The sequence below is a fragment of the Dermacentor silvarum genome, chromosome 1 (assembly GCF_013339745.2).
Source record: "Dermacentor silvarum isolate Dsil-2018 chromosome 1, BIME_Dsil_1.4, whole genome shotgun sequence".
In the NCBI taxonomy this organism is placed as follows: Eukaryota; Metazoa; Arthropoda; class Arachnida; order Ixodida; family Ixodidae; genus Dermacentor; species Dermacentor silvarum.
The window spans coordinates 430819880-430891968 of NC_051154.1; the positions used below are offsets into that span (position 1 = coordinate 430819880).

The window sequence follows — 72089 nt, forward strand, 5'->3', positions numbered from 1 at the left end:
GCTCGTGATCCTTTGCACTTGTTATGAATGATGTCCAAGTTCCATAGTTTCTGGCTACAAGTTTTGTGGAACACAGGAATGAACCTACATTTCTTGCAGTGCATCGCAATGTGCGGATGACAGTTGCGCACAAACAACTCGATTTTCCCCAATCTCAAATTAATACAATGACTGTCTATGCAATGTATGCCAGACCATATGGCAATGATGGCAGACTTTACACAACCTCCGTTGCACAGTGCACTACCTGCGAATTGTGCCACACACAACAACCAAATTAATTTGTTTTCCTGGCTTCAGTCTCTTTTCTCAGATCAGAGCAAATCTCTCTTCACATGCTTCGTACAGGAAAAAACAAAAAAAAACTTTTAGCCCATAGGGACCAGCGACACTATTGTGCATGAAAAAGCACAAAAGCATACGAAACTGCGACCATTTTTTTTTACTTCGCTCATCTCATTCATTATATTCCATCTTAATTCCCGATTTAGTTGTGCAAATAATTTTTTCACAGCCCTTGCTAGGAGCGTTTGTACTGGGACATTAAAACGCAGAAGCAAAAAATGAAACATGTTGGTTCTGGCTTGCAGCATAATATGCATCTGGCAAACTAGGCAACAAGTGTTGTGTACAGTCTACCCTCATCATAAGGTCGTGCCTACATCCGACAGATGGGACGCTGTATTAATGCGACATTGAGGGGAGCACGAGTGATTTGTGTGAAACAACCTTCCATCAGACATTGTAAAACAATACAAAAAATGTGGCTGCAGTCCTGTGTTCTACAAAACTCACATTGTAGCCAGGCATCATGGCCAGAGAACATGTGAGGTAATTGTGGCTTGCGGGCATATAAAAAAATGACAAATAAATCAGTCGCCCTTCAGTTGTACAGCACGAAAAATTTGTTTTAATAGATAACATCAAATCATGTAACCACGTGTTATTATATATTGCCTGTTTCTTGATTTTAAAGCTTGAGGTGAGAGCCGATGCTTGTGTCACATGTGTACACATATTTTTTTTGCCATTACACCAGAATTGGTATAATTAAATAGCCACACACTGCTTTTGTCACATTATAGTGGTGCTCGCAAAGCCTCGCAAACATCAGCCTATTTGGTCAAAACATGCTTTAGTACATATGCTTCTCCAAAAAAGCAGAAAAGCTGTCACGCCAAGAAGGCAGCAAGAATCAAGAGCATTAATTGGATAAGCCACAGTGTGAATGTTACCATTGAACTAACTGCGCCGAATAAGTTGAGATTATGCAAAATGTTTACGCAACTAAGCATAGATTTACATGCAATAAGAAACACAAGTATCACTTAGTTCCTTCTGACACAAACATGGTATATTTTATTCCTTTGGCATGACGAAAAGCATATGTAGACCAGACAAGTTTATATGTGAATGAGAGCATTCAGGATCAAGCACCACTATAATGTGACCATTAGTTAGGGTACATAGATCGTTAGCAGAGCACATGCCAGCCTCAATTTCACAAGTGCCAAGTGGTAGCAAAAACATCAACAATTTACCCAGGAAGTAATCGAATCCTACAGAATAACAACATTACACGAGAAAAGTGTCAGTGCAGCATCTGTTTCCTGAACTTACAAAAAAAAATGGCATGCTTGTTTGCAAACCTGCAACCAGGGCACATATGTGTGTGAAAATCCCCTGCCCCTTCAGTTATCAACCAGTGCACAGTGCACCACAATATTTTTCTATGTGGACTCGCTTTGTCCTTAGCACTGCTCTAACCTGTTCAAAACTAAGAATTTTTACAAGAGTAAAAAATTATGAATATTTGAACCTTCTCCTTTACCCCTCCCCCCACCCTGATGGATTAACTTACTGGGGGCGGAAACTTTTTACGATTATTTTAATAAACGTTCTAACAACAGGAATCACAAAAACACGAGTTCTATTTAAATCTACATGACAGAATATGTCAGTTCTGCAGTTGAAATTGGGTAATTATAAAGAAAACGAATTACATGTTCTGATGAACTTTGTTTTCATAATGTAATTGTTTATTTGAGCACATAACCAGTCAAATCATTCGTTCTAAAAACAAGAAAACAAATTCAACAACGCACAAGTTTACACTGGTTGACTTTAGCACACAAACTGAACAAAGGACAGGGAAAGAGAAATACGAACCACTAACTTCCTGATGACAGCATTGGTCACATGTGCACTTCAAATAGTTATGGAAACCCAAACGAAAGTAAACAAAGGAAAAAGTACATCTTAAGAGAAAAAGAATAAGGCGAAATTAAAAAAAACATCATTTCTTTTGGTACCTACGACACAATCAGGACGACCTGTGCAAGAAACAGACGGCCCATGCATCGCCAGGAAGATAATCGCCTTTATTCCTTCGGCTACGCGCTTTTTGTGCGCTACGTAGCCAATCAGGGGGTGGCAAAAAGAAAAAGAAAAGATATCGTGGCAAGCGGGGCAATCTTATCTGCAGGCCCAACGTAGAGTGTGACCAGCACCGCAAATGTTACAGCTCGGCCAAAGCTACCCATTTCGGAATGCGTTCAAGAGGATGACGTTTCTTGAACTGTAGGGGCGAACGGGTAGCCAATGTTGGAAACAAGATTGTCCAAGCACAGCACTGACGCGTTTGGCACGATCACATTGTCCTTGCGCTTGCAATGGGTGAAGACGCCGAGGTGCATGGTGGCACAGGTGGGCAAGTAGAGGTAGACATCACAGAAAAGATGAAGGCACTGTCTGTGCAACTTCAGGCTCAAACAACAAGCCCGTGGAGAGGGGCTGGGACGCCCAGGAGGAGGCAACGCTCATAAGTAGCACTGCTTGACGAGTACCAAACGGCTGCCGAGCACGTAGCGATAGGAAGCCGGCTGCAGACGTCTGGCACAGGGTTCATCCCGTCAGCCGGCACGACAGGATCTGAAGTGGCTTAGTGAATGAGCGGGAGAAATGCAGTAACAATGTCAAAAGCAACCTCGCACCCAAGCTTAGGAAAGCCTGGCAGTTGAATTCACTAGGAGCAGAACACATGAAAATCAAACGAGAATGAAAAAGGCTTGCATCGACTGGCATGCACACGAGCAAACTAAAAAAACAACACTAGAGAATGCGACTAAGGCCGTCAGCATTTGAGTGGTGTTTGCCTTTCTTTTGCTGCACTAGGAAGTCAAACTGTAGAAGTGCTAGACTCCACCTCATCAAGCAACCCTTTTTGTTTGACATTTGGTTCAACCACACTAACGCAGAGTGATTGGTTTCAAAAACAAAGGAAGAGCCTTTCAGATAACATAAGAGCTTTTCGAGAGCCCACACCAAGCAAGCGCATTCTTTATCTGCTGTGCTGTAGGCTTGCTCGCGTGACGTTATCTTTTGACTCACATAGACAACGTGGTGCTCCTCGCCTTTTTCATTCACCTGACTTAAAACAACACCCATTCTGCGGTCACTGGCATCACACTGAACTAAGAAAGGGAGAGAGGAATCTGGTGCTGCGAGAACCGTTTCGCTGACAAGAATCTTTTTAATCGCAGCAAATGCGTCCTTACGCACCGTATTCCAACACACAATAGTAGGCTCGGTCTTGTGCAAAGCGTCTGTAAGAGGACTAGTGATATGTGCGAAGTTTGGAATGTAGCTTCTCTAGTAGTCAGCTAAAACCAAAAAGGCACGCAAGTTAGTCTTTCTTTTTCGCAAAGGAAAGCTAGTGATTGACTCAACTTTTAGTTCGTAAGGACGTCGCTTCCCTTGGGGAACAACATGCCCCAAGTAGTGGACTTCAGTGCTTGCAAGACAACATTTGCTCAGTTTGAGATTCAAGCCTGCTTCACGGATTCGAAGGAATACTTGCTGCAGATGTTCCAAATGCTCTTGCCAAGTGTTCAAGAAAACAGCGATGTCATTGAGGTAGGGCACAGCGAAAGACTCGTTGCCTGTGAGCACTTGATTCATTAGTTTTCAAAATACTGTTACGGGGAGAGTATATATACAATGGATATGTTTACAAGGTAAGGCGCACGCTACAGCAATCGTTCAGGAGAGCACATGCACACCAGAAAAGCCATGCCGTCGTCGTTATCGTCCAAGCACCAACCACAGGATTGCTGCTCGTGACATTACCCGCCGGCGGCAGAAGCACCGTCCCGGTGCAATTAGGGCCCGGGCCGAGAGTGGTACGGTTTAAGGTGCGAGACATGGACTATGTCACTCGCGATTGTTGCAGAGGCCGACTTAGGATTTAGCAGAGCGATTTCGTAGGTCACATTAGAGACTTTGCGTACGATGCGGTAAGGGCCAGCATAACGGGAGAGGAGTTTTTCGCATTGGCCAACGTGACGTGACAGGAACCACAGCAAGACGAGCGATCCTGGAGGGAAGTTCACCTCCTGGTGTCGGCGGTCATAGAGACATTTTTGATTGACCTGTGAAGCCGACAAGCGATAGCGGGCAACCTGACGGACGATGTCAGCACGGGCAAGAGCATCACGAGCATAGGCAGAGGATGTGTCTGCGTGAGGATGAAGTATGGTGTCCATAGGCAATGGTGGGTCGTAGCCAAACAGTAGATAAGAAGGTGAGTAGCCAGCTGTGTCGTGACGAGAAGAGTTGTAGGTGAAGGTCACAAAAGGCAAGTTAATGTCCCAGTCTCAGTGGTCCTCAGAGACGTACATAGAAGGCATATCTGTGAGAGTACGGTTGAGGCGTTCAGTAAGGCCATTTGTCTGTGGATGGTACGCAGTGGTGAACTTGTGATTGGTCGAACAAGAACGAAGAATGTCGTTGACTAGTTTAGACAGGAAGCAGCAGCCGTGGTCTGTGATTGACGAGGAGCACCGTGGTGCAGGATGACGTCGTGAAGAAGGAAATCGGCTACATCAGTAGCACATCTCGTGGGAAGTGCTCGTGTAATAGCGTACCGCGTTGCGTAGTCAGTAGCGACTGCAATCCATCTATTGCCAGTGGTTGACATGGGAAAAGGCCCTAGAAGATCGAGTCCCACCTGGAAAAATGGTTCATCAGGGATATCGAGGGGCTGAAGGCTGCCAGCAGGCAGTAGGGCAGGAGTCTTGCGTCGCTGGCAGAGGTCACAAGCCGCAACATACTGTCGCACAGAACGGTAGAGACCAGGCCAAAAGAAGTGCCTACGGATGCGATCATACGTGTGTGACACACCTAGGTATCCGGCCGTCGGTGCATCGTGAAGCTGGCGCAAAACAGTAGAGCGAAGATGCACGAGCACAACAAGCAAGAGCTCAGCGCCATCAGGCCGGGCGTTGTAGCGGTGTAAGCTGTCATTGTGGAGCACAAACATACGTAGGGAAGGGTCAGGGTGTGGTGAGTTGAGACCGTCTAAATAGGCTGCAAATATGAGTCGTGGCGCTGTTCGTCAGCTATGTGGACTGTCTGTAATGGCCAGAACAAAGGTGTCAGGTTCATCTTCCAGTGTATCAGGGGGATCGACCGGGTATCGTGACAAGCAGTCAGTGTCTTGGTGAAGCCGTCCAGATTTGTAGAAAACAGAAAATGAGTACTCTTGCAAGAAGAGTGCCCAACGGCCATGGCGTCCAGTGGCGTCCTTGAGCGAGGAAAGCCAGCAAAGCGCATGGTGGTCAGTAATAACTGAAAAGTGCCTGCCATACAGGTACGGGCAGAATTTTGCGATGGCCCAGACATGAGCTAAGCACTCGCGTTCTGTGATCGAGTAATTTTGCTCCAACGGCGACAGAAGGTGGCTTGCATAGGCGACCACGTGGTGGAGGCCATGCTGCTGTTGTGCAAAGACGGCGCCTATACCATGGCCACTGGCATCGGTACGAACGTCCGTGCTGGCTGTGGGTCGAAATGTGCTAGAACAGGTGGGTTCGTTAGGATGGCAACGAGCGATGAAAAGGCGTCCGCTTGGTCACGACCCCAAGTGAAAATGACATCCTTCTTGAGTAGGCCAGTTAGAGGGTGGGCCACTTCCGCAAAGTTCTGGACAAAACGACGGAAGTACGAGCACAGGCCAAGAAAACTACGGACGTCCTTGGCCGACCGTGGAGTAGGAAACTGACTAACCACACAGACTTTGTCAGGGTCTGGCTGCACGCCTGCAGCGTCAACAAGGTGGCCAAGTACGCAGATTTGATGGTGCCCAAAGCTACATTTCGACGAGTTAAGCTGAAGACGAGCACGGCAAAAAACATCAAGGACAGTGGACAGGCGAGTGAGACAGTTTTCAAACGTAGTCGAAAAAACAATAACATCGTCCAGGTAGCAAAGGCATATTGACCACTTGATGCCTCGAAGAAGAGAGTCCATCATGTGCTCGAATGTAGCAGGGGCATTACATAGGCCAAAAGGCATCACTTTATATTGACAGAGGCCATCAGGAGTCAGGAAGGCGGTCTTCTTGCGGTCTTGGTCGTCCACACCGATTTTCCAGTAACCTGAGTGCAGGTCGATGGAAGAGAAATATCAGGCGCCGTGCAAGCAGTCCAGTGCATCATCAATACGCGGGAGAGGACACACATCCTTCTTGGTAATCTGGTTGAGGTGGCGCTAGTCTACACAGAATCGCCAGCTATTGTCCTTATTTTTCACAAGTACAACGGGAGAGGCCAAAGGACTGCATGAGGGTTCAATTATGCCTTTGCCCAGCATTTTCTCCACTTCCTGTTGGATGACAGCACGCTCCGGAGCTGACACACGGTAAAGCAGTCGGTGAATAGGACTCGCATCGCCGGTATGAATGCGATGGGTGACGACGGAAGTCTGGCCCAAAGGACGGTCGCCAAAGTCAAAGATATCCTGGTAGGAAACCAGCACACAGCGCCGGAGCGAGGTCTCCTGGTATCATGCGGGCGAAGTGGTCGCAGGGCAAACCTGACTGCGATGACTGCGGTGAAAAATCCGGTGGAGGTTCTGTGGTAAGGGCAGAAACCGTGTGGCCGGCCAATGGGGTCAGATGAGCGAGTGATATGCCACGCGGAAGAACTTGCGTCGAGTAGCCAAAATTGAGGATGGGAAAGGAGGTGCCGTTGTTTGTAACTGTCACCACCGTATAGGGGAGCGCGACGTTGCGTGTCATGGCGACCTCAGGAATAGGGCAGGCAACGTAGTCACCGTCGGGTAGGGGCAGAAGGCTGAAAGCTGGACGTATATTGTGGCTTGCGGAGGCAGTCGAAAAAACTCGACGAAGCGTAGGCGGGGTGGGCCGGCATCAACGCTGTCGGAGGACAAAGGAAGTTCTAGCCGGAGAAGGCCCGCGGAGCAGTCGATAAGGGCAGCATGTGTGGACAGAAAGTCGATTCCCAAGATGAGGTCATGGGGGCACTGTTCTAGAACAGCATAAAGAACAGATGTGTGGCGACCATAAATGGTGATGCGTGCAGTGCACATTCCAAGTCCGGCAGATGTACTCCCGTCGGCTACTGGGACGGTAGGTGAAGTCGCGGGCGTCAGGAGGACTTTCTGTAGGCGGCGCCGGAGGCTCGAGCTCATTACAGAAATTTGTGCGCCGGTATCAACAAGAGTGGTAACTGCCACACCATCAACCAGAACTTCAAGAAGGTCGCATCGGGGATGAGGGACAATCGGAGGATTTTCAGGCCGGGTCGTAAATGCAACGTCACCTCCAGGGGCTGCACTGGCTAGTTTTCCGAGAGGCGGTCAAAGGGAGACCGAGAGCGGCGAGATTGGGGCGAACGGAACTGACGGAACTGACGGCGCTGGGGCGATGGTGAGCAGCTGATCCGGTTTTCCCTAGGAGGACGTTCAGCACTTGAGGCCTCAGGACGGAACGACGGGGCATATGGTGCACGGTCCGGGTAATTTTAAGTGTTTAGTCGATAAGACGTGGGCCAGCGGCTGCGGCAATGGCAGGCGATGTGCCCAATCCTAGAGCACGTGAAGCAGATGGGCCAGTCACCAGGTGTGCGCCAATCAGCTGGATTTCGATAACGTGGCCTGAAGGCCGTGTTCGGTCTTGCAGCAGTGACGACAGGGGCTACCGGGTTGGTAGCAGCATGCCTGTTATCAAAGGTGGGTAAAATGCCCATATTCGCGACCTCTTCGCGAACCACGGCCTGAATTAGCGAAATTGGAGCCAGGTTGTTGCTTTGCATACCGTCATGAGGGGTAACGGGTGCCATGGCCTCGAGTTCTTGACGTACAATCCTGGTGACGTTTTCTGGAGTTTGCGCTTGCCGAAGCGTGGCTAAACCTTCGCATGAGGACGTGGCAGCCGTATTGGGAAGTCGGTCGAAGCAGTGAGTGATACGTTGACTTTTCGCCAGCTCAAAACGACGACATTCAGCGATCACCGACTCCACTGTAGAGCAGTTCTTACACAGTAGCAGATTGAATGCGTCATCGGCTATGCCTTTCAGTACGTGGCCCACTTTGTCCGCTTCAGGGATGTCCTTGCCGACCTTGTGGCACAGAGACAACACGTCCTGAATATACGAGATGTATGGCTCTGTGGACGTCTGAGCACGAATTGCAAACTCCTGCTTGGCCGCTAGTTGTCGTCCGATAGGTCTCCCAAATAGATCGTGCAATTTCTGCTTACAGACGTCCCAACATGTCAGATCTGCCTCATGCGTCTCGAACCAGAGTAGCGCAGTGCCCGGCAAATAGAAGATGAGATTCGCAAGCATTATCGTCGGGTCCCACTTGTTAGTGCGGCTGACGTGCTCATACATTGCCAGCCATTCATCGACATCCACACCGCTTGTGCCATTGAATGTCCCGGGGTCACGAGGGTGCAAGAAATGACCGATGACGGGCCTTGCTCACACTGGGTCGCTTGGTCGGTCATTGTGGTGTCAGCAATGCACCGTCCGCTGCGAAGATCCAGTTCCCGGTGTTGTAGCAAGCGTACCCCGCACATCCACCAAAGATGTTATGGGGAGACTATATATACAATGGATATATTTACAAGGTAAGGCACACAATGCTACAGCAATCGTTCAGGAGAGTGCATGCACACCAGAAAAGCCACGCCATCGTCGTCGTCATCGTCCAAGCACCGACCACAGGATTGCCGCTTGTGACAATACAAACTGTGCATTCTTGAGGCCAAAAGTGAGCACCAGAGGGCGATATGTGCCTGTCGGAGCCATGTAAGAGGTGAGCTTACAGGTGTTCTCCGTGAGTGGCACTTGCCAGAAGCCACGTACCATATCTAACGTAGAATTGTACTGTGCCGCGGAAACTTTCTCAATCAAGGCCTCGACATTAGGAATGGGAAACGTCTTTGTTTTTGTTATCACTTGAGATAGTCAATGCAGGGTCGGGGTTCCTTGCCAGGACTTGCTACGATAAACATCAGTGACACGTATTCACTTTGCCCTGGCTCAATTAGACCCAGTGTCAACATGATTTGAACGGAATTGTTCAACAGCTTTTCATGATGGGTTGAAAATCTGTGCATCCTTGTATGGAAGGGTTGGTCTGATGTCAACTCAATGTCATTTTCCACAAGGTTTGTCCTACCGGGATAGGGAGTGAACAAATCGCTGAAGTTGCGTACAAGCACTTTGAACTCTTTTCTTTGATTGTCAAACAAGCTTGTTTATTGACAGATTCGAGTATTTCTTCTGTTGATGGGGAAGTGCAAGGGGTCGGCACTTAAGGGACTGGAATATTTATTTCCTCCGGTTCGTTTTGGATGATGCTCAACATCTCCGTGCATTCGATAAATGGCTTCATTCGATTGCAGTGGTAGATTGTCACGTCGTTGCGTTTACCGGGCGTCGTTACCAAGTAATTGGTGTCAGAAAGCTTTTACTTAACCGTGACCGGCCCATCCCATGCTACTTCCAGTTTACTTGCCTTCGACGACTTCAAAATCAGCACTTTGTCGCCTTCCTTGAAGGTTCGAGTGCATGCAGATCTGTCGTAGTACACTTTTGCATGTTGCTGTGCTTCCGCCATGTTGATCTGCACCAATTCTTGCGATTCACTTAGGCATTTCAACAAGGTCAGCACGTACTCGACAACGGATTTGTCTACAAATTTGTCTTCCCAATTTTCTTTTATCAAGGTGAGCGGGGAGCGAAGCGCTCGACTGTAAACAAGTTCTACCGGGGTGAATCAAGTTGCTTCGTGAGTGACGGAGCGCAGAGCAAATAGCATTGCGGGAACAGCTGCATCCCAGTCGGTGCCCTTCTCGAAGCAGAGCGCACGCAAAATCCACTTCATTCCTGAATTAGGTTTTTCGACTGAATTGCTTTGCGGGTGGTAGAGAGAGCTGTGGTGAATGGATATGTCGCATTTCTGCAAGAATGTCGTGGTAAGCGCGCTTGTAAACACAGAACCTTGGTCACATTGAATTTCAATGGGAAATCAGATTCTGGCAAAGACGCCGAGTAGCCCGTTCAGAACAGCTGTGGAGCTTAATTCCGGTAACACCACTGCTTCTGGAACTTCGTGGCAGGGCAAATGAGTGTTACCAAGTATTTGTTGCCCGTCGCTGTTACTGGTAATGGACCAACAATGTCGACTACCAATCTGCGAAAAGGTTCGCCAATCAATGGCACTCGGACCAAAGGTGCCTTGAGTTTTTCGTTTGGCCGTCCAGTCTGTTGGCAAACATCGCAGGAACGTACCCATAGCTCAGAGTCCTTGAAGCACATTGGCCAGTAGTAGTCGTTCAATAGTCGGCTCTTGGTTTTGTTTATTCCTAAATGGCGAGCCCAGCTATTGCTGAGAACCAAATCGAGAAGTGCAGCACGATACTTTTGGGGAACTACAAGATGTTCAAAAGAGCGGCCTTTCTTGTTTTTGAATGTTCGATACAAGAGGCCCTCTTTGACAGTGAACGATACTGATCTTTTGGTACCATCTTGATCTGTCCCAGCATGTTTGCAGTGACTTGTTTGCTTGATCCTTTTTGAGAACGCTTTTGTCTACTTTTGCAAGAAGTTGAAAATTTTCACTGACTGCGCTAATCGTTTTGTCTCCGGATGCGGAAGCGACTGGGGAGACGGCTTGTGTGACTGGTATGGTTTTGCTCGTTGCGACAGCTTGTGACGGATCACTTTGCTCTGAAATTTCAACAGCACAAGTAGCGTTAATAGTTTGTGCTCTTGTGTGGGACCTCGTGACAACCATTAGAAGGTTAGCATGAAGTTCCATTCCTGCGTTTTGCATGTCCCTCATTGATCTGTTAGAAAAAATGTAAGAGATTTTTTTGAGGGAGCTTGTCTGAAACAGCAGCTTCAGTTTAAAATTTGCCAAAGGCACCCGTCATTTCAACTTTGGCTACTGGCAAGCACTTTGTGTCAGGCTCGAGTGCCTGACACACCCATACACACAATCCGGTGAAGTCCTCGGGCTTGACAAACGACGGGTGGACGATATCAAATGTAGCTCCTTTGTCACATAGAACCTTGCAACTGATGCCATGTCATAGGTGTAAGGCAACAGTAAATCACTCTCTTCAGTTAGCAAATTAACGGATACACTTGCTTGTCGGCACCCTACTGTGATATGGCCTGGTTGTTGGCATTTGTGACAGACTAACGGTCATTTTTCTTCAAACTTGGAACTTCTTGGTTCACTCGAAATGACCGCACGCACTTGGGTGGGAACATTGTAAGGTTTCCCTTGGTTCATTTCTTTCGCTCCTTTCTGAAACTTCTTAAATGCTCCCGCAGTTCCCCCCCCCCCTTTCGCAGTTCTTCCGAACTTTCCATTCTGCGGGAACAGTACTCGTCAGCCAAACTAGCTGCCATTTGCAAAGTCTCCATGTTTGACTTGTCCTGAATCTACAGGCGCATTTGCTCCGGATAGACGCATAGAAAAAAAGCAGACACTTCAATCAGACGTTGCTTGTTCTCGTATGCATTGGCACTTTTAAGCCATTGTTCCAACAAGCTCATGGATTTATAGGCGAATTCCGAGAATGACTCCGCTTGACTATGCCTCGTGTTACGAAACTTCATCCTTAAGGCTTCTGTATACAAGCTGTACCTTCGCTTCAGCTGAAGCTTTACTTTATTGTAGTCACGTGCATCTTCATCTGGCATTCTCGCGATTACGTCCGCTGCTTTGTTTGGAAGCAATGTCAATAGGCGTTGCGACCAGGTCTCTTATGCAAGTGCCGCTCTAGTACACGTCCTCTCAAAGTTGACGAGGTACAAAGTGATGTCACTGCCAGCCTCAAGAGGTTTAATGTATCCGCGCATGTCAAAACTGTCAGTTCATTCAAGGCTGTGCAGCTGCATCTCTCTTAAGGGGGGACCTGGGTCTTGAACTAAAAATTTTGTTGAATTTTTATTCTTTGAAGTATAGTGCTGAAAACTTGTACATATATGTAATGTTATGTGCTTATTTCCAATATAAGGTCCGTTTTTGTATATGTCCATTTGTTTCAAATTTTATGCCAGCTTCCTTTAATTATCTTCCAGAAAGATTTGCCAATTATGTATTCCTTAGATATCACTAAACAGGGTATTAATGGTTTCTGTACGATTCAAGGAGTGCAACAAAATGAATCTTATTGCTCTGCCTTACCTAGAACAAGAGTTGCAAGACTTCAAAGCTTGAAACTCGAAAAAGTTTTTCTGGCGACTAATTAAATACCTACTAACTCCTGTTCTAGGTGCGGCAGACCAATAAGGTTGGTTTTGTTGCACTCCTTGAATCATACAGAAGCCACTGATACCCTATTTAGTGATATCAAAAAACACATAATTGGGAAATTTTTCCGGAAGATAATTAAAGGAAACTTGCATGAAATTTGAATCAAAAGAGATAAACGAAAATTGACCTTATTTTCGTAATAAGCACATAACATTACATATATGTACAAGTTTTCAGCACTATACATCAAATAATAAAGATTCTACAAAATTCATTGTCTGCAGACGCACTGTGCTTCCTGCGCTCATTCGACAAATGTGAACTTTATTACGTTAGAAAGCTTACTTTCTGCACTTTCCAATGACACCTAGTATTATTGCCTAGCCTGAAGTGTTACCTGACGGCAGTCAAAACAGTGGGAGCAAAAAACGGCATTTTTGCTGTACTAGTCTCCATTGTACTGCGCTTCCGGTTAAACTGTTCACCATAACATTATCAGATTTGCTGTGTCTATAAATGAAATGTTACACAAGGTTTCTATGAAGAGAAACTGCATGTGAGGGAATTAAAAATTTATATATTTGCCAATAAAAATGGGCAAAACTACAAAAGTTTGAGAATGAATACCTTTTTTCCTCTTAAACTCAGGACAACAATATTTAGTGGTTTTCTAGGCTACGGTGTACTTATCATCTATGCGAAGTAGTTTTGTGTTCTGATGAACAGTTGGTGAGTTATCATTACTTCAAATTGGCAATTTATGACTATACCTGGTCACGCATTACCGACGACGGGACAAAACTATTCTAGCGGAAACTCTGAAATTTTCAATAATCAAGCATCAAGCCCTTATAGCGAATTCTATGAAGAGAAATTGGTTTATGTTAATTAGGGAATCTACAGGGGAGTAGTGAAATTAGCTGATTTATCTGCCTGCCAGGTCCGTGCAAATTGACATTTCTTTTTCATACACACACTAATTCACAACAATTGTTGTACATTACTATACCCATACAGTGTCATGTAATTACTAGCACTCACGAGTTTTACTACGCAGAGCTTCAAACAGAAGATTTTCAATCAATAATAAATCTCACAGGCGATTTTTAGTGGTGGCGCCAGCTGTGCAAAAAGATATCAAGCTTTTTCACGTCAGTTCCAACGTTTGTCAAATGTTGCACCACTAAACATTCCAAAGCGGGCAAAACGCAGAGGGAATTCTTTCTCCAGATTAGAGTGTTTGGCTCAGACTAGTCACAGCGCCTCCCCCACATTTCTTCAAGCACACGTGTCTGCAACCACGCCTTCAATGTAGTCCAACATTAGTTCAATAACTTGTGGCTGCAGGGAGCAAAATATAAAAGAAAGAAAGCACCGTTCACGGTACATCATGAGTGCATGCCAGATAGCCAGCAGGTTAGGCTATTGTGCCAATGTGCCAAGGAGAATTGCAAATTGCCCTCGCCTCCTCTATATTGAAGGCTCGTACGACGATATCTGGAAACTTGCTTTCGCCAAACGGTGAGGTGTGATGTGTGTGGCAGGGTACTGTGTTCGACTATTGTATGCGACGCCGGTTGAACGATAGGATTAGCAGCAAACAATGAACGAGCCTTGCAGACTGCAGTGAAAAGTGCTGATGGGTGCGTGACCTGCTGCGTTCCAAGCCGCGCGCTACTAACCAAATGTCACGTGTTCCAACGTCCAGTGAAGTTTTGAAACACGTGATTTCCAGTAGGTGCTTTTCTCATTGAAAGATATATCATATTTATCCTCATAATCATCACACTCGCATAGTGATCCCACCCCCACTTTCTTGTTCGAGTGATCATCGTACCCCTGAAAATCACTGCAGTGACTGCAGTTTGCTTGTTGCGGTGCATGGCAGCCGATCGAGCAGAGTTTTCTGCCATTATTTTTGAGAAGCTTTTCTAACATTGCATGCACAACAGTGCGCACAACAAAATACAGTGACACATGCGCTCGAAAGTCTCTGAATTCAGCAGAAAAAAGTTGAGCGAGAGAGAGAGAAGGGAAAGCATGGACAGTGCGAAAAAGGCAGACAACAAAAGCATAATTTACACTATATAGATTGATGACTATTAGAAAAAGTACTTTTAGCAAATAATCTGTTTATGCAGTCCCGGCTATGGGCCTGATGACTACAGTATATTTGGGGAAACAACCAAACAAGAGGACATCAGCAACTGACAGATGGCAAGTGTTGAAACAAACGCATATAATAAAAACTTTTTCTGTACGCACATACGCACATTCATTGTGTCACTGAATGACAGTTCTCAGTCCAATCGTAATGCCTTCTTTTACTCCTGTGCTTATCTGCAGAGAATAGTGTCACGCAAGCAGTATTCTTTGGGTTGCATGATTGTTTCACATGTTCGCTTGTGAAATTCTTCATGAATTAGACTAGTAAGTTGCCTAGGCGGTAGGTGCACATGAAACGCGGATTTCAGTTTTATGCGGGACGCATACTTGTGCTAAGTGGTATGCAAGGAAGTGAATCATATGGGCATTGATATGCAGACTCGTGTGAAAAAACGCAACTGCAAATTGCGTCTTTATTTATGCTAGATGATATAAATAGTATCCTTCTCAAGTCTCAAGTTTCTCTCACACCCCAAGTAAGCTAAAGCATGCACACACATGGATGAAGGAATAGGAAATAATTCAGCACCATTGCTGCATGAGGTAATCAGGCTGCTTATACCTGAAGTCTATTCGGCACTTGCGGCCTTCTCCGGTCTCTAAGAAAAGAGAAAACCTGCAAATTTTGTAGGATTGCTGCAGTACTGAGTAATGCTGCATCCAGGTATACTGAAAAAAGAATGTGCTAACCACGTTCGTGAGGGACGGGAGGGTGTACACAATATTGCAAAGGGTTGCGAAAAAAGGAGACCAAGACAGGAGAGCCTTTTCCACAACACTTTTGCGCTCCCCTTTGCAATATCATGTCAAACCAACTAGCACTACAGCTTACTGTTCTAAAGGATGTACATGTACGTGAGGGAGGGGAGGGTGCAGAAGACGGCGAAATAGGATGCAGCGGAATCCACCACCTCTAGAAGTGGCACGAATGCTAGAAAAAAAAACGGTCCTTGTCAGGACCAACCTAACTGATGCCGCGGTGGAGCTTTTGCACTGACGCCCTAAGAACATTTGTTTGCCAGCCCATTCCATTCCCCCATTCATGTTCATGCAGTTCCAATCCCCATTCTTGTTCATGCAGTTTGCAAACAGTGCGAAAAAAAAAAAAGACATCTGTTTTGGGATACATGAGGCTATCATATTTACACGATTGTAGGTTGACCCATTTTTCAAATTTGGTAATCCAATGTTGGGGGGTCGACTTAGAATCGAAACTGAACCATGTACCGCTAGTAACGGCAAGAGAAACGAGAAATCAGGGGCGCTACGGCGTGGTTACAACTTTGCACCTACGTTTTTATGGTTACGGTAGAAGCGTAGCGTAATAATTTACTGCATTGCATACATTTTGATTGCGCGCACCACGAGCGCACGGCTCTTGTGGGAGCATCGATCATGGAAGAGCCGCGTTAGGGGGTATTGGTAGATGGCGGAAGAGCCGCCGTTTGGGGGGTATTGGTAGCTGGCGGAAGAGCCGCCATTAGGGGGGTATTGGTAGTTGGCGGAAGAGCTTTTCTTTGAGATACGATTGTTTTCGACGGCCGCGGGCAACTGTCACTTCTGCTGTTGTGCTGAATCGTCGCGCCTGTCATGGGTGCCAAGAACTTTCGGCGCTCATTCTCAGCAGCGTTCAAACGGGCTGCTATCCTCCATGTTGAGGAAACTAACAACTGCGCAGCGGGACGCAAGTCTGGAGTCAGTGAACATGTGGTGCGGCAGTGGCGGCTTCAGCGCGAGAAAATTTGGCCTCTCTGGCTACTGTGTGCAGGTGGGTCCTCTCTGCGTGGGGGGCTGTACCGCGCGATGTCGTGGTGCAGTCGTTCGCGAAGTGTGGACTCACTTTTGATGATGACATGCTGTGGGACCGCAGCAGCTATGACAGCAGCAGTACCAGTGAGGTCAACTCTAGTGACGATGAGTAGTCTTAGCAACCCCATCAATAAATTTCCCTTGTGCGAAATGCAGTTGCATGGTTTTTCTCCCCCCCCCCCAATGTTTTTTTTTTGAGACATGCAATTTTGGGGGGGTCGACCTACATTCTAGTCGACTCACAATCGTGTAAATATGGTAATAGTGCTTTAGTTGGCAACACTCAAAGCCTTTCCATCGCGCATGTATGTAAAAAGCACCCTTTTTGGCGCTCTGCAAGGCGCGCAATAGGGGCTATGTGTATTGTTAGCGAGCTTGCTGGGGGGCTTCTGAACGTCGGGAAATAGGCATCAGGTCAAGCGGCACATACGGTTGAAACAAAATTGGTGAGGACGGGGGTTGCACGTGGACGGGGGTAGCTTACAAAAGGACTGATACTTATACGAACAGTAGGGCCTCGACACCCGGCTGTTCCACGCAACCTAACAGTGCCGGTGTGCAGTGACGAACCACTAATAGCCACCATCATCAGCACTGACCAGAGGAGAAAGCCACCACGCGCAGCAACAAAACAACAATGGTGCGAGCCACAACTTGTCATGAAAAGAAGGGGGGAGGGGGACTTTTCCTCAACTCAGTGGATCACCTGTCACAGCGTCGCCAGAGGGCCACACCGCGGCATGCTGCGATGGCAAAGAACAGATTTTTTTCGCTTTTTCCAAACATGACTGAGTGGTGTCGCCTGGTGGAAGAATCTGAACTACATGCAAGATGGCGACAGTGATATCTTCACCTTAACCTCAGTTCCACCTCTCGTTCTTTTAGCTGCTGGGAAATCGCCTTCCAACATTCCTCGACTTCGTCGTCGTTCCCCCGCATTTGGATATTGCTTCAATAATTGCAGGCTTGTGCATCGACATCTGCACTGGGATACCTAACTCTTCAGCTAGCAACACTAGGGTGGGTTTTGTTAACGATGCGAAGTTCATGACTGCTGATAACAAGTGCCACTCTTACACATGACTAATATCTAGCAAAGTCAAAATGCCTCGACTACCAAGTAAATGTCGCTAATCCTCCCAATGAAGTCAAGTAAGCCGTGCTCTCACCAAACCGGACGCCAAGGCCACCGCCGACGTGTGCTCCATCCGCCATCACCACTGCCACCAGCTGTTACGTATTCGGTGGCTCGACGCCGAGGGCAGGAGGACAACCGGCCCAAGGAACAGATCACCCACGCAGCGCCAGGAAGACAATCACCTTTACTCCTTCAGCGACAAGCTTTTTGTGCGCTACGCAGCCAATCAGGGGGTGGCAAAAAGAAAAAGAAAAGATATTGCGGTAAGCTGGGCAATGTTATCTGCAGGCCCAACGTAGAGTGTGACCAGCACCGCAAATGTTACACCGGCAAACTCTATATGTGCAGAGAAACGACAGCTACTACACATATAAGCACTGTGGCCAACCAAAATTACGTTTATTCCTACATGGGCGGGCGCGGCCAAGTGTAAGAAGATGACAGTCTGCTTTTTCCAGCAGTACGTACAGTTAAACCTGGACATACCGAAGTCAGTAAAATCTGCAATTTGCTTTGTTGTACAGAAATTCGACCTTTTGGTGAAATAAGTACATGCGCCAATAGATTGTTTACACATGGAAGGGGCCGCAATCGGAAAAAGCAAATTTGAATGAGAAAAAAATTGAGAGTCGGTGACCAACGATATGGTTTCATGCTGCGTAACCGATACCTTAAAATTGGCAGTATGAAGCGAACCCAGCCGTGAGGGCATCCACTCTGCCCTCACAGCTGATACTGTTCCACGCAGATGGGACGTTGCTATCACGAAAAGCGCTGGCAGCGGGGGCGAATGCTTCGTCTGCCTCTCGCTTCAATGCATCTCTGAAACTTTAGGTTATGCAACCTCCAGTACTAAACACATGGGAAGACAATGCACATAATACCACACCATGTGAGCATGTCTACTCTTTCCACACACAGCAGATTACCTCTAGAAAAGGGTGCACAGGCTGCATATGTGCTCAGATGCACCAACATCCATGTGCAGCGATGGCTGCACTAGAAAAGAAGATGCACACACCAACTGCCGCCCACTGGGCCCCTCTCAGGGTCTCCTTAAAAGCTAAGTTTCTAACTTTTTGTTTCTGTTATAAGCTAGTGCAAACAAGTGAATTCATTTCACTCCCATTAAGAAATTTTGTAGATAAGGTAGAAAATTTATGAAAGTGTAGAACATTTTATTACTTTTCACCTCTCTCATTCTGACTATCGTACAAATGCATAAGCAGCATTTTTCACCTTGTTTCATCGAACATTTTTTTTCATGCTGAAGGAAAGGCATGTGTTGCAAAAATAAGCTTGATTGCAACGTGTGAAAGAATTGTCTTATGTCACATAAAGGGTTGCTGAAATCACAATAGAGTCGTGACTTCCCTGTGACTGACTTTATCTAATACCCCTGACACACGGGCAAAAGTAAAGTCCTTTGCAGGAAACCCCTTTTATTACTCCGAAGGACCCTTTGCAGAAAGGCTTTGCGCCGACGAAACACGGCACCGCACTAACTTCTTTAGGAGGTTCTTCAGATAAATGCCGTCAAAAAAAAAAAGCCTTGCTTGTGAAAGTAGCAAGAGAGAAAACATTGACAAAAAGCTACGCCTGTAGATTACATTTAGTGATTGTAGAACCTAAAAACATTTTTTCCCATTTTTGATGGCTTATACAATTAAACCTGGATATAACAAAATTGACAAATTCCCGAAAAACTTCGTTATAAGGAGGATCTCGTTATATGCAGGTTCGGTACGAAAATTCGCAAGAGAAACACTTACCATATTTACTTGATTCTAAAGCACCCTCGATTGTAACGCGCACCCATATTCCATCTTTGTCAAAGCACTCATCCTTGGAATGTGACACCAGGTACGGGATGCATGGACGCGTCTCGTTTCGCACAAGCGCGAGGCATCAGAAACGAAGAGCGAGCACCACGATGGCGTCATAGCAACGTATAGTGTTACAGTAGAACCCCGCTGTTACGTACGTTCCTGGGTGCTGCGTTTTCCCAGCTGTTACGTCATTTTTGGCCGGTCCCTGCACAACTCCCATAGAACCCAATGTATTGGTAAGCTCGCTGTTGCGTCATAACTGTGGGACCGTTCCTGCATCATATGTTGCGATTTGCCATAACTGCGCCGGCCCGAGTGGCCATTTTGACTCTTCATGTCACTTGGCTTGGTGGCTTGACGATGGCACTGGCCGCCCAAAGTGCCGGGGGTGACAACTATGACGTATTTTGGGTTTCCGCCAGCAAAAGCGTGGCCCTTCAGATACGTATTTACTATCTAAAGATCGTGTCTATGACGCTTTGTGGCCCTAAAATTGGTTTTGGCTCATAGATGTTCCGTATAAAGTCCAAGGGCGATAACGCAGCCGCCGCGCACCGTATGCTGTATGTGCGAGTGAAAACATGCGAGGGGAGCTAACAACGGCATTTAAATCTCACGCATGCAAGAAAGAAAAGCAGGGAGGAAGTGCACCTTCTTCCGTTGCGCTCGAGGCACCGGCGAGGGAGCGAGGGGGGAGGGATAGAGGGTGGCATTGTACAGCACTCTGGCATCAACTGCGTACTGTGTGGTGTTGGGCCTTATCTTGAAAGCGATCTGCGTTGGGGCTGAGTCTAGGCAGTGTAGGTGCATCGGCGGCTCGTAGGTTTGTGCGTGCTGTGTGTTATCGGCGCTCAGTATGCGTTGAAGCGATAGACAAAAGCACGGAGGTCACTTCGCTCGCTTCTGCAGTGGCGCTTCCACACGCCGCCAGCGTTTGACAGCACGTGTTAGCGCTCATCGAGTGTAATGTGTCACAGCGTCTGCCAGTGCGTCAGCAACATCAACTGGAAAAGGAGAGTGCCGGCTTGGCGGGCTAGGCCAGTTGCAGCAAGCGGCAGGATCAGGTTTGAATGAAGGGAGGGGGAAAGGTCACGCCTGCGGCGGCAAAATCGCCGGGTCGAGGGATGCAGGCCCGCCTCGCACACGTGCGCTCGCTTCGCATTCCGTCGCGGCGAAGGTGCTACCGGTTGCTGCTCGCGCAAAAATGACAAAATTTGGGGCGAAATCTCTAGGTTGTCGGCGGGGAAAATTCGTTATTTCGAGGGGGTCTCCCGCTGCCACTTCGTTACGTAGAGGTCTCAAATACATGTGCTTCTATGGAGTAACCGCAGGGAATAGAAAAACTTCATTATATCCAGGAACTTGTTATAAGCAGGTTTAACTGTAATGCAAATATTCAGAATTCAGCATGGCGGCGCTTGCAACGTGGTGCGAGCATTTGAGAGTATAGCTAGAGTAAATCTTTACTGTTTGACATATCGCATTACCACAAAGATTATTACTTTTTTCAAGGTAAAAGAAATACTTACAGAGCACCGTAGTTATGTAACAAGTTTCCTTCTATTGAAGAGTTGTGCATGCTGTATGTAAGAGTACACCTTTCCACTCGAAAATTAGATGCCCGATCTTCTTTCCCGCAAGGGAACTTTGCCGGGAGGGAGATACTCCTTTGTCGTGTGTCACTACGCTTGAACGCCTTTCCGGTAGATGTCCCATTACCAAAAGGACTTTTAAGTGCCCGTGTGTCAGGGGTAAAACACACTTAAAAGGAAAACGCCATTTTAAACAACAGACACAAAAGAAAGCACAGCACATGCACCCATACTAAGCAAGGGGCTGTATCAAGCTGATATGAGAAAAGACTTTCCGAGAAAGAATATTTCACGGCTTGGTAAAATTCTTAAAATGATGGCTAACACCTGGCACCATGCCTTAAATTTAGAAGGAAGGAAGTTCTTCTTAGGTTACTTTGTGTTGTTTGCTGAACACAACAAATGTGCCAAGAAAAATGGGTCATGTCTACATTTCTGGCAAAGTGTGAACAAGAAACTCCCTTCAGCAGGCTGTAGTGCTCCCTGCGATGAATATTCAGACTAAAAATTGTTAGCCCAATGTGACTATGCCTGCAAGAAAAACAAATGTGGTAGAATACATTGCGTGCACATAGAAAAATCTTGTCTGTGCTTGCTGGCACCCTGTGTCTGTATTGGCCTCGAGGACATACTGTGGCGGCCATCTGCTGGAATCTTTCCGTGGCATAGACAACATCATGTGATACCGGCTGCAATATGTTTGACCTCTCCAGCGGTTTAACAATGGTTAATCCCAAGTGTTTGCATGTTTTAAGTGTTGTATGTGGGCATCTTGGTTGCAAAACAACCTAGATCATACATCCCAGTCTGGTGTATAGGGCATAAAAGGCTTTTAGTGGAGCCACCTGGTGCTTTTATATTGGTTATTCAGTCCACATAATCTTTCACAAAAGCAGCTATAGGCACTTTTGCTGCAATACCAGTACTGTTCGGGGGAGTGTGGCTTGCCACTTTCGCCAGAATTATCGCTGAACGACGATTCCATTACTAGTCAATTATATGTGGAATTTCAACGGCTTCTATTTTTGTCTCCTTAATCCACATTTCCGCCGTGTGCACGCTTACAAGTCACAAGCAGCTCTGCGCAGGGTGTTTTGACTGACGTCATACAAAGAGAGCACGCTACAATATCTGTGCGCATCACTTGCTCGACTCTTTCGATGACCATATTATTTTGTTTTCAGTGACTTTATCAACTAAGCCTCTAGCGGCAGCTTGAATTTGGAGTACATATGAGAACTCACCGCAGGTTCAGTCGAATACGTCCGGCACTGTGGCACTGAGCAGTAAACCATGTTGTAAGAGTGGGCAACTAAATTGCTGCCTTGGGAATGAAACACATTATTCACAACCTTACAGTCAAGGCTTCAATTGCCCAGCCAGGAAGCTGCAGGAAAGGTGTGAACTGGAGCCATGTGATGTCACTTTCTACATAATAGCGATAGCAGAGTTAATTTTTCCAGTGGTGGCCCTTGAGGCCAATAGGCATACCTTTTCTGTGCACGTGCTTGTGTAGGACTAGGCAGATGGTGCCAGTTCATTCTTGTACATTAATGCTTTGTTTACACTGTATTGGGAAGACATTTTCCTACTCAATGTGATAGCCCTTGAACCTACATAATTACCACCAAGAGCCCTTTGTCCATCAACCTTTCCTTTGCAATGTCTCTCGCTTCTGCCTTGATGTCATAGAGGCACTTCAGCTAGCTGAAGCAATGATGGCGTTTGAGTACCCACGCAGCCTTACAACTTTCCAACCTGGGCACTGCTTCATTAAAAGCTGGCACGACTTGGTCTTAGCAGACAGAAGTCATAAAAAAAAGAACCTCATAAACTTCTTTCAAAGTCATTCAAACCTTGTCAATAATCCAGTGCCTTTTGCTGTCTCAGTTCAGCAGTGGCCAATGCAAGTTAGCTCTGAATAAATCAAAATAATTAATCTTGCAAGGCCACCTATTAGGTTACCACTATCTCTTCAGCCGGCCTGAAGTGTCTCACAGCCATCAAGGCAGGAGTGCAAAAAATAACAGAGGAAAGTGTGGCAGACAATGTTGTTCATGGAAATCCAATATGTTTACCGACTATTACACTGACTGATACTTATACTTATCCATAAGAAGGGAGACGTTAAAGAATTGAAGAATTACAGACCCATTAGCTTGCTTTCAGTATTGTATAAAATATTCACCAAGATAATTTCCAATAGAATCTGGGCAACACTTGACTTCAGCCAACCAAGAGTACAGGCTGGCTTCAGGAAGGGATATTCTACAATGGATCATATCCATGTCATTAATCAGGTAACCAAGCAATCTGTGGAGTACAATCAACCTCTCTATATGGCTTTCATAAATTATGAAAAGACATTTGATTCAGTAGAGATACCAGCAGTCATAGAGGGATTGCGCAATCAAGGAGTACAGGAGGCATACGTGAATATCTTAGCAAATACAGTAAAACCTCGATAATTCGAACTCAGTTAATTCGAAATTTCGGTTAATTAGAAGAATTTGAGCGGTCCCGTCATTCTCAATGCAAATTCTACCGGATAATTTGAATGGCCCGCGCGGCTCTATTCGGATAATTCGAAGTTTCCGGCTAGTAGCAACGTGCGGCAGTTAGGTTGGGGCGCTCCGTACAGTCGCCAACCGATTTTCCGAGCTCGTGGGGACTGAAAAATAGTCCGGAAAACTCGTTCGGCCGAAAAAAAAAAGTTATTAGTGCGGCTTAAAAAATAATGCCCTGCCTCATACTACGCTTGGAGGGGATCGACTTGCTTGGATTTGTGCAGCAATGACATCTCCGTGTACAGTTGACACGAACGTCACAGCGTTGGCGATCTCCACCAACGGAGTTCGCCATGGAGATCCAAGAAACGAGCTTCGCACCGCTTAGCTCTTGCCTAGGTACAGGAGGTAGTGCCGATCACTGAGACATGGGTCTCCGAGACACCTGCTCAGTGTACACGCCACGTTTAAAATAGCAACCGAAACTTGAGAGAAAAAAAACTCACAGAATTAACACGCGTGGTGTCAGCGCGCACGAGCGAGCGCAACCGCCGCAACGAGCGAAGGCTCGTGCGGTGTATCGCTTCAACGGAAACTGAGTGGCGAGAGCGCAGCGCATACAAAAGGTCAGAGCCGTCTGGAGATCGCTTTCAAGATACGGTGCGCACGACAAACCACTCCGGCGCTAAGTACGCAGTTGTTAGTAGAAGTCGCCCCCCCCTCCCTCCCTTCCATACCCCCACGGCCTTTCGCACGAGGGAGGAAGTCGCGTTTACGCTTCGCCGTACGTTCGCTCTCCATGAAAGCGCGCGTCCCCCGCGCGCTGTCACTCGCACATACGCGATGTTCTATCTATCGGGCATCGCCAAGCTGTGGTTTCGAAACCACGAAGCCGATCTCCGCACGTGGGCTCGCTTCAAAACCAGCATCGCAGACATTTTCGGTCGCCCTGGCGTGCGCAAGCTTCGCGCTGAACGCCTGCACAGCCGACCCCAGCAAACTGGTGAAACGTTCACCAGCCACCATAGAGGACATCGTCGACCTCTGCCAGCGTGTCAACCCGACGAGGGCGGAGGTGGACAAGGTACATCACATCATGAAGGGCATTTCCGACGATGCCTTTCATATGCTGCTGTCAAAAAGCCCAGACACAGTTTCTCAGGTCATTGAGCTTTGCCAGAGTTTCGACGAGCTCTGCAGGCAGCGTCTTCTCACACGGCGCCCACCTGTGTCTGATGAAAGCCTCGCGAGCGTGGCCGTGGCTCCTGACATGGACTCCCTGCATTGCCAGATTAAAGAGTTCGTCCGTGCTGAAGTCGCACGCCAGCTTTCGCGGCTGTCCTCAGCCACGTCACCACCCTCGCCTTTGCCGGCCAACCTTCACCAGGTCATCCAAGAGCACGTTTGCACAGCTCTCCCTTCTGCCCGCGAGACTCCACCGGTGCCAACTCCCGTTGCTTTTCCAGAGGTGACTTCACCTCTTAGCAATGCCGAGGCTCTCGCACGGCCACCACCTCAGACCTTTGCACCATTCCCATCAGCTGTGCCACTGCGTCCAGCCCCCCACTTCGTTCAGCCGCGGTACCCACACAGCAGTGGACAATGGCGCACTCCTGACAACCGTCCAATATGTTTTGCATGTGGTCTACCTGGCCACATTGCACGATTTCGCCGTTGCCACCAAACATCCTACCGCCGTAGCTTCAACACCGAATCATACAGTTCACCATACCCATCGTCCTCCGTGCCTCAGAACCCTGGCCAGATGTCTTCTTACTCGGACCACCGCCCTCTTGTTGACCGCCGTTCGCCATCGCCGAGGCATCGTCGTCCTTCTACGCCGGAACGGGAAAACTAATCGCCGCAGTTCCAGAGGCGAGAACTGCGTCACCCACAAACAGACCAAGGCCTCTCCCTTCTCCGAGTAATGTTATTGATGCATATGTGGACGGCGTCGCTGCACTCGCCCTCATTGACACTGGTACCGCAGTTTCGGTTATTAGTGCCACACTTTGCCGTTTGCTCAGGAAAGTTACGGCGCCACTGTCAAACATATCCCTTCGTACTGCCAGCGCAGACCGCATCACGCCTGCAGTGCGTGTACTGCTCGTGTTGTGATCAACGGCCTCCTCTACATTGTCAAATTTTTTTTGCTGTGTTCTTGTTCCCACGATCTTATTTTGGGCTGGGACTTCCTTTTCGCTAATAAGGCCGTCATCGACTGTTCTCGTGCTGAGGTGGAATTTCAAACGCTGTGCGACGCCCCGCTCCTTGACGCTCGTGAACCTGACGATAAAGTTTTTGTTGCCGAAGACGTTACAATTCCACCACACTCTTCTGCCCTAGCCACAGTGTCATGCAACCTTGTTGCTGATGCCAGCGCACTTTTTATGCCATCCGCATTTTCGCTCGTCGTAAATGTTCCCTGCTGCCTTTCGCCATTTCAGACGTTCATGCCGGCATCAGCAGACTGCTCGTCTCCAACGGATTGTCCTGTCCTCTCACTTTGCTTCGTGGGGAGTGCGTTGGCCGCGTCCAGTGTGTCGACCCTGCTGCCACCATTGACATGCCAACTGGTTCCATCGCCACTCATGAGGTCGCCGGAATGACCTGTAACCCCGCGCAGAAGCAAACTTCGCCCGATGTTCTCCATAGCTCCATCGCCGACACATTGACTGTTTCCCAACGCGCCCAACTTCTGCGCCTTCTCGACAAGTTCCACTCGTCTTTCGACTGCCAGCATGTTCCCTTGGGCCGCACGTCAACTGTTTGTCATCGCATCGACACGGGTACTAGTGCGCCACTGCGACAAAGACCCTATCGTGTATCCGCGACAGAGCGCCGTGTCATCGATGACCAAGTAGCTGACATGCTGAAGCGCGGCGTCATTCAGCCTTCGGATAGCCCCTGGGCATCTCCCGTTGTTCTTGTTAAGAAGGACGGATCGATTCGATTCTGTGTCGGTTACCGTCGTCTTAACAAAATAACTCGTAAAGATGTTTACCCTCTTCCCAGAATTGACGACGCCCTTGACTGTCTCCAAGGTGCGGAGTTCTTCTCTTCTATCGACTTACGTAGCGGCTATTGGCAAGTCCCCATGGCACCCGAAGACCAACCTAAAACGGCCTTTGTAACACCAGATGGCCTATATGAATTTCGTGTCATGCCTTTCGGGCTTTGCAACACCCCAGCAACATTTGAGCGTATGATGGACAACCTGTTGCGTGGTCTCAAGTGGAAAACGTGCCTGTGCTACTTAGATGATGTGGTTATTTTTTCGCCCGATTTTCCCACCCATCTCCCTCGGCTGGAGGAAGTGTTACAGTGCCTAACTGCCGCCGGCCTTCAGCTCAACCTGAAGAAATGCCACTTTGGCGCAAGTCAGCTCACCATCCTTCGCCATGTCGTATCTAAACACGGTATTCTTCCTGACGCCGCAAGCTCTGTGCAGTTGCTGATTTTCCCAAACCTTCTTCTGTACGAGAACTTCGCAGCTTCCTTGGCCCCTGCTCTTTCGCCGCTTCATTCGAAATTTTGCATCCATCACCGCTCCCTTGAATCAGCTTCTACGGAGCGACTTGAACAATTACGCCTGGTCCCCTGCCTGTGACGATGCCTTCCAAGAGTTGCGTTCTCTATTAACATCGCCACCTATACTGCGTCACTTCGACCCGAGTGCTCCGATCGAAGTACACAGTGACGGCAGCGGTGTTGGGCTAGGCGCTGTGCTCGTGCAGCGCAAATCTGGGTTCTACGAGTACGCCGTTGCATACGCAAGCCGCACCCTCACCAAAGCAGAGACGAATTATTCTGTTACGGAGAAAGAATGTTTGGCCATAATCTGGGCCCTTGGTAAATTTCGACCCTACCTCTATGGCCGCCCCTTTGATGTAATTACAGACAACCATGCACTTTATTGGCTGTCCACATTGAAGGACCCCTCAGGTCGATTAGCTCGCTGGGCTTTGCGGTTGTAAGATTTCGACGTGCGAGTTGTCTACAGGTCTGGCCGCCGTCATGCCGACGCGCTTTCCCGTTCGCCTGTGTCAACCGAAAGCGATGCCTGCCTCTCTGCTATTGACCAAGTACTTTCGTTCTCATCAGGCTGCGACATGGCTTCGGAGCAACGCAAGGATGCCTGGATTAGTGCTCTTATCCGCTTCCTTTCTAACCCGCCGACTGTTCCTCCACCTTCTCAAGCTTTGCACATCAAACTTCGCACTTCGAAATGCGAGATGGACTTCTCTATCGCCGGAATTACGTCTCCGACGTCCGCAAGTGGTTGCTCGTCATACCGCGACATCTTCGTGGTGAAATATGTTCTGCCTTCCACACTGACCTGCAGTGTGCACACGCGGGTGTCTTCAAGACGTACACCCGGCTTCACTCCAGGTTTTATTGGCGTGGCATGTACATCTTTGTGTGCAAGTACATTCGGTTGTGCTCTCAGTGCCAACGCTGCAAGGTTCCTTTTCAGCATGTCTCTGGTCCACTCCAGCCAATCCCGTGTCCTGCCAGGCCCTTCGATCGCATTTTGATTGACCTGTATGGACCCCTTCCGAGCACGGCTTCCGGAAACCGCTGGATAGTCATCGCCATCGACCACTTGACGCGATACGCAGAAAAAGCCGCTCTGCCTGCTGCCACAGCTCGTGATATCGCATCCTTCCTACTGAAAAACTTTATTCTCCGTCATGGTTCACCTCGCGAACTTTTGAGCGAGAGGACGTGTGTTCCTCTCCGAAGTCGTAAACGCGCTCCTTACTGAATGTCGCATCGTTCATCGCATCACCACCGCCTACCATCCTCAAACTAATGGTCTGACGGAAAGATTTAACCGCACCCTTGGCGACATGCTCTCCAAATACGTCGCCTCTGATCACACGGATTGGGACCTCATTCTGCCATTCATGACGTTCGCCTACAACACTGCACCACAGGCGACCACAAACTTTTCCCCATTCTTCCTCTTGTATGGCCGCGAACCTTCGACTACCCTCGACACCATTCTTCCGTACAGACCCGATTCATCCGAATGTACACCCATCTCTGAAGTTGCCCGCCGCACCGAGGAATGCCGTCGACACGCCCGTTCCTTTACAGCCGTCGACCAATGGCAACAAAAATCTCGTCGCGACGATGATCACCCGCATTGTCACTTTTTTCCGGACTCCCTTGTGTGGCTTTGGGTTCCTGCCGTTCCTGCTGGCCTCTCATCCAAGCTTGTATCCAAATATCAAGGACCCTACCGTGTTGTAGCGCAGACATCGCCTGTGAACTATATTGTCGGGACTGTGACGTCACCTACGGACCAATGCTGTCGTGGTCGTGAAACCGTCCACGTACAACGCCTGAAGCCGTATTACGACCCCTTGATTCTATGTTCACCATGAGTCGCCAGGATGGCTCCTTTCCGATGGGGGGTGATTGTAGTGAAGACAAATGCCCGGCGCTGCAGCCACATCACTAGTCATCCGGGAAGCGCGAGCTCGAGATTGCCTGAGGCGCTCTGGTTGAGACACGCTGCGAAGGCTGCCCGCTGCTCTCTAGTCCTGTGTTCGCATTAGATTTCCTATTCAGCAACAATGGAGACGAATTACAACAAATGATTGAGGACCTTAATCAAGAAAGCGTAAGAATTGGGTTGAAGATGAATATGCAGAAGACAAAGATAATGTTCAGTAGCCTGGCAAGGGAACAAGAATTCAGGATCGCCAGTCAGCATCTAGATTCTGTAAAGGAATACGTTTATCTAGATCAGTTACTCACAGGGGACCCTGATCATGAGAAAGAAATTTACAGAAGAATAAAATTGGGTTGGAGTGCTTATGGCAGGCATTGCCAAATCCTGACTGGGAGCTTACCACTGTCATTGAAAAGAAAAGTGTACAATCTTTGCATTCTACTGGTGCTAACATATGGGGCAGAAACTTGGAGGTTAACAAAGAAGCTCGAGAGCAAGTTAAGGACCGCACAAAGAGCGATGGAACGAAAAATACTAGTAACGTTAAGACAGGAAGAGAGCGGTGTGGATCAGAGAACAAACGGGGATAGACAATATTCTAGTTGACATTAAGCGGAAGAAATGGAGCTGGGCTGGCCATGTAATGCGTAGGATGGATAACCGGTGCACCATTAGGGCTACAGAATGGATACCAAGAGAAGGGAAGTGCAGTCGAGGACGGCAGAAAACCAGGTGGGATGATGAAGTTAGAAAATTTGCAGGCGCAACTTGGAATACGCTAGCACAAGACAGGGGTAATTGGAGACCGCAGGGAGAGGCCTTTGTCCTGCATTGGACAAAAATATAGGCTGATGATGACGATGACACTGACTGAAAAAGTGGCTTCGCGATACAGTCTGGATGTAGTTTTTTTCAGTCAGGAACAAACAGCCATTTGCCCAGGCCTGCACAAGCACTGCGTATGACTGCCCACGGATCAAAGCTTGCTGCCTGTGTATGTGGTGCAGTGTACCGCATTTCATTTTCCTAAGGGTGCAGTATGTTGTGCAGACTGGTTGCTACTTCAATAGTAGGCCCTTAAGAGTATCACAGCTCATTAAACAAGGCCCCCTGTTCACATTTTGCTGCAAATTGTATCAAATGCGAATGTGAATTGCTTTTGCAGGACATCAGCTGAGTTCAAGGAACGAGACAGAGTAAACCAAGAAATAGTTCAAACCTCTAATACACAAACTGTCATTCTTAAAAAATCTTTCTCAAAAGTCTTTCTCATCATATTTTAACACAGTCCGTAGTTTAGTACAGGTTTACGAATGATGTTTTGGTTTCTACTGTACAATGCTGTGGCTTGTTAGGCACTGGTGTTTTGAAGAGCACGCTCTCTTGTATTGCTATAAAGACAACTGTTAAAAGATTTTCATTTGTAACTAAAGTTCGGAGACAGTGCCTGTCAACTAAATTTTTTATCTGTTTTTCATTTCATCTGTGCAATTACACCTAACACAAACTACAAAAATATAAGTACTCAGAATCACAAAAGTACACACCTGTGTAATGGTTCTGCTGAGATCCTTGGAGTGGTCAGCCACACAATGCAGCACAGGTAGAATGGCAACCTGAGTTAAAACAAAATAATAAGACTTGTAAGATGCACATCAAAAATTTTGTTCTGTACGGCATGCATACTAATTACATTTTATGTAAAAAAGTTTTGCATAATAGGTGAGTAACGTAAATGAATGTCTGGCCGTGGACTGTCAGCCAGTGCTACTCATAGCAACGGTGGCGTATATTTATGTATTTATTTCAGGAGTACTGCCGGCCTCTCACATGAGGCCTTAGGCAGGAGTGGGTCGGTCATACATAACAAAATACAAACAGATATGAATTACAACAGTAGAACTTGCGCAAGGAACGTACAGAAATGAAGATGTTACGAAGAACTTGATTCATCACCGAACACCAGTGCATCAAACTTAACATTTTGTTGCTTTAGAATAATTGTAACTTTAAAACACTAGTATTTATACATTTCCGAAGCCTCTCGCGTATACACACAGAACAAAAAGAAAAGAACATAAGAATATGGACTTTGACAAACATCTCTTAAGTGGAGTAGGATCAGTAACCTTTCAAATACAAAGCCTTCTAAATACATATTAATGCAATGCACGCCAATGAAAAAAAATTTTTTTCAAGTGTACAAAAAGTACGAAACATAAATCGAAACATAGTATGCATGCATTATGTGAAGTGAAATGACGGAAGAAAAAAGAATAAAAGGAAGAGGGAAATTGAGTGTATTTTTGGTGTCGCAGTTTTGTGATGAATGACTGAACAGTTTGTACAGTTTATCAAATTCGCAGACAGAGCATTCGCTACAGTGACGGTGCTCAGAAAAAATAAAAGCTTGTGTCTTGCAGGAATACTCCCTCAGATTTTTAGGATGCTCGGATCGCATTGATCGGTGATGAAATTATTATATGCATGCGTTCTTATTTATGTGCAGCTTATCACGGTAAAATAAATATATTTCAATCAATCGTGCTGTCGTCTTGTCTGAAATATGCCCAAGTGATCATTTTTTAGAAGTACATGTGGTGATGTAAAGGAACTGTACCAATTATAAACAAATCGTATTGCTTTTCTTTGAGTCATTTCAAGTTTTTTTATATTTACTTGGCTGTGGGGAGCCCATACCACTGATGGGTACTCGAGGACTGGACGGATGAAGGTTTTGTACGCAATTAACTTCAATTTCGGGGTGGATCTTCGCAAAGACCTTTTTAGGAATCCTAACTTCTGCATAGCTCTCTTTTCAATGTAAGCAACATGCTCATTCCACTTGAAACCTGCTCTGAGTGCAACACCTAAATATTTATAGGTGATAACGAACGATAGTTTTCGGCCATTGATAGAGTATTCATACCGTACAGGGAGTCGTTTGCGTGTTACAGTCACAGCCACCATTTTATTTTCAACCTTCATTTGCCAGGTTGCACACCAAGAAGATATTTTCGTTAGAGCTGTGTTTAAAAGAGCCTGGTCGTGTGGACTACGTATCTATAGGAAAAGGATGCAGTCATCCAATAGTAACCGGAATATCATGGGTGAAGTCGTCAATAAAAATGAAGAAAACGAGTGGCCCAAGCACTGAACCTTGAGGAATTCCAGACTTCACCGGTTGTGAATTGGAGCATACGTTATCGATAGTAACTATTTGATTTCGGTAAGAAAGGTAGGCCTCAATCCATGAAATTAAAGTATCATTTTTCAGTATACGTTTTAAGTTTTGCCAGAAGTTCTGGATGCAATACGCGATCAAATGCTTTTTATAGTCGAGGAATACCATGTCAATTTGGCCTTATTTATCTAAAATAGCTGCAATATCGTGAACAGTTTCCAGCAGTTGTGTAATAGTAGCAGATCTTTTACCAAAGCCGTGCTGCCGGTAGTTGATTAGAGTATGTTCCTCGAGAAAAAGTGAAAGGTGCTTGAATACAATGTGTTCTAAAACTTTTGCGCATGAGCACAGCAGGGAAATCGGTCTGTAGGAAGAAATGAGAGGTGTTAGTTGTTCTTGGTGAAGGAATATTCTTTGCAAACTTCCAATCGTTTGAAAGCTCGCCCTGTGACAATGATTTCTTAAAAATTATGCACAAGAACTTCAAGCAACATTCAGCATACCTCGCAAGAAACGCATTGGGTATGCCATCAATACCAGACGACGTTTTTGGATCAGTATTAAGGAGCAGTGACAAGATTCTTTCGTTCGATATCGAGATGTCACTTATAGGTGGAATATTATGAGCTATTCTTGAACGCGGTCTTCCAACATCATCATCGGTAAACTCTGAGCAAAAGAATGCATCAAGTGATTCTGCGATTGCTTCTTTGTTAGTAACAATAGCCCCATTTATATACATATTGAGGAAGCACTTCTTTCTAGGGGAAAAATGCTGCCAGAATTTTGCTGGGGACGAAAATAAGTGACATTATAATAATCTTTTGCTTCTTTGAAAATGTCTTAACTCTTTGCACACGACACAGGCTTTATGCAAGTTAAACAGAGAGGGGTTCTGGTGATGCTGTTTTCTTATCTTCTTCGCCTTTCGTCCAAAGCGAACAACTTACTTTGTAATCCACGGACTTACATTTATTATTTTACTTTTGTCGGTACGAAATCATAAACTTCCCACAACACAAGGTTTTTGAAGAAACACCAAATACCGTCAACAGTAGAAGCGATAGATTTACAAAGTACGGTAAATGAAGAAAATGTCTAATGTGTCTAGTATTTCTGTCATTGGCGCACATGAAGACAGAGACCGTGCGTTCCTCCCTCTTGCTTTTTGACACTTTGTTAAGGTTAATGCTCAAGTACACCAACTTATGATCTGATATTCCATCAAGCACATTGTGTCCAACACACAACGTAACATGCTATTGCTAACAAAAAAAGATACAGGGTTGAAGCAGTGGCATTCTGGATGCAGGTGGGTTAGATTAACTAGTTGGGTTAGATCACAAAAAAAGGACTATATCAACTAAGCGTCTACCTGCATTTGATAACGGTACAGGAAAGTCGGTATCCCATGTAACTGAAGCTACATTGAAATCACTAATATTATATTGCTAGAGTAACCACCGACTGCACAAAAATTCATTAAGCTTATTAAAGAATACCTCGTCTGTGTCTGGGGGTAGATAAAATCCGCTGACTATAAACTTAAGATCACCTGAATCTAGCTTCACGATAACGCATTCTCGACGTGGTATATCGGCCAATCTTTCAACTCGTAGACTTTCCTTAAAAAAGACTGGCACATCGTATATGGCACATCGTTTCAAGTGCAGATTTTGCAGGGTACATGAATTCAAAAACGCTTAGGTCCACATAATATACGACACCTGCAGTTAGAAGGATGTGTTACATCCAGCACCAAGGCCACGAGTGGCACTGCCTAACACTTCCAGGGCCAGACTAAGTACACACACAGCAATGCACAACAAAGTGAGCAGGAGGAAGAGCTGCTGCTGTAATTCAATTATTAAAAGATTGCCAGCATCATGCAGATATTTTTACTTACTTTCGTAGGGATTGCTTCGAGCGATTTGCTCATGTGAAAATGTTTACTACATAGCTGTATCGTGTTATCACTTGTGTCACATTTGTCTTACTGCTACTTCATGTGCATGCGAAGTGCCAATACTACCTTCAGCTGAAGGCCAAACACTATGCTGTACAAGGTACATGCATTTCATAACACCAAGCAGTGGACTTAAAGAATACACAACTTTATTAGAAAGTGTGGTTCTTTGGACACGCATCAAATGTCATATACCTAGAAAACGAACATTTCGCTAAAATGATCAATTATTCCAATTAGTACTAAGCATAATGCATCACACAAGAAACTTGCATTTACCAGACACCACTATAGACACTGTGACCTCTTTGGCTTCTCCAAAATCTGGCACAATGTGCTCAAGCTGCCTGTAAACCCTGCAAAGTTTTGACGATACTTTTTTTTTAATAGATGGGCAAACTTGAGAAGGACCTAAAGTTAAGGTTGGAGAAGCAAAGCAAATTTTTAACAATTCTCTATTTTTCTTTGGATGTGACGGTGAAGGAAAGTGATGTATCTGAACTGTTTTTAACCTTGCAATATTAGAGAGCACATAATTGAAATAATAGATAATTGATAGGGCACGGTGGCACACCAGGCATGCGGAGTAACCCGTTCCTTTACCTTGTGCAGCTTATCGGCGCACACGTGCTGACACCAACAGCATGGAACGGTGAATCTACATCGAACAACGACATCACGCGTCTGCCCAACTATGAAATCTACAATGGCCGTCTGCGCAGCCGATCTGTGCAGGAGGCGAGTGGCAGCCCGAGCACGGTGCTACGATGGCTCTGTGTGTGGACGCCACAGCTAACGGTGCAACGGCGGCGCTGCGGGCACCTTGGAGCAGTACAAAACCTGGAAGCTGGCCTGGGCTCGTCATAGGGCACGGTGGCACGGCAGGCATGCGGAGTAACCCTTTCCTTTACCTTGTGCAGCTTATCGGCACACTCGTGCTGACACCAACAGCATGGAACGGTGAATCTACATCGAACAACGACATGATGCATCTGCCCAACTATGAAATCTACAATGGCCCGTCTGCGTAGCCGATCTGTGCGGGAGGTGAGTGGCAGCCCGAGCACGATGCTTCAACGGCTCTGTATGTGGACGCCGCAGCTAACGGTGCAACGGCGGCGCTGCGAGCACCTTGGAGCAGTACAAAACCTGGAATCCGGCCTGGGCTCGTCATAGGGCACGGTGGCACGGCAGGCATGCGGAGTAACCCTTTCCTTTATCTTGTGCAGGTGAGCAAACGTTTCGGAAAATGTTTACGCTCGAATGATCTTTGCTTGGTTGTGCTGCCGTGCCCTAGGCTGCTCTGCCCGGCTCTATGTGACTTGTCGCTGTATTTGAAACAAATATTGCTTTTGGCTGGGGATGTCGAGACCAACCCCGGTCCGGACGTGGCACAGCTAACTAAGCATTTACAACAAATTTCTGACGACCTCAAAGATATTAAAGAAAACTGTCTGAATTCTATCGATGCCAAACTTGAAAAATTAACGTCTCTCGAAGGCAAGATTTCGTCCTGTGTTGACCAGGTCGCACACCTACAGCATGTAGTATGTTCACTAGAAGTAAAGATAGACGACTTAGAAAACAGAGCAAGATGATCCAACCTAATTTTTTACGGCGTCCCAGAAGAAGATAGTGAAAACGAGCGCTCACTTGAAGAAATTATAAATGACAGTATCATCAAGGACACTCTAAAACTTCAACCAATAACCATAGAGTGAATTCACAGACTTGGAAAGGCAGTAGATGGGAAAAATCGACCCGTTATATTGAAATTACTAGACTTCCGCGATTAGGGGAAGGTCTTGAAAAACTGTTATAAGCTAAAAGACAAACTTTTCAATTGGGGAGGATTTTTCAGTCCATGTGCGTGACATCAGAAAAAAACTATGGGACTTCGCGAACACAAAGAAAAACAAAGGAGCTAAGGTCTCTCTTGCATTCGATAAACTTCACATAAATGGCGCCGTTTACTGATGGGACGCTGAAGGCAACAAGGTAACCCTCATTGAAAACCTCTCTGACATGTCTAGTTCTAAAAAAAACGAAGAAACAGACAAACGTGCATTACAGCCCCGCCGCCCTCAACAGACCAAGAAATCAGCTTTGTTAACTTAAATGCACGCAGCATACTATCAAAATTAACTTCGCTTGAATCTCTGCTTCTCAGCATAGGACCTGATTTCGTGGCAGTGAGTGAAACGTGGCTGACAACTGATGTTAAAGATTTCGCAATAACGCCACCAAACTATGCTATCATACGTAAAGACAGAATATCTAGAGGCGGTGGCGTAGCGCTTCTTATAAACAAGAAAGTTCCTTTTACTGTTCTCCCGAGCATAGAAGGTGTGGAAGCGGTTTTCTGCAGACTACTTTTCAGCCCTCACCAAATTGTAGTTGGCTGTGTCTATCGAAGCCCTTGTTCTGAAATAGAGGTTATGCAGTCATTGTATGCATACATGCTGAGACACGTTTTTGGAACTAGGCTAATCTTAGTTGGCGACTTCAACTTACCAGATATAAACTGGCACACTATGGAAAGCAGAAGCGCATGCTCCGATATGCTTATTGACATGATGCTCGCATTTAACCTCTGTCAAATTATAAAAGAACCTACACATGTCCAAGGAAGCAGTTCTAACATCCTTGACTTGATATTTTTGAGTGACCACTTTTCAGCGGATAAAGCAAAAGTAGCACTGATCGATGGCATGTCAGACCATTAAATAAGCTTATGCTCTCTCCCTATTCAAGACACTAGTTTACCACAAAAACTAATCGCAACTTTTTCAGATTTCAACAGAGCTGACGATAACAGTATAGTAGACCATCTGTTACACGAACTAAGCGCTTTCGAACAACTAGCCAGCGTTTCCACTAGTGACGTAGAGGTACTCTGGCAAAAGTTTAAATCTATTACTTTTTACTGCATTCACAACTATGTACCCACACGAACAAAGAAAAGAAACGAACGCAATCCTTGGATTACACGTGACACCATCCATGCGAAACGAAGGGTCAAAAGGCTAAGACAGACTACGAAAAATAATGCTCAGGCAAACTTCAAACACAAGCTAACTCTAGCCATAAACACTATGAAAGCTAAAATAAAGGCAGCTAAATACAATTATTTCCAAAACACTCTCGGTAACTTTTTGAAGTCCTCTCCTCGTAAATTATGGAACTACCTGTTGCCAAGGTCTAACCCTAGCCCCGAAGTTACACGTGAAGAAAATAAAGCACGAGCTAACAACTTAAATGATTACTTTCAATCAATTTTTACAGTGGACAATGATAACCTGCCGCACCTTCAATCTTCCTCTAACATATTTCTGGGACCTCTGATTGTAACACGGGCCGGCGTGCTACACCTATTACTGAAATTAGACAATAAGAAAAGCCCAGGTCCAGACAAAATTCCAAATGCTTTTCTTAAAAGGTACACTGACTAGTATCTTACTATGTAACCCTAATCTATGAGAAGTCTTTATCCACAGGCACTCTACCAAATGACTGGAAGACCGCTAAAATTATCCCTGTACACAAGTCAGGGAATAAAAATGAGCCCTCTAACTTTCGGCCAATCTCTCTCACAAGTACCGTGTGTAAACTACTTGAGCTCATCATCCTTAAATACCATAAACGTTTACCTCAATCAAAACCACATTTTATCTCCGGTTCAGCATGGTTTCCGTCAGGGTTCATCCACAGTCACTCAACTAGTCGAATTAATACATGATTCTCCAGAGGCATAGACAACCAAAACCAAACAGACCTTATCTTCCTCGATTTTTCAAAAGCATTCGATCGCGTTGCACATCAGAAACTAATGTTAAAATTTGGGCACACTTTCGGAAAGGGTCCAATTAGCGATTGGATAAAGGACTACTTAACTAACCGGACACAATTCGTACAGATTATCCATACAAATTCTAAACTAACTCAGGTTACCTCTGGTGTGCCCCAAGGCACCGTATTAGCACCTGCATTATTTCTAGTTTATATTAACGACTTGCCCTTTGACATTCAGGTCAACATAAGACTCTTTGCCGACGACTGTATAAAGAAATTACTTCACCGGATGACCATGTAATCCTAAACAATGCTCTAAAATCAGTCTATGCATGGTGTACAAAGTGGCAAATGACACTTAATGCTAAAAAATCAGTTCTTTTGCGAATAACAAGAAAACACCATGTACAGGAGTTCCCTTACACCATAAACGACGCCCCCTTAACAGCAGTCACAGAGCACAAGTATCTCGGTGTAACACTAACGTCTGACCTTAGATGGATCTCCCATGTTAATCATATTACTTCAACGGCCCTAAGCCGACTTTTCTTTCTTAAGCGGCATCTATGTCAAGCCCCACGAGCAACTAAATTACTAGCTTATAATGCACTTATCAGGTCAACCTTAGAATACGCTATCTTAGCTTGGTTTCCATCGACTAACAAATTAATTAATATGCTAGAGGAAGTACAAAAAAAAGCAATTAGATTCATCTTCAATAAATATCGACTTACAGATTCTCCAAGTGCTCTGCTAAAAACTGCCGGAATACTCACAATCCAAAACCGAGCAACACTCGCTCAATTGAAATTACTGCACCAGATAATTCATAACAAGCTAAATGGTAACAGCTCCAAGTATGTTACCATCGCAAACACTAGAATAACAAGGCTTAAGCATTCGTACACCCTACAGGAATATTGTTTTAAATACTCTTTTTTTCCGCTAGCCATAAGGCAGTGGAATGGTTTACCTTCCAATATCACCAATAGCTTGTCAAATACACATTTTTTGTCACTTCTTGAAAATTACTTACTAGACTTTCAGTTATGAAATGTAACTGTTGCACACCTTCTCTGTTGTTACTAGTGAATTGCTAACCTTCTTTGTAAGGTTGCAAATGCCTTTGTAAAATACTGCTGGACTATATAGATATACATATTACCCCTCTTTATACTTCTCAGTTTGATGTTGCAACTTACTATGTTTGTTATACTGAAATTTTGTGTTTGCATTTTGTAGTTTTCTACATTACTACTATGACTTCATTATGTTTATTGTTTGACCTTGTGCCCACCTGCAATAATCCCTTATGGCATTGGCAGTATTTCAAAATAAATAAAAATAAATAAATAATGTGATAGAGAACAATGATAATAATGCAACACAACACAACCTAGTGAATATTTTTTAAAACATGCACCAGGTTTTGGTCATTATGCTTATGCACACACCTGCAAGTCTTGGTGTTTTGGTTTTTTGTTTGTCACATAGTAATCTACACGATACATTTGTCCTGAAATACGTCCCATGTTGGGCTCCTTCAGTTTTTCATTTTCTTACTGGAACACACATGCCTATCTATATATGTTCTGTCCCATGGAACAGGTGTCATAGCAATCACTCTAAGTGAACCCACTAAACTAGCCATTGCATGTAAAAGATGCAGGGTAAAAAAAAAGTTAAGAGCCTACCAAGGCCTCTGTTGCTGAAAAGAGGAACTGCTGGAAGGCGTCTGATGTCTGGCTATGAAGCTGCTTCCTCCTCACAACTGGCAATGAAACAGCTGCAGTCTTGAAACACAGGAGAAAAATGAGACACTGTAATGATCACATAGAGCATGCGACAGCTGGCCACAAGTTTAAATTGAATTACTTCCACTGCTACACTGAATTTTATGTTGTTCAGCTTACATTATTGGTAAACTAAGCCTGCCTGCCAACATTTTATATCCTTAACAGGCTTTGCTCTTTACAAACTAAAGCCTTTACCCAACTCATGCATGTGAGCCGTGGAAAGGTTGACTGATCACCTCAACTGAATGCCTTCTAAGACAATTTAAGTCAAAAGGATGCATAATTAATGAGTGTTACTGAGATTGAATGCCAAGGTAGTATATCTCTTTTTACAAGAGATAATGGCTGACCTAAAGCACATTTTTCTCACAGATTTGGGTTGATCAGCCAGCCAGATTGTATTATTAATACTCGTGCATGGTAGGATCACGCTCTGAAGTGTGACATGATCCTCAGCTGGAAAGCGCAACTTTGTGTGAATTGGGCATCTAGAAATCTAAATGGAATATATTTGCATGCATTGGCATCGCTGCACAACAATTAAACATTAAATGAGTCACAGCGTCCAGAGCACAGAACCGGCTGTTGAATATTATCAGTGTACAAGCACAGACTATACATGGTGTTCAGTTTTAAGCTTTACGGAATTTTGAAAAATTGCCTATGGCAGGTAACATATTCCTATTGTTGAGCTGGGTTATTCGAACAGGTGGGCATTAGTAGCATGAGAAATCGAAACACATAATTAACTAATTAACAAAAATAAACTAATGAACTTCTCAGTTAATTGCTTTACGACACACATTGCAATTTACGAATTGTAGCCGGTGAGTGTGAAAGACGCATCCACTTGAAATGAATCTCCTGGATGACACCAGTTTCGAGATATTTCCCAAAGTATGGGACGAAATACATAGGTGTTCCAGTTACTTTTGTGCTTGAATGTATACAACAGCATTTTGGTAAAAATGTAAGTAGAACAGTGCATTTTTACGGCGAGTTTGATGGCGCATACCTCCAAACTGGTGTCATTCTGGAAATTCATTCCATGTGGATATGCCTGACAAGCTCACCGGCTACAATTCGTAAATTGCAATATGAGTCGTAAAGTCATTAATCAAGAAGTTAATTAGTGATTTTTTAATAAGTTGAATATGTGTTTCGATTTCTCGTGCTACTAATGTCCGCCTCATCGAATAACCCCGCTTAAGGCGATTTCTAAAAATTCCATAAAACTTAAAACACCGCCCTCGCACTTTGTATAGAAGGTTAACCAGCGAAGCTGAAACATGCGGCCCGCCCGGTGTTAAGCAGTGGGGTAATCCAAGACGCTGTATTGAAGTGTTTCTCAGTCATTGGTTACATCTGTGTGTTTCTAGTGGAACGCAAGCGCCAATGGCGGGTGGATGCTGCTAACCATGACGTGAAGCTAACTCGAGATATCGAACGCTTGCGACAACGGCGAGCCGAGAAGGCATTGCGGGCAGAGCAGCGTCAGCGTGGCAATGGCGGGAACACGTTTGCCGGGGCTAACGGCCACTTTCGACGGGAGTTTCTCGAGCGGCACTTTGGCTTTGCCTGCGACAAAACGTCCATGTTGAAATCGCTAAGTGGAATGCAAGCGCCAATGGTGGGCGGACGCTGCTAACCACGACGCCGAGCTAACTCGAGATATCGAACGCATGCAACAACAACAAGCTGAGGAGCCGGCGTTGCGCCCAGAGCAGGTACGATGCAGAGAACGATGTCACTAACGGCGCTGCCAATGGCACGTGCGCTTGGGTGCGATGTAGAGAACGACGTAACTGATGGCGCAGCCAATGGATACATTTAGAGAAACATGGAACAAACGGTTTCCGTTTCGCCTAGCCATATACAGCTCTCGCTGTAAAATGAACACCCTGTATAGATCTAACAGGCAAAGTTCTGACTGGTGTTGTAGAAGTCTGTTGCCAGACTTTGGGGCAAGTATTGCCAGACTGCCTGCCAAATTTGACGGGGAAAAACACCATCAAATTTAGCGACCACATTGACATTGTTTACTAGGTGCACAGAGTTGCCAGCACCCAGTAGTACCGTAATTGTGCTCCATAACCCGCGCGCTTTGTGCGGGCCCAGTTCTCCGACGGTACGACGCGAAACCGATACGCGTCGCATAACACTTGGGCCGCTTTCTTGCGCGATGAGTGCTATGTGTTGAAGCTTTCGCTGGATCTGAAACTGAGACGCGTCGCACAATACTTGGGTCACTCTCTTGCGCTGCGGGCCCAGTTCTCCGACGGTATGACGCAAAACAGATACGCGTCGCATAACACTCGGGCCGCTTTCTTGCGCGATGGGTGCTACGTGTTGAAGCTTTTGCTGGATCTGAAACTGAGATGCGTCGCACCATCCTCGGGGCACTCTCCTGCGCGATGGGTGTTATGTATACGTGTTGAAGCTTTTGCTGAGTGAAACCGAGCTGCGTCGCATAACACTCGGGCCGCATTCTTGTGCGATGGGTGCTGCATCCCGAGTGTTATGTGATGCGTCTCCGTTTCGCTCAGCAAAAGCTTCAACATGTATATGTAGCACCCATCACGCAAGAGAGCACCCCGAGGATTGTGCGACACGTCTCAGTTTCAGATCCAGCGAAAGCTTCAACACGTAGCACCCATCGCGCGCGCAAGGCAGCGGCCCGAGTGTTATGCAACGCGTATCGGTTTCGCGTCATACCGTCGGAGAACTGGGCCTGTAGTGCAAGAGAGTGCCCCGAGGATTGTGCGACGCGTCTCAGTTTCAGATCCAGCGAAAGCTCCAACACGTAGCACCCATCGCGCAAGAAAGCGGCCCGAGTGTTATGCGACGCGTATCTGTTTCGCGTCATACCGTCGGAGAACTGGGCCCGCAGCGCAAGAGAGTGACCCGAGGATTGTGCGACGCGTCTCAGTTTCAGATCCAGCGAAAGCTCCAACACGTAGCACCCATCGCGCAAGAAAGCGGCCCGAGTGTTACGCGACGCGTATCGGTTTCGCGTCGTGCCGTCGGAGAACTGGGCCCGCACAAAGCGCGCGGGTTATGGAGTAAAATTACGGTACTGGCGGGAGCTGGCGACTCTGTGCGCCTCGGAAACGGCGTCAATGCGGTCGCTATATTTGACGGTGTTTTTCCCCGGCAAATTTGGCAGGCAGTCTGGCAATACTGGCCCCAAAGTCTGGCAACAGGCTTCTACAAAACCAGTCAGAACTTTGCCGATCTAGCATAGTATTTGAAAAGCGTAGAGGCAGCCTCAGCAATGAACACAGCCATGCACCGAGCGACGCGCCCGTACGACCTATCGCCGCCAACGCTATCGTGTAAATTGATGTCCCGTCAAGGCAACCACATCGTTTTCTGCCCCTCCGGCACTAGTCCGGCCGCCGAGGGTCGAGTGACGGCGTACCCGGTAACCTGAACCCAAGCACACAACACCTGCAGCCGCCAGCAGTATGCTAACTAAAGAGTTCCTTAACGACATAACGCAACCGCCTCCATTACTCTGATCGGCCGCTCGTGCGGCGTATACTCGTAGTGCCGTTGGAAGCGCACAACACGCCTTTAATAACCAAAACGCGCCGCCGATATCTGTCGCCCGCAGACCAAAGTCGACGGGTGCTGGCTCACCAAGCTGCGCGGCTACGCGCCGCAATCGCGCACTGGCGTGGGCGCGAAGAGACAGACGCTAGCGCGGAGCGTACCGACAAAACTAGTAAGCGACCTACAGCACAGAATCGTATGAGGGGACTGGCGCCATGTACGCGGCAGCTAGCAGATGCCGCGCACACAGAAGCGCCGAAACCCGCACACACGTGCATCGCACTTTCTCTATGGTCGAGTCGACACATTTTAGGCGGCGAAGCTTAGCTAGCCCCGCACTGCACGTAACTTCTCTGGTAGTGGCTCGGGGGAACATGTCGAACGCTCACAGCCATCCAATTGACAGACCTCAAAGACATGGCAAAGCTTCTCATTATCGAAAATCATGATTTCTAAGTACTCTCGTTTCACTTTAAGCATCAAATCGCATCAAATCGTCTCGAATACGACAAAGCTCGCACAAACACGGTGATCGTGCAAAATGGTTCTGGACGGCCAACTGTTACACTGAGGCCTTCAATAATTCGTATCAGCGCCTCTGCTCACTTGGAACACTACGCATACACAGAACGTGCAGCGGTCGCTGAAAATCACTTACCGTGGTCTTGGGTGTTCAAAACTGCGAGAGACGCCAACGATGGCAGAACAATGCGCCGATGCTCGTAATGGATGCAGCCTGCCGCTTGCTTCGCTTCTAGCGTGCGTTGATTCGATGCCTTCTTGCACCGTGATTCGATGGTTTCGGCTTTGCCGCGGCATTCGGACAAAAGCGGCGCTGCGAGCGCCGCTCGCATGACGTCTTGGCAAGGATTTGCGCCTGTCGTCTGCTACAGTTCGGGCTAAAGTGCCCCGGGCGCCTTCTGCAACGTTTCCGTTTGTTCGCTCTCGTTCCCTATGCTAGTGCACTTATGACAGTTCTCTTAAATATGTTTTGACGATCTCTTCTTTCGTGAAAATTTATTGAAAGAGCTTCTTTTCTTGACAACAATATATTTCTCAAAGGCAACGTTACAGTGCAGGCCAACAAGCGGCCAACGGAGGTCAGTCCACAGCGGTGTGGGTTTCTCATGCGCAGTTCTACACTCTGAAGCGGTAGCCGTGGTGCAACAATCATGTAACAAGCGTGGCTATATATGACTTCTACAACATTTACCTTGATTTCAACTCGCTAAATCTTGTTTGCTGGCAACAAGTTGTTCATTAGGAAAATATCGAATTTTCGCATTTCTTCACAGAAACGTTCGGCAGTAACACGAGGACTACACAACACAGCAGTATAGATTCTGCAGGATACATTTGCTCTTTGAACTGCTTCTCAAAATTAATCCGTTCTTAACCGGCTAATTTTAAGAGGCGGTAATTTTAAGTAAAGCTAGTGGAGGCTCTAAGCTGTTTGCCGCACACAAAAAGGCATGGACCAATATTTATTCTGTTCTCAGTGCTATATACACGCTACGTTCAGTTCAACAATTTAGCGCTGCTTGTTGCTTGGGGAACCGTTCTGACCGATCTTGTTCGGCGAAACTGAGAGAGCTGCTCGGCGCAACTTTTGGGCTGAAATATACCATTTAGACCACATGGCTGCAGCCACCAAGAAGCCGAAGCTGGTAGTGGTATGGGACACATACAAAAAATATCAGCATTAATCGAAGCAGGTCAAAAATCACGTGAATTTATATGAGGCTTGCATATACGTATAGTGTCTGCTTTATTAGGCGGGTATACGAGGGGGTCTTTTATGGGCCGACGCAGCGAATTCTCAGTTCTCAGTTCGTTTAATTAAACACCATTGTCTTTCGAGACATCGTCATGCAAATGGTAGTACTGCGTGACGATGTTGCATAACGAAGCTGCCAGGAAGAGGCAGCTTCGGATGCCTCTTCCAGGCAGCCGAAGCTGCACTCTGGTGCCTCGCGTATGTTATAGGCATCCAAAGGGCCCTGTAAATGACTCCTGCATGGTTTCAATTCGAAGTTGTAGTGAACGGAAGGGGTTCGCGAACAACGCGCCCATCGTCATAACGCCGGGGGAGGGGGGGTTCTAACACCCCCCCCCCCTTCTCCTGAGGCCGAGTTTGGTGCTCTATGCACGCTATTACTGACATTCCTGAGTTCTCCCACTTCATCAGTCATAAGTGACCTCCTCAGACACTGCCACCACTCACTACTGCCTCGACCGTTTAGGTAAGAGCTTCAACGGATGACCACGTGCACTGCTCTGCAGACCGGCTTCTTGGCCCTATCAATCTCTTTCAAGACTTAGAGTAAAACGCTGAAGAAATAAACACCGTCAGCATTCTTGCTGTCATTATTATTCTAATTATTAGGCATTTTATTTGCTGTGTGATTCATCTGGCTACAGCAAGGAAATTACATATTATCCAAAGTGCTTGCTCCCCCCCCCCCCCAAAAAAAAAACCCTGCAACTCGATATAGCTTCGATATCCAAGCCGCAAATTTTCACGATTCACGCAGTTTCGCGAAACAGACTGCACTTTATGCGTGACAGAAGAAAGCAGCCAAAACACCATTCAGGAAGTACTGCTGGCGCGTCCCATACACCGAGCATGCACGAAGCAAACGAGCGCGCGCGCGGCAGCCGAGCGAGCCGGAGCAACACCACCTGGCCGGAGCGAGAGGCATCCGGCCGTGACGTCACTCGCGAGAGGGCACCACTCCAACTTCTCGCCGCTAATAGTGAGGCGCAGCTACTACGAACAGAAAAAAAAAAACAGCGCGGACACACATTTCGCGGGATATTTCGAATCTGACTCCAGAAATAATTATACTGAAATTGTCGCTCGGGCTGACAGCCATGTCAGTCATGGCAGGCGGTCGCTGTTTGGCTCGGGTCAGATATGGCCGTATTTCAGCACTCCCTATCTACCCAGCAAAACAGTTATTTTTTGAAAACCCCCATTTTACTACCACAATATTCTCCCCAAATGTTCCGCTGAATGAGGTTGGCGGTAAAAGAATATGGTTCTAGCTTATTTTACTTCTTCTCGTGGGAGCACCTATTTTGAGCTTGGGAGGAAAAAGGGTATGTCAGGTGTCAAAACGCCCATATGGGTTAATTTGTGTTTACAGTGTGACGCAATGTTGCGTTACCTTGATGCCGATTCCGCCGCCGCATGCAGGCCTTCACCGCACAAACGCGGTTGCGAAACTCCCCTTAACATCTTATTCGCTGTAAAAGTATTATTCTTGTTGCATGGCTAAAAAAACAAATTATAAACAGCACATCTAAACTAAATGATGTAGCCAAACGAGCTCTTGACTAAGAGTGGATTTTATGGCTGGCACGTGCTGGAAAGTCAGGACTACTGGCGACATCTACGGGAAATGTGTACTTGTACTCTTCTTGGCGATAATATAATAAAGGAACTGCTTTATAGAGGTCACATTGCTTGGAAAACATTTACTCCGTACAAAAATCACTCATTGTTATAAGATACTTAAATGAGAGTTTCGGTATATATAGATGTCGGCACCAGCACTGTCGAAAATATTGTCAGGTTTACTCCGTGATCAGATATTTCTTTTTATTTTCCTTTTTCCACTCTCTCCTGGAATAATTTAATCCCCTTCCTTCTCGCTATTCAGAATCCAATGTAAGCGATAGTATGCACACCGGCAACTGTTTGTGAAACTGTTAGCTATTTCGGCACAGGAGCACTGCTGCTCCTGCGCAGACATCACGAGTGGTAAGCACAGGGCCGCTAGAAGGCATCATCGATTCAATGACTTGCACAGCACGAGTGTGCACGCTGGTACTTTAATGCGAGGTTTCCGAAAGGCCTTGGCGACTTTCAGTCCCGCCGCTTGACAACTAGCTCACACACTTGACGAAAGCGCCGAAAAGAGTATACGTTAGGAATTTTTGCATATTCGGGGGCCTAAAAAGTTCGCCTAAGTGCGCAAGGCCCGCTGTTATCTATATTCAGATGTATAGGTGGTGCCCTTATACATTGCCTCCTAAAGCCCATTGCCTCCCCCTCCCCATGGAAGGGATCATTTGATACTGATCGCTAAGGCCACACTTTTGCTCACTCTAGAAGGATCCGTTCAAGTCATGGCCGCGGTATCTTGCGCACCACCTATTGCCGACATATGCGGCAGGCTGTACGTACGTACAACTGCGATTCTATATAAAAACAGTGATAGAAGGTGTTTGCGCTCACCACTGTATTGCTATTGCAAAAAGCTCGAGAAAATATTAGATTTTTATAGTCCTAATTGTTCAAATTAACACTTGACGCTAGTACTTGTCACGTTGGTAAAAAAAACTGTCTTTTTCAAAGCCTCTAGCCACGCATGGTGGTCAAAACGTGGCGGCTATATTCTCATCTGGTCAGCAAGGCATAGCAAGATCTTGTAGATTTCTTTGCATTACTTGTTAAAGGAAGGGTGGAGGGAGAGTAAAATCTCGGACAATAAAAGGGCTCAGACGAAGGCCATAAAACAAGAATCATGATTTAGAATCGTGATTATGCTAGTCATGTATGACTAGTGATGTCTGTGCAGGACGTGCGGGTCGTAGAATGGATTTGGTGCAGACGTGTGTGCTTGGAGAGACCTTTCGGATTTTCTGAACAATAAAGTTGACTGGTTAATGCACTAAACGCTCTGTGTCCTTCGACCTTTTTAGCACTTTTTTTTCTTTGGGTGGTTTTTCTCTAAGTTGATAATTCGTGAGTAATCATCGTAAAGTTCTACACGCCATACTTAGCATAAGCTTTCATTCGTCCAATTCTAACTTTTGCACACCGTGGCGCCTAGTGGTAGATCCCGCCCATAACGGATGCGCAGCTTTGATTAAGCCATTGACCGAGCAAAAAGAAAATAATCACGGAAAATGAAAGGAACCATCATTTTTTTGACAGCGACCTTTCATGGAACACCCACCTCGCTTACGTCTGCAAAAACGAAAACTTCGCGCTGTATCATGTCTACTGTACAATATAAGATATTACATGCCCTTATTGGTAAGGAAAACAATAACACACGCTTTGGGCTACAGTCTGCTGCGGTATGGAATAACAATTTACAGGCACTGTGCTGTTTGCTGGCACAACAGAATAAATGCTATACTGCACTCCCTCTTAAAAAACATATGATCTGAGCCTGAATGCTGACGCAGATCGTTTCAAAATAATTTCGATACCGAATTTCAATGATCTTTTAATGAAAACGCTTGTTTTAAAACACTTCCGGTCCAGTGAATTCCTAGTTCCGTACACTTCTTCCCGTTGCTTAAGGCCCAGAGACCCCTTTTGGAGGTCACGTTGTTCTACAAGATACGGCACTAGAGCTCGCGGCCATTATGTTCCAACCTACTTCAAAAAAATACCGCCCAGCACCTTCTGTGCAAACACGAAATACAAGTTAAAGAGACTGATAAGGTGTATCTGTTTGTAAAGGCGTATTTGCTCCTTTTTTTCTTACCGTTATTGCTTGTGCAATTCCTTTGCACCATGACGGTCAGATTGGTCTATGGTTATCGATTATCTTATGGTCATTTTGTTCACACGCATTGCTGTGTTTCTGTCTTTCATTATGCTCAATGGAAATTCTTTTCATGGACACTGTATAAATTTCAATAACTTTTTCTCGTATGCTATACTCGAGTTCGCTGCTTACAAATAATCTAGTAAGGTACCGTGTATCATGGTTTTGCTGCCTGCCAGGCTCTGCCGCTCAAGCCTTCAAAGGCTTTGGCAGGCCTGTGTGTATGTACTGATTTTATTATTGGCAATAAAAGCATTATTATTATTATTATTATTATTATTATTATTATTATTATTATTATTATTTACAAAAACATTTGCAGAACCCATCTCACGATGACTCTCCACGGTAGCGCTTTTAGCATTGGATCAATATAGCGGCACGACGTATTGCCTCCACCGAAGTGAGTTGTATATGTGGCGTGTACTGCAGCGCGATTTCACTTTCGCGCTTCCCTAAGAACACTGGGTGCCATCTAGGTATGGTGGCTAGAAGGGCCCCTTCTAGCCACCATAATCTAGGTGCACCGCCGCGAAGCGTACGCGTGGCCTCCGAAATGCATGGCGCGCCGGTTCGTGCGAACGCCCAGAATTGTTCCCTCGCTTGCCGCACACGCAGTCGCACATACCCAGTGGCCCAAGTTGCAGCAGTTGCAGAAGTTCATTGCAATAGGGCACACATACCCGGTGCATTCATGCCGCAGCTCGCTACAGCATTGACGTGAAAGACGTTCATTGAAAAGCGGCGCATACCCAGTGCACTTGTGTAGCAGCCTGTTAAAGAGTCGGGATGCTGTCCTTGAGGTACCTTGTAACGTGGGTTCGATTGCGGTCAGCATCGGAGAAATTTAAGCGATCTTTTCCGTCATGGTAGAGCGACACAGTCCCAGTTGAGCGCACCTAGTTACCGAAGGTGGCGACAAAGACGTTCATTGAAGACAGGCACACACCTACTGGCACATAACCAGTTACCCACCTCGACATCAAAGAGGTTCATTGAAGACCAGCACAGATCGAGGGGCGCATACCTAGTGGTCCTAGTCGGCGTCGGAGAGTTTCATCGAAAAGAGGTAGCTCCGCAGTCCCGCATCTACAGTAACCAATGTCGGGGTGAAATTGTTCTTTGAAGAGCGGCAAATATGCAAAGATTGCGACATACATGGTGACCTAAGTTGGTCTGACGGCTGGTTTCGAACACTGCTTCCTCAGCACAGCAGCTTAATGCCGCTACCCACTCGACCATGGACTGCCCAGTTACCCAGGCAGGCGGGAAAATGGCTGGAGACAGACAAACATAAGATACACACGAGGGCGAATCAGAAAGTCCTTGCCTCTATTTTCTATTAGCCACAATAAAGTACATAGAAGTAATTACAAATATACGTACTATTCAACATGCCTTACACTATTTTTCCACATAGTCCCCACACCGGTTTAAACATTTCTCCCATCGCAGCACTAAATTTGAGATTCCCCTGTGGTAGAATTCGTCCGGATGACTGTGGAACCATACCGTCGGACCACTGTCTTGGCTTCACGGCCTTTTGCGAACTCGCAACACCACCACCTCACACTTCTCAAAGCGAGACACCTTTCCCTATACGTGGCTGCATTTCCTTGTGGATTTCGATGGGCGTTCGCCCCGTGCTCCATAGAAAACGAATCACACTGCGTTGCTCGTACGCCGTGGACGTGTGAAGCACAACCGCCATCTTTAACAACTGACAGCAGCGCCGTGCCGCGGAGCTACCGGCAGATAAAGCCGGGCTGGTCCACCACTGGGAATGGATATGTTAACTTGGCATTTACCACCGTACCTTGACTAAAAAAATAGGGGCAAAGACTTTCTGATTCGCCCTCGAAGATAGTTCACCCCAGGAAAGTTCCTGAAGTACCCTAAGTGTGCTAACGAGTTCAAAATTCAGGCAGAACTCATTTACGATGACTATCCAAGTGTGCGAATAACCGAAACGCACCATGTATGAGGCGTGTGCGACATTCGGGCTTCTCTTTCGCGCTTTCCTCAGCACACGCTGCGCCTTCTGATGGCGCTGGCGTGAAGTCCGCGCAATCGCACTGGCAAATACCATGTGACCCAAGTTAGCGTAAAGAGGTTCATTGAGCAGCTGCACGTACCGAGGGGCACATACCCAGTGGCCATAGGGGCATACACCCAGTGGCACGTACCCAAGTTGGCGTCACAGATGTTCATTAAACAAAGGCCCATACCTGCAGAGGGACATACCCACGCGATAGGCCCACATGTTTAGAAGGCACTAACTTTGGGATCGGCCCACATTTTAAAACGAAACTTTATAGGTCTAGGCGAAATCGTATACGGCTAGGCGAAATCGCCTGTTAGAAGAAAACTATCATCATCATCATTGGCTCGAGCGTCGTCGTCTTCTTCCGTAGCTGGCTCGTTGGCGCCCCTCGGGTTGCGCTCGTGCTCCTGCTCGGCACGCGCTCGTGCCACTGCTCCCGCGTTCGTCTTCTTCTTCCACAGCTCGCTGCGTTTCCGCTCATCATTCCAGCTTAGAATTTCCCTTTTCTGTCGTCGTAATGGGGAGGACGCATTTACGGGGGTATGAGCAATTGCTTAAGGGGTTATGACCCATTAATTGTGTTACTTAACGGACAGGTTTAGTTTTGAAGCAATTTTATTTCGAAGAATCGCAAGCGGCAATGGCAGGCGAATGCTGCTAACCACGCCACCGAGCAAACGCGAGTCATCGAACGTAAGCGACAAAGGCGAACTACGGGCATACCGTCAGTGATGTCGTTCTCTCCGTAGCAGCCGAATGTGTGTGTAACCTCATAATTGAGAAATATTTTAATGAACCCTCGGAATAAACCCAGTGATAAGCACCGGGGCCGCATATTTCAGATTCGCTAACCATCTTCACGGAGTGGAAGGGCCGACGGATTTTTTTAACTGAACTATTTGCGGGATCGGCCCATACATTTGGTTGTATGATTGGATAGCTACATAGTATAGGAAAGAAAACTGGTGTGGGTATGGCAAGAAAGCTATTTGCATTAATACTCACCCTGTCCCAGCCAACGGTCTTAGGAACACTTCACATAGCGAGCGGTGTAATTATGAGCAGACAATTGAACCGGCACGTATATGCAGCTGGCCTACGTTCTACTCCTAGTACGGAAAGGGATCGGTTACACAAAGGCACTATGTGAAGAAGGAAGAAGTTGGACAACGGAGAAAAACCTTATGCAGCTCACATGCACTGTGACAGTGTAATACGATTCCATTGGAATAATTAAGCCTGCACCAAAAACGTCATCGCAGTCATCATGCCATCGTCGTTTATTGCAGAATTCTTGCCATCCCTCCTAAGTCAACGTCTTAGCTTTGCTGTCGTCGTCGTCTTCATGCTTCATCGCCGTCCTCACCGTCGTCGTCATATGCTGGCAGTTGTCACGACGCGCTGTCGTCATCCTCTTCTGCCACATGTCGTCGTCTTCATGCTGCTTTCATTATTAAGTTGCCTCCGTTTGACCACATCTGTCTTCATGCCATAATTGTCATGTCGTCGTGGTCATCATGCAGTCGTCAGTATCATGCCTTCGTTGACGACGCACAACACACATCACTCTTTTTTCTTCACACTTCGCAATAGAGTCCGCGTTTGCACAGACACGCGACGACCTCTGGTGCGCCTTGGAAGACTTGCGAAAGGGGCCAAAAAAGGCGAAGGCTGGAATTTGGAAAAGCGAGGAAAAGAATGGTAATCAAAAAATAATAGCAATAAAGTCAAGTGGAAAGAACGAGCAAAGAACCAGAGTCACGAACAGCGGATAGTAAAAAGGGCCGCCACGTTAGAAGCTGTAGAATTCACGACATAATACCTTATCACAGCAAGAAATACAATTTCGGCTAGTTCGTATAGCTCATCGCGGTGTCTTAGGCGTCAAGCAGAACCCAATAGAAAGAGCAAGGAATCGCCTTTGTCCATCGTGTTCCTGTTGTGTTTCGCTTGGAACCTCGTACAGAGCGATTAACCATACTAGATAATTCTGAGAGGTTGACAATTACTAGCCATAACTGCCGGTCGAAGGACAAGCCCGAAAGCACAGACACAACAGAAAGCAAGCATGCATGGTGACATTGGCGGAGGGCTTTGAGTCTCACAGGAATAACCAAGTAGGCCAATTACGACAAGCCCTTCTGGAGGTTTAACACTATCTTGCTAAAGTAAAATGTAGCGATGGATACAAACCACGATAACACAGACAGTTCGCGGTAGAAGCGAAACAGCTAAATTACAAAATATAAATTATGGCGAGCAATACCTCTGCCATCTTTTCAGTCCTAGCGTGTACATCATACAGCATGCACGGTGATCCTGTGTGATTAGCATTCCAATGACCAAAACTGCGTGAAGCTCCTTAAGCACATCAATCGATATTTCATATCATTATAGTAGACTTCCGCTATGTTGTGGATTCCAGTGAATTCGCTTTTTTAGTTAATTCGCTATTCGCCGAAGATCCCGGTCCGCGCCCTTGCATTTCTGCGGGCCCAAACGTTGGTTATCTCGGCCTTAAAATTAGCCTTCGGCGGATAATTTAAAAAATCTTTGTTATGCGAAGCAGTGTTCGCAGAGCCTACCAAGTTGACGAAACGACCATGAAAGCCCAAAGACAAGACTACCATCATCCTTTAGTGTTGCCTTTACTTAGTGCCCATGTCCGAACCCATTCCAGTGGTTTTTCAGTGTTTATATTTTTTCGCTGAGTCATTGTCATTTTTTGCTGAGTCATGCTCATGACTATTAGTTCTACTATCACCCTTTAGTGTTTCCTTCCCTTAGTGCCCACGTCCAAACCCATTCCAGTGGTTTTTCAGTGTTTATATTTTTTTCGCCGAGTCATTGTCATTTTTGCTGAGTCATGCTCATGGCTATAACTTCTACCATCACCCTTTAGTGTTTCCTTCACTTAGTGCCCACGTCCGAACCCATTCCAGTGGTCTTTGAGTGTTAATTTTTTCGCTTAGTCTTGTCATTTCTTGCTGAGTCATGTTCATTATTGAGTCATTATTGTATTCTACTATCATTATCGTTACTATCGTAACCATAGTTGCATCAATTACCATCATTTATTCTCGATTCTTTGCCACTTTGGGGGTTTTTTTTACCCATGAGAGCACCAAGACGTAGGCAGATAGATACTATCGAACTGGCAAATGTTGGCTAAGAAATTTTAAAAATATCACCAGCCGTACCCTTGTTGAAAAGATGGGGGTAAGCGAAGCTTGTGTATCTGACCTTCGTCAGGGTAACGTGAAGTTCACGACATATCAAGGTAATAAAACAAACGTTTATAAATGCATACATCGAGGGAAGCAAGCGTAATACGCAACGGAAGGGAAAGTTTACGAAAGGGAAACAAAACTGGAAGGAAAGGGAACGAAAAGTACCACGAAAGAGAACGAAAAGTAGCAGGAAAGGGAACGGAATGTAGTAGGTCAAGTACACACACAAGCTTCGCTTACTCCCATTTTCTTGGCAGGGGAAGGGCTGGTGGTTTTCTCTCTCTCTATTTCTGTCTCTCTCTCTCTTTCTTTTTGTCCTTGGTATGCGCCATTGAGCTTGGACCCTTTCTGCACTATCACCAGGATCGGCCCACTTTTCAGCGTGACACCACCACCACCACCGCCGCCGAAACTTGTTAGCCTGTCACTCGCTTGACAGGCTCACATGGCGCGGCCCAATGGTGCCACGTCGCGAAAGGTGGGCTGCAATGGGAGTGAGCGTGACAGCTGTACTTGCATTCTCGGCTGCTTGGCTGGGCCGAACGGCGCCAGCCATAGGCCATGGAACGCGTCGGCTTCCACGGGCAACGGCGTTCCAAGCGCGTTCCTGACGCATTTTCCATCCAGCGACAGGTGAAGCCACGGCTGCTCCACGGTTCTGGCTATGCTTGCCACCATAGCTCTGGCTTACTAAGGGTGTGCCTAATGCGTGTGTGATGCCAGGTTCTTACGTTTTAATGTTTCTGGCGGTTCTCTGAGGCGGAGCCTCCCAGAACCCAATCGAGGACAAAGCCGTTGGTTGGGAAACACACACAAACTTTTAATAAAACTAGAAACGAAAATTAACCCATAAAAACAAACACTTCAAGCGACTATCACGGCACAAAACGTTCGGGCAGCAAGTTCGGGCAGCAAGCAGGCGTGTGTGCGTACTAGAGTCGACGCGGAGCAGCGGAGACGAGACGACGAGAGAAGCGGTGTTGGTCCACCAAAAGATCGCTGTATCTGGTCGTCGTACAGGCTGCCAGAGCGTGGTAGCTCTGGCTCGAAGGGAGAAGACAGGCGGCTCGGCAGCACGGGCCGACGGCGGTGGCGTTCTAGCCGGGCAGCTGGTCGTGGCACTCGGGCTCGTAGCCCGACAGCTCACGTTCTGCCCACGGGCGCAGACGCTCACCGGCCTCGGGCAGCAGCAGTTGACTATGGGGCAGAGGGGCGATGCCCAGGAAGGCAGGCGGCTAGGCAGCACGGGTTGACGGCGGCGGCGTTCTGGCCAGGCAGCTGGTCGTGGAGCTCGGGCCCGTAGCCCGACAGCTCTCGTTCTGCCCACGGACGTAGACGCTCACCGGCTTCGGGCAGCAGTTCCCAAACGATGGAGTGGCGACGCCCAGGAATGGGTTGGCAGGAGGCCCCGGCCGGGTGAAGTCTTGGTGGCTCGGGTCCGGAACTCGACGGCCGTCTTCAACCCCCGATCCGGTGGCCGACCTTCTCCTGGTGCCGCTTCTGGAACTGTTCCCCCCTACTGCCAGCGCGGCTCGCTTTTTTGCCGCTCTGGCCGATTTGTCATTTGTTCATTGGCTGCTTGAAGCTCCGTGGTCTTTTGCGATTGGATCCCTTTTTCTTTGTTTTGTTTCTCGCGCCGCGTGTTCACGCGCCGGACGGTCTTCGGCGTCGTCGTTTTCCATCAGCATGGAATTCGCCTTGGCACGCGCTCTCCTTGTCGTCTGCTCGTTTGAATGCCCAACGCACCTTGTCGCACACCATAAATATCACCGTCGCGCACCACACATAATAGCGTGCCTCATTGCACACTTCACGTGGTCACAGAGACGCGCTCGTGCCCCTGCTCGCGCGTTCGTCGTCGTCTTCCACAGCTGGCTCCAACACCGCTGATCCTGCCAGCGTTCGATACTGCCGCTTCCTCTGCGAAGGTGCTGACAGCGCTGGCGCACTACCACTAGGTGCAGCGATTTTGGTAAGTTCTGCCGCTGGCCAGTTGCCACTTAATTCTTTATAAACGTGTCTTAATCGTGATAAAAAGTGTGTCAAGATTGCAATCAGGCTTTCGCCTTCACGTTTTACAAACGTGTAACACTAGCTTAATTTTGATTCAACACGTCTTAATGATGCATGAAACTTCAGCTTGCTCTGCAAGGTACCAGGGGCACGCGTTCGTTAATGAAAACCTGCAGCACGCCTTTGGTCGTAGTGTGCCATTTGCTCTTTCCAGCTCATGAAAGATTCGCTTTTACCGATTCGCACAGTGTGTGGGATCCGCATACTTCTTTGTTTTGTCAAATCTTTTTCAAGGCTATCAAAGTTCGAGTGCCCTCTCCTCTTATGAAGGGCGCGTGCGTCTGCACGTCGCGCACGGGGCCTCGCATGTGCCGTTCTGAAAGCGCGGAATCAAGGAAATGCACAGCGTGTGCATCTTATTCTTTCCAAGCAGGAACTGCTTAGAAAGAGTAAGATGTGTGGCGGCTCGCAGTACTGTAACAAATGCCTAAGACCCGGTGCCGTAGACTGCTACGCTCGCGCAGTATGAAGTGTGTAGGTTGTTACTGGTTGTCGCTAAGTTTGTCTTGAAAGAATCTGTGATATTTGGCTCCGCGGTTCGACATTATCAGCTCAAAAGGCACATTTTTTTTATTATGCGAGATGGCACACGACGCGCCAGCTCTGATGACGCGATGCGCGCGAAGTAGGATTAACCTCGTCGCGTTAATACTGCACAAGCGCCTTACTTGATCGTCGTACCGTTATGCGCGAAGTAGGATTCACCTCGTCGCGTTAATACTGCACAAGCGCCTTACTTGATCGTCGTACCGTTAGGCGGTTTGGCGTCTGACAGTACGGAAAGCCACGGGCTTCAGTGTTCACACTTACAGAGGTCAATATACTATCCCAGGCCCACGCTCAGGCCCCTGCCGTGCAATCAAGCAGTCCACAAAGGCGTACTCCTGGGACCAAACGTGTGCAGCGCACCGCCGCGATGACCTTGCGCGCTGCTGCCAACATTAATGCAACGGAGCTTGCCGAGCGGCTGCTACAAGACCTCGCCGTGACGTCGCAGCTTCTCGAACTAGACCTTACAGACTGCGTCGCCCTCGACCGACACTGGGTGCACGAATACATCGGCTGGTGTCACAACGTGCTGCACCTTCGCTGCATTGCGTGCCCGCTCATTCCGAGCTTACTCATGCAGACCTTGCGCAGACGGCTTTGGAAGCTTCAGCATATCGAGTTTACATTGACGACGCCTCCTGACGACTTCGACCGGCAGCTTAAAGAACTGCAACAGTTGGGATCAAGCTACCAAGTGGCGACCGTACGCCGAGTGTACGTCGAGTTGGACGGTGAACTCAACTGCATGCTGCTTCGGTCGCTGCTGACGTACTTCCCTTTAATGCAAGACTTGCACGTACACCTCCTCAGCGGGAGCTTCAGGGATGCGGTGCAGGTCATTCGGGAAATATTGCAGGACAGTTTGTTTCTAGAAACCTTCACGTTCAGCTCTGAGGTTTCTTCAACAATGCAGCAAGTGCCTGGGGATGGTGCTGATATTTTGGTTTGGTTGTTTGTCTGCGGCAACGTCACTTTCTGGCAGTCCGGCGAACTTTGCAGCTACACTCGGTTACGAGACCTGGCAACCATACCTGAGTGTGGATACCTTCCCTCGCAGTTGTTACTGGTCGTGGAGCACGACGAAGTGTTGGTCAACGGCAGAATCGGCGATGCTATCTACCGACACGACTGGTCGTACGTGTGCTGTTTGTGCCTCGTCTTATTCCCGGGGCAGACCTTGTCCACCACTTATCCGAGAGCTGACGGCGTCTACTTGGACCCTCTCCGAGAGTTCATGCGCGTGCTCGAGCACGTCGTCGAGCTGAACGTCAGCTCGTTCCACTTCGGTCCGGGCCTCGACCTGGTGCAACTACTTCAGTACGGGGCGTTGAGGTTCCTGCAAGCGCTATCGGCGCCGCCTTGTGGGCTTCGCCATCCGTTCGCGCTGCGGCGTCTGGCCCAACTCTGCCGGAACCTCGAAGACCTGGACGTTCGCTTGGACCGGCAGGGGCGCTTCGATGAGTGTTCTACTTGTAATCTGGACTTCTGTTTTGACTCGGATGACCTGGCCGCACTACACCAGGATGTACCATCGTATCGTTGCGGGCTCCATCGGCTGACACTGAGCGACGTGCCAGCGCTGGCGTCACTGCGCTTCTTGGAGCGATCTCAGGTGACTGCATTTCTTATTTAGGGTGATTTTCAGATTAAAACCGCAGCATATTTTTTTGAAATTATATGTATTTTAATAGGGGTTTGTAACCTACAGCTGACGTCGGAACGGGAAGTCCCGCGGCCGCTGAATTGCTATGGCGTTATGCTGTGAGCATGATTGTATATATGGGCCGGTATATTTTAAGGATTGCTTTCACTCAAATCTATTTCTTCCATGTCATTAATCATTTACGGCCCGTTGAACCCGGTGACAACGCTGGCGGATTGCCGCTCTGAGCAATGACGAAGCTCGAAAAGGAAAAGATTTCGAACAGTATGTTTGCATTATCTCGTTACTAGGTTCGTGGCAACGGATACGTTTTAGAGGAGTGGTAAGCAAACACGGGAGTGTAGCAATCTCAGCTACGAATTGAAAAACCAGAGCCCTTTGCCACGACGTCTCTCCTAGCGGAATAGTGTTGTTCTTTGACGTAAGACATCGTTACAGGGGTAAAAGTGAGTTCCTGCGTAGTTAAATATGTGAAATAAAGTGAATAACAACCGAGTGGATTCTCCCGTGGCATCAAGCGACTTGATTCGATTTGCGCATGCGTCGCGTCGCTTAGCGAAAAATACTGTGGCTCCAATCCACGCTGTGAAGGTGGTTGGACAGCGAAGCTGTAAATGACACCCACAACGATTACTCATTGTGACGTCACTTTAAATCACACACGTGGCTCTACAAAGAGTGAAACCACAGACAAGTGAAATGTACTTAACCACACCCTTTATTACTTCCCAACGACATTACAGTCACGCTGTTCTTCTGGCGTATTTACTTTCCGTGGTCTACCCATGATAACCTGGGATGAACTGAATGCGTTGCTAGACCGTGGTGACGTCACTACGTGATTTCTATGCTGTTGTGTACTTTTCCACTCGGAGTAGCTTACGCAACCGTAATCTTTACTGGGAAACACACGCGGGAGAAGGAACGTGCTTCGCATTATTCGGAGACGTCATTAGCATACATTATACGGTTTGCACTTCACACGAGGGTTTTGAATGACGTCAACCGCTTTCGAAGCAGCTGCAAACCTAATCTTTACCGCAACGCGTAGGAGGGTGTTCCCATTGTTCACACGCGCCTTATCATCCATCATGTGGTTTTGAAGCTTGTTTTGTGGTTTTTCTTTTGAAAACGAGTGCTGAGCTGTATGCTGTATGCCTGATTTGAAAGGAGATATGCTGTTTCTATTCAATTTTTAGCGTGGCGTTTTTTGTTTACGCCAACGACACAAACATTTTCTTGGCTGGTGGAGGTATACAGCTTCGCTGCAAAATTTGCGAAGGCAGCCGCGTGCGCGCCAGTTGCTTTCATCCTACCGTCGTGTAAGCTGTCGCTTTGAGACGTTGTTTCAGCACACAGGTTTCGAGATCGGGGGAGTTCCCCTAGTGAACTGCCTTCAGGATCGCCCAGCTTGTAGCCGAACAGGTTGTGCGGGTTAACAAAAATTGTTATAGGATTAGTCGGTGCTTATATGCGATGGCAAAACCGGAGCGAAGACTGCGGACGTGAGCAAAAATACCCCCGAACAAACGCCCACAGATGAATTGGACGCATGCGCATCTTACGGAGTGAATGCGCTAGAAAGGAAGTGACGTGACTTTTGTCGAATGACAGGTAAGAATAAAAAAATATTTCGCGGCATACAAAGCTAAAGAAATGTCATCGACACATTCATCAGCATAAACTTTGCAATATAAAACTCCTCCAGTATTTCTCTTTTGCGGCAGTGACTTCCTTTATTCTTCGGAATAGAATATAAATTCTTCATTGCATCGTCGTCTTGTCATCCTCACTGCCGTCGTGCAATCATCGTCGTATTGCCGCCACGTCGTTGTGGTTACCCATACAGTTGCTTGCGTTACACGAGCACATTGCGCCACTTGCTAACACTTGCAAATTAGTTCGCATAACATATTTTGATATTGCAATCAATGATTCGCCTTTAGAGGGAAACTGAGATATTTTCATCACTTACGAAAGCGCTGTTTTAGATAAAAGTGACTACTCAAACATCTTTACGCCCTCACTCAGTTTTAACATTTTTTCTTAGTTCCCTTCAAAACTTTGTTCAACGTACCTTAACTGAAAACCCCTGTACTCTCAGGTGGTCGAACTACGTCTCTCCAGCTGCATAGAGCCATCGCACCCGGACTTTCAGGACATCGGAGAAGTGCTGAGCAAGAACGCGAGTCTGCGCTACCTTGTGCTCAAGGACAGTGACCTACCCTTCGGTTCGACGTCCATGTTGGTAATACGTTTTACCCCACGGGCTTTCTATAGTGACAGTGGCTGCTAGGTGACGATGCTGTAACATGGTTGGCGAGCTGAATATGAGCGTCATTCTGTGCAATGGCTATACAGCGTGTTTCACGTAATTTGAACTAAGTATTTAAAAAAAAGTGCTTAACTTCAGCTGAATGGAACCAATGACATACGGTTTGCGATCGTGTGGCGCTGCTTATAATTAAAAAAAAATTATGGGGTTTTACGTGCCAAAACCAGTTCTGATTATGAGGCACGCCGTAGTGGGGGACTCCGGAAATTTGGACCACCTGGGGTTCTTTAACGTGCACCTAAATCTAAGTACACGGGTGTTTTCGCATTTCGCCCCCATCGAAATGCGGCCGCCGTGGTCGGGATTCGATCCCGCGACCTCGTGCTCAGCAGCCCAACACCATAGCCACTGAGCAACCACGGCGGGTGCGCTGCTTATAATTATTGTTTATATTCCGCTTAATTAGTTAATAATTTAAGTCCGTTTATGACAAATTTTTCAGATTCATTTTAGGGCCAAGTACGTTTCGTTACGTTGTAGAGTGGGTTCAGAAATTACCGATGCAATTTTTTATGGCAACGTACGTGCTGCGTGGTGATCTTTTTTCGGCGTTTGAAGATAGCCCGCGAAATATGAAATAAAACCACTTGATTGCGCTCATGCGCTATCGTATTGCAGTGCTATCAACCGTTCGAGCGAAAGAACGAGCGAAATGCAAAAACGCCTGTGTCCCGTGCATTCGGGGTAAAGTTACTATATAGTAAAAAGTACCGCCATCTACTCTTTCCTCCGCCGTCTCCCCTTCTAAAGCGCTTGTTTTTTCTTTCCTTTTTGCTTGCGAAAGCAAGTCGACGGTGGCGCTCCTAGAAAGTCCTCGCTGAAGCTTTCAGGCCAGGCGCGCGCCGCCGCCGCCCCCGGCGACTGCGGCTGCGCAGAGGGACTTTCAACATGGCTCTGAGGCGAAAAACAAAAACAAAATATAAAGAAGTGAAAGCGCGCGCTATCATCGTCCAATCGGAGATACAGGAGAGAGACAAGTGGCGTTGATCAAAGGATGTCGGTACTTTTCCTATATAGGGACTTTAATTGGGAAAACGTTACAGATCCCCTGGTGGTCAAAAATAACCCGGAGTCCCTCACTACTGCTTGCCTCATAATCAAATCGTGGTTTGACCAGTTTGGCCCACAAAACCCCAGAATTCATTCAGCAAAAGAACCGTGTGCGCAGAACGTGGTGAAGTGAGCGGCCCCGGTTCTAGGCATCGGCTTCACAGTGCGTCAGCATCTTTGACTGTGGCACACGGAAAGGAAGCGCCATCGTCCCTGATAAGCGATAGGCTAACAGCACGCATTGTGCTTCCGCTCGAAGCACGATTGAGAGCGTTGCAATATGATAGCGCATGAGTGCAGTCACGTAGTTTTATTTAATGTTTCGCGGGTTTTCTTTAAACGCCGAGAAAAATCACCATGCAGAATGTACATAGCCACAAAAAAATCGGATCGGCCGTTTCTGAGCCCCGTCTACAGCGTAACGAAATGCACTTGGCCCTAAAGTGAATATTAAAAAGTGAATAATTGATCTCAGGTAAATAATTCATTCAGCGGAATACACAAATATTTTGAGAGGCACCATATGACGGCAAACCATATGTCATTGGTTTTACCAAGCTGCGGTTAACCACTTTTTTTAAATCCTTAGTTCAAGTTATCTGAAACACCCTGCATATGCTTTAGAATTTTTAGAACGAGTATAGATATCATGAAAGCTGTCTCTGAACGCTTTTCCTACAAATCACCTGCTCGTTGTCTGTACTTAGCACTAAGCAAAACGAAAATAATTTTGAGGATTTCTCTATAACAAACCTGTATACATTTTATAACACATGAAGAGAAACTAAAGAAAGTGTGCTCGCAACCTCCAGATAATCAATAGACTAGCTGTTTACTCATTCATATACGTGTAGCAGCTTAGTCGATGCAATAATTAAAAACAACCACTCCGCCTGTGCGTTGACCACAACCGACAGATTACAAGCGCTGTTATTAACATTTATCTCCATAGAAACGGTAAAATTTTGATACTAAATATGACAATACTCATATTTTCAGACATAGTAGTCTACAAAATGTTTATAGGCTACCTATGACGGCGTACAGGTTCTCAGAATTTTGCACTTTGCTGAGCACAGTCTACTAACGCAGGAAAAATAACGTACGAGGACGTTGTTTCTTACAGAAAGACTGTAGAACATTAACAGAAGTCCTCAGCTAAAGGATAGAGATGGTGCATAGAAAGCCTGTAGAACTACGCCAGCACAGTTAATTTCACTAGTGACTTTTTTTTGCAGACGATTCCCTTGAAGGTGCAAGCAGTAAAGGAATTTTGTAGGGCTAGTATGGACTGCATTTGCAAAAGCAGAAAATTCAGTTTTATGAGGGTGCTGATAAGGGATAGAAGGGCGAAAAAGGTCCCCACTGCAACGATTCTATCCGGTCCTCGAAGACCTTTACTGCGACAGCGTAAATTATCTGCAATCACGAGTAAATGCTGCATAATCTAAACGATTTATTGCTCTTTTTCTGTGCGCTAAGCAGCAATAATTCAAGCTCCCCACTATCTTTCTAAACTAATTTTTTACAAATATTGTTTATTGTCTAACTTCTCACCATCTTCTTTTGAGTGTTTTACGTTTTCGAGAACCACCTCACTGCAATCAACTGTCTTTACGTCTTTAACTGTTCACACAAATATTTGTGATAACTGTATGTAGCACGAACCAAACCCTGAGCAAATAGCTTCTCGGCGGTGTCCTTTTGGCTATAGTTGCATTTTAGACAACAAAAAGGTTACGTACGTAGACACGCCTATATATCCTTGCAGGGCTTCGGCGCAATGGCATAGGGTGAGCACATTTTCACAGAACTTCAAGTGATTCAGTAGCTCAAAACTGTTGTCACAATTAAAAAAAACTCGAAAAACTTGGGTAGTACCCATCTATTTATTGATGACTGTCAGTACGAACTTTTTTCAGTTTTCAGTCCTGAAGACGCCATTCGGTGTGTTCAGCTTCACACGTGTGTTGTAGTCGATAGGCAGTCTACACCGCTGAAAGGGGCGACTCTTTGGCGATTCGCTTCTTGTATCTGCTTCAGCGTTTAATCACTCGCTGCAGCTTCTTGAGGTGTCATAACTAGTGTTTCGCTCTGTCACTGCTTGTGCTGACGCAGCAGCTCTCTTTGGAGCCATATGAAGTACTACTGTAAAGATACAGCTGTTACTATTTTACCCCGGGGTTTTTTTTAGATCAGAGTTTTCAAAAGCACAATTGTACTCCGTCAGCTGGATAACTCAAAAAGGCAGACATTACTTCTGCGAGACATGGAAGCTTATAGTCAACGTCATAAAACTTTCCTAAAAAAGTCGCAGTTTCGCCCGGAAGGCGAAGCGTTCATTGCGACAGCATATTATTACGGTTATACGAAGTAACGTTAGTAGTTTTATCGGCCATATAATTGCCATTAAACATTCGATAACAAACTAGATTATCCAGCTTGTTGTGAAGCGCGCACAGGCGAATGTGAACAGATCTCGCTCGATGACTGCGGGACACTTGCCCTCAAAACGCTGGCGTGGTGAAGAGCTGCAGCAGCGGTGAGCGAAAGCTTCGTACTGCCTCTAGACTCAAAGCGTCTCCGAAACTTGAGATTACGCGACCTCCAACACGCGGCGCGCAAGTGCCCATCGCACTTGAAGGGGGAAGACATCTCACCTCGTGTAGACTATGTACCCACCACAAATTACATCCAAGATAGGGTGCGTGTGGCCGTGCCACGCACAGCAACGGCCGGACTAAAATTGGAGACGCGCGCTCACCTGCCTCATTTCCACCCCATAAGCGTGCGCTCACCCACTCCCACTGCCTTTTTCGCAGAGCACTAGGTGACCTGGAAGATTGCACCCATCAACCGGAATCTTTCTGGCTCACTATCTAAAGGTTTCCCTCACACCTGCAGCATACCGCCACCGCAGGGCGCGATAGGATTTTATCGCACTAAGACTTGAGACGGAACACCACGGCGACTGGGCAGACGATGGCGGAGATTCACCTGCTGTGTTCTTATAATAGCTAGCGCAACAAAAATAAGCATGCAGGCGACTGTGACGTGGGTGACAATACGCATTGTTATTGGTTCTGCCCGACCATGCCACGTGTGCGATTTGGTGGGAGGTGGCCTGCTGGTGTCGGCACTTGTTTTGGTCTGCGTATATCGCCGCCATGATAGGTTGTGAAGCAAGACATAGCAGGATCCAGCCACAGAAACCGGTTGCAATGGTTCGTGTACTTAGATTTAGGTGCACGTTAGAGAAAACCAGGTGGTTAAAATTATTGCGGAACCCGCCACTACGGCGTGTCTCATAATTATATCGTGCTTTTGACACGTACAGCCATTTTCTTTTCTTCAATAACCATAGTAATGCTCCGTCGTGCTATATCACTTTGTTATTTCGTTCCAAAATTTTTATCTCTGTTTAATGGCAGAAATCACTGTTGCGCGTACTAACATGCATCACCTCACACACGAAAACATTCAAAATTGTTATACGAGACTACAGAAACAAACACTATGCTTGTCTATGCATCTGGTGCCGGCCTTGCTAGAAAACTGGCAAACATAACCCGCAGGATTAAGTATTCGAGTCCAAAGGCCTTTGGACTCAAATACTTAATTCAGTGACACTTCGAGGTGAAGTGTCACTGAAATTGCAAACACATAAACATTTGTTTCAGCTAAGGCGCAGTAAGCTTTCAGCAAGCTTTCTTTTTTTCTTTTTTTATTGTTTTTGGAAATAAGTGCGTGCGTTCTGCTGGGTGAGTTAGCGTGCCTCAGTCTCAAGGATCGATGGAGTGAAAAATTGGCCACCAAGCTTGAAATAAAAAAATATGCAATTATTTACTCGTTTATTAGCATAGTTAGTTTCCGCCCGCTCAGACATTACTGATCGGGACGCCGTCAGTTTCACTTCACTCCTGGAAGATGCAGGACGTGTGTCGAGTGAGCTCCGGAACAGCACTTTCCAATATGGTGAACGCGGTTTAAGTCATGCATACGGGACCTCTAAGAGGTGCGACGTAATACTAACGCATCATTATCATCATCATCAGCCTATTCATGTCCACTGCAGGACGAAGGCCTCTCCCTGTGATCTCCACTTACCCCTGTCTTGCGCTGGATGATTCCAACTAGTGCCTGCAAATTTCCTAACTTCATCACCCCACCTAGTTTTCTGCCGTCCTCAACTGCGCTTCTCTTCTCTTGGTACCCATTCTGTGACTCTGATGGTCCACCGGTTATCCATCCTACGCATTACATGACCTGCCCAGCACCATTTCTTCTGCTTAATGTCAACTATAATATCGGCTATCCCCGTTTGTTCTCTGATCCACACCGCTCTCTTCCTGTCTCTTAACGTTATGCCTAACATTTTCCGCTCCATCGCTCTTTGTGCGGTCCTTAATTTGTTCTCGAGCTTCTTTGTTAACCTCCAAGTTTCTGCCCGATATGTTAGCACCGGTAGAATGCAATGATTGTACACTTCTTTTCAACGACAGTGGTAAGCTCCCAGTCAGGATTTTGCAATGCCTGCCGTATGCACTCCAATCCAATTTTATTCTCGTGTAAATTTCTTTCTCGTGATCAGGAGCCCCTGTGAGTAACTGACCTAGATAAACGTACTCCTTTACAGACTCTAGAGCCTGACTAGCGATCCTGAATTCTTGTTCCCTTGCGAGGCTATTGAGCATTATTTTTGTCTTCTTGCGGTTAAGGTCCTCAATCATTTGCTGTAATTCGTCCCCGTTATTGCTGAATAGGACAATGTCATCTGAAAATCGGAGGTTTCTGAGGTATTCGCCATTGATCCTCAATCCTAAGCCTTCCCAGTCTAAAAGCTTGAATACTTGTTCTAAGCATGCAGTAAATAGCATAGGAGAGATTGTGTCTCTTTGTCTGACTCCTTTCTTGATAGGTATCTTTCAAATTTTCTTATGGAGAACCAAAGTTGATGTAGAATCCTTGTAAATATTTGCCAAGATATTCACGTATGCCTCCTGTACTCCTTGATTACGCAATGTCTCAATGACTGCTGGTATCTCTACTGAATCAAATGCTTTTTCATAATCTATGAAAGCCATATAGAGAGGTTGATTGTACTCCACAGATTTCTCTATCTGATTTATGACATGGATATGATCCATCGTAGAATACCCCTTCCTGAAGCCAGCCTGTTCTTTTGGTTGGCTGAAGTCAAGTGTTGCCCTGATCCTATTGGAAATTATCTTGGTGAATATTTTATACAAAACCAAAAGCAAGGTAACGAGCCTATAATTATTAAATTCTTTAATATCTCCCTTCTTATGAATGAGTATAATGTTGGCGTTCTTCCAGCTTTATGGTACATTCGAAGTCGTGAGGCATTCCGTATAAAGGGCCGCAAGCTTTTCAAGCATATCTCCTCCATCTTTTATTAAATCGACTGTTATTCCATCTTCTCCAGCAGCTTTTCCCCTGGTCATGTCTTGCAAGGCCCTTCTAACTTCATCGCTAGTTATAGAAGGAGCCTCTGTAGTAGTTCATCACTACTTCGAATGAAAGTAGCGTGGCTGCTCTGGGTACTGTATAGGTCAGTATAGAATTCTTCCGCTGTTTTTACGATGTCATCGAAATTGCTGATGCTATTACCATGCTTATCTTTCAGTGCATACATCTTGCCTTGTCCTATGCCAAGCTTTCTTACTGATTTCATGCTGCTTCCATATTTTACTGCATCCTCAATCTTTTCCATGTTGTAATTTCGGATATCCCTTACTTTCTTTTTATTGATCAGTTTCGACAGTTCAGCGAATTCTATCTGATCTCTCGAGTTTGATGCTTTCATGTTTTGCCGTTTCTTTATTAAGTCCTTTGTTACTTGGGAGAGCTTACCTACTGGTTGCCTTGGTGTCTTACCTCCCACTTCAATTGCTCCTTCTGAGATCAGCCTAGTTGTGGTTTCATTCATTACCTCTATATTGTCTTCATCTTCCTGTTCTAAAGCTGCATATTTGTTCGCGAGAACCAGCCTGAATTGCTCTGCTTTTACCTTTACTGTGTCTAGATTGGCCTGTTTCTTCTAATTTTATTCTTTCTTTGAATTGAGGGAAATCCTAGACCTGAGACAAACCTATGTTCACTGCACTTTACCCTCCCTAACACTTCTACATCCCGAACAATGCTGGGATCGGCAGAGAGTACGAAATCTATTTCATTCTTTCTTTCTCCATTAGGGCTTTTCCAGGTCCACTTCCTGTTGCTGCGCTTCCTGAAGAAAGTATTCATTATTCGGAGCCTATTCCTTTCCGCGAATTCTACCAGCCTCTCTCCTCTAGTCTTCCTAGAGCCGATGCCGTAGTTGCCAATTGCTTGCTCACCAGCCAGCTTTTCCCCTACTTTTGCATTGAAGTCTCCCATGACTACTGTATACTATGTTTTCACCTTTCTCATTGCTAATTCAATACCTTCATAAAACTGCTCTATTTCTCCATCGTTGTGACTGGAGGTTGGGGCGTAGGCTTGTACTACCTTCATTCTATACCTCCTATTCAGCTTTATTACGACGACTGCTACCCTCTCATTAATGCTGTAGAGTTCATCAATGTTACCCGCTCTGTCCTTATGGATTAGGAATCCTACTTCAAATTCTCTTATCTGGAAGATCTCTGTAACAGACGACGTGGCCGTTAGTCAGCACTGTATAAGCCTCACCGATTCTCCTAACCTCACTAAGGCCAATAATATCCCACGCAATACCTGATAATTCTTCAAATAGCCCTGCTATGCTACCCTCACTCGATAGGGTTCGCATGTTAAACGTTGCCAGGGTCAGTTTCCAGTGGACCCAGAGATTCTTAGCACATTGTGCTGCGTCGCAGGTCTGACCGCCGCATTGGTCAGTTACTTCACGGCCACTGGGGACTGAGGGCCATGGATTAATTATTGGAGTCATGGGGACGTAGTGGCCGAATACTGCACCAGGGAGGCTAATTCCTGTTCTGGTGAGGGAGGGACTTTGTTCTCGGTGATATGTTTTTTTTGCCACCGTTAGGTGTCACTCCATATCTGAAATGCGCCAACGAGTAGAATATGTTTTGTTGACAGGGATGGTGCCGCAATCTCAGAGAGGTGAAGCGAACTACTGCAACGTGACATTAACGAGCGTCGATAGGCAGCGCTACAGTAGTCAGTTACAGCAACCTGTCGTATTTCTGGGCTTTTACGTGCCAAAACCAATTCTGAATTATGAGGCACGCCGTAGTGGAGGGCTCCGGATTAATTTTGGCCACCTGGGGTTCTTTAACGTGCACTACAATGCAAGCACACGGGCGTTTTTTTCGCACTTCGCCTCCATCGAAATGTGGCTGCCGCGGCCAGGATTCGATCTTGCGACCTCGTGCTCAGCAGCGCAACGCCTTAGCTGACTGAGCCACCCCAGCGGCAACTTCTCTAAAATAGCCAATGCCTCCTAAAAAAACTATGCCTGGGACGTGAGCCGGAGAAGCGCTGCCCTACCCTTTCCGTGTTCCTCCTCTCCACTTGGTACAACCACTAGAGCCTCTCGCAGCAAACGCTTGCAACACACCTGCGGCGGCGGCGCGGCGCCGCGCCCTGGTGCAGACGCTGCACGCTCGCCCTTGCCTGCCGTGACCTTTGTTTCACCAGACGACATTCATGCTACATATTGTCGCATTGAAGTGACGGTCTTTGTTAGTAGGCAAAGAGAGGAGGTGACTTGGGAAAACAGTAGCCTTTATTTGGACGAACTTGTGCCCATAAGTGAGCTTTCTTAAGTCCGACAAACCCTGAGATTCAGGCTACCCGCAGCTAGGCAACGAACTTTCCTAAACTTTTCTGACCCCTTGGCCGGCCTATAAAGTTGTCACACCCCAAGTCAGTCAAGGCACTCTTGAAATTTTTACGTACGAGTGGACTGTATGACAGACTACAGTTCCCACAGACGTTACCAACCGCCTGTATTTTTTTACCGGGACTTTGCTTTTTCTCTCCGCTATTCTTTCCGTCTTTAATTTCCCCTTACCCTTCCCCCAGCACAGGGTAGCAAACCAGAGTCTCTTCGGGTTAACCTCCCTGCGTTTCCCACCCCGTTTATATATATCTCTCACTTCTGGCCCCTTACTATTCGAACTGTATCAACGTAGCCCACATCTATACTGACAGCCTCGGTGCTGTTAAGCATCTCAAACAAATAGCTAAAACAATGCCTATTTGTCAGCAGATATACAAAATTCACAATTCTACACGTGTGAACGTTACTGTCAACTGGGTGCAAGCCCATGGTCATGACCACAACAATGACCTTGTGAATCATAATGCTCACTCTTTCCCGACACCCGTAACTTCTCCTCTTTCCCTTCCATCTGACCCCTGTTCTGCCCTCATTGCCAGAAAATCTATCCTCAGGCAGTACACGTGTGCCCTCATCCCCTCGTGTGTCTGCTCTCTACCCCACGATCTTTTTCGGTTGGAGAAAGTCTGTTCGGAGACTTCGAGCCGGGGTGGTCCTTACACCAGCCATCACTTGTATACCTGTGGTGAACCATTTGAAGATGAAGCTCTGTGTCCAAAGTGCTCCCCTCCTGTGTATGGAGCGGATGCCTGCCATCCACTTTGGACGTGCGCTTGGGCAAACACAATTCACGAATGTGGCCTTCGAGGTGTGAAACTGAGCAGCGACCGACCTAATGACTATGAACGATGAGCCACTGTTGCAGTATCTTACGGGCCTTCATGCTTATATTTAATTTCATACTCAAGTTGTGCCGCGCGGCAACTTAAGCGAAAAGAAAAAAAAAACATCACTTACTCATTTAATGTAGAATGGACAACGGCACGTGACAAGGGGAGCAGCGCCACTGGGATTTGAGGCAATGCTGTCGGTTTAAAACTTAATACATAAATTGCACCGTACAGGCAGAGAACTTAAACTTGGCCCTTGATAATCACAATGTCCTAACTTAATGACTCAGTTCATTTGTAGACAACCACCAAATAGCATCAGAATTCGTCAGATTCGCGTAACCGTGAGCGAATGGCACGTTGCTTGGCTATAACGTGGGTCCTCGTGGCGTTTGTCGGACAGGTTTGACAGTTTGTAAGTCCATGTGCCCGCTAGGTAATGGAGCATATCTGCAACTCGGCCGCACTGCAAGGCGGCCTTTCAACTAAGAAGTATTTGCACAGACTATGTTTCTCCGTCTCTCTCAGGAAAATAGCACAAGCTGCATGGCTTTCAGGGAATTGCTCCGAAAATCTTATCGAGTCAGTTGTGCTCCCTTGCCAGGAACAGTTTTGTTTCTCGTTCTACTCTTAGAGTACATTGGTATCGTTACCCTGCGGGGGTTCAGCGCTGAGTGGTTCGTTAAAAAAAGAAGCCTTGAAAAACAGCTAACTTGTAAAATTTTGCAATTGTTTCCAGCGTATTCGCTGCGTTAGCTCCCTCCGATATGTCCACTGTGAGCAATAATTCAAGAACGAACAGGTCAGAATAAAATGGCCCGCGCATTTTAAAGCTAAACTTTCCTTTACTCTTCCACCTGCTTTGCGGGTGCTGCCTGTTGCTGTCTTGCTGAGTAGATAATTTGGTCCACTGGGCCCAAAGAGGCAAGCATGCAGAGTAAGAGGTGAAAAAGTCTGCAGCATAGAAGTGAACGCAGGCAGAAGTGAACGTAAAAATTGGGGCCACAGGGTGCATTGAGTGTGGAAGAAATGGAGCTCTGAAATAAGCCTCTAGCAGAACACTGACGATTACTGACGTTGCCAAATGTAAAAAAAAGGTGCCTTATTTTAGTCGCAGAAGTGATGTGATACACAAAAGAAGAACACACACCAGTGTTGCATAATAAATTTAATGTCCATTCGTGTCCTTCTGAGACGTACGTGGCACCTATACATTGAAACGATCGAGCAATTGTGCAACATCTGCATGAAGGTTGCGATGCAATTGCCACTTCGCGCAGATCTTTGCGACAATAGTGTTAGCGTGTGCATAATTGCTTGAACATTTTCGTAAATATTAGTGAAGATTTCCACAGATGCACTGTGTACGCGGTTTTATTAATTTATTTATTTTGTTTCTGCGCTCACTAGCGCGTATGACACTAGTTGGCTTTGTTTTATGGAGGGTAGTTAAAGGGCTGCAGAACGCTTAACTGGAGTTTATGTAGTGCGACACCACACGTACATTGATGCTTTC

The 72089-nt window shown here is 46.6% G+C and overlaps 1 protein-coding gene and 1 long non-coding RNA gene across 2 annotated transcripts in view; one reads left to right on the forward strand and one right to left on the reverse strand.

Moving 5' to 3' along the window:
* Positions 1–17729: 17729 nt before the first annotated feature.
* LOC125942804 (uncharacterized) lies at positions 17730–39823 on the reverse strand. Its single transcript, XR_007465369.1, has 3 exons — positions 39721–39823; positions 30632–30700; positions 17730–17906 (listed from the first exon to the last, which is right to left on the reverse strand). It is a non-coding gene; the product is annotated as an uncharacterized LOC125942804 (long non-coding RNA).
* Positions 39824–56095: 16272 nt separating this feature from the next.
* The window catches only part of LOC119437685 (uncharacterized), a 19459-nt gene continuing 3465 nt past the window's right edge, over positions 56096–72089 (forward strand). Inside the window, exons 1-3 of the mRNA XM_037704675.2 lie at positions 56096–56193; positions 57127–58455; positions 60611–60754. Coding sequence (XP_037560603.2) covers positions 57211–58455; positions 60611–60754 — 1389 coding nt within the window. The 5' untranslated portion in view covers positions 56096–56193; positions 57127–57210. The remainder of the gene's footprint in view (positions 56194–57126; positions 58456–60610; positions 60755–72089) is intronic.